Source organism: Nicotiana tabacum, chromosome 6 (assembly GCF_000715075.1).
Source record: "Nicotiana tabacum cultivar K326 chromosome 6, ASM71507v2, whole genome shotgun sequence".
In the NCBI taxonomy this organism is placed as follows: domain Eukaryota; kingdom Viridiplantae; phylum Streptophyta; class Magnoliopsida; order Solanales; family Solanaceae; genus Nicotiana; species Nicotiana tabacum.
In genome coordinates this window covers 113945935-114006882 of record NC_134085.1, presented here as the reverse complement: position 1 = coordinate 114006882, position 60948 = coordinate 113945935, and the positions used below count along the sequence as shown (strand labels likewise).

Sequence of the window (60948 nt, the reverse complement as noted above, 5' to 3'; positions counted from 1 at the left end):
CGATGGTGTACTATTTCAAGAAGGGACATCTCAAGTAATGCCGCCATATTTCAATGGACAACACTTCTCCCACTGGAAAATTCGCATGGAAATATATGCAATATCTTACAATGTCAAAATGTGGCGCATAATCAAAAGGAGGAACTACCCCCGTCTAGCAGCAATCTCTGACAAGAAGGTTAAAGGACCAACATCCACTGATCCACAAGATATAGATGATTATTCAGATGAGCAAATAGCTGTAATCCAAGTCAATTCCAATGCACGAAATTTACTATATAATACCATCAATGGAGAAGAATATGAGAAAATTTCAAGGTGTGATACAGCTAAGGAAATGTGGGATAAACTGAAAGATACCTATGAAGGAACGAGCAAAGTGAAAGAAACAAGGATCAACTTGCTAGTTCATGAATATGAGCTCTTTTCAGATGAAAGAAGGTGAATCCATTGAAGAAATGTTTGCACGATTCAGTAAAATCATTGGAGATACAAAAGTTCGAAAAATCCTAAGAAGTTTTTCCCAATACATGGCAGACAAAGATAGTTGCACTTGAATCTCAAGATCTGGACACATTGTTATATGATGAACTACGTGAGAGACCTTATAGCTTTTGAGAAAACACATCTCAATAAACGTGGTCAGAAAGAAAAGAAGAAAATCGTTGCTTTCAAGACCACAACTGAAGAATCCAAAAATGACAATGAGGACGATGCAGAGGCACTGGAAGAAGAAATTGCCACAGTCTCGAGGAATATGAATGGACTGATGAGAAGATATAGAAATACGAAAAAAATAGAAGAATGCCATCTAGAAGAACCAGACAATTCAATGAACATGACAAAAATGATGTAAAATATTTTGAATTTTGAAGATATGGCCATGTTCAAGTTAAACGGCCAGAGCTCAAAAGGAAAGTCTCTAGAGGTTTTACTAAGAACAAATCCTTCGGAAGCTGGAGTGATGAAGATAGCTTAGAACATGAAGAAATAGCAGATTTATGTTTCATGACCATACTGAAAAATGATATGAATAAATACTCTGGCTGCTAGACTTATGAAGACGTATCAAACCATGATAGCAAAGAAGAAACTGAAAATTGCTTCATGGCACGTAGAGAAATAAGTGAGGTAAGATCCTATAATTGTAAAAGATGTAATGAATTACAAGATATTCTTGATCTTACCCTGAAAGAATCTAAGAAAATGTTAAAAGAATTAAAGAGACTCAATAGGAAAAATAAAGAATGGAAACTTAACCTTGAAGTGTGTGAAATCGAAAGAGATGTTCTTCAAGAGGAAGTTCAGGAATTACAATTGCAATTAAATGGCATGTGCAAATCCATCAGTCACAATTCTATCAGGTCTAACCAGGCGACTTGTAAATCAATTGGTAAACGACCTGCTAGTGAGACTACTAGTAAATACACCACTAGTAGATGAAGTGAAAAATTCACTACTTTTTGTCATTATTGCAATAGAACTACTTTTGTAGATTTCATAACTCAAATGTTATCGGATGGATCTGGAGGCCTAAAAGTGGCCCTGATATTAATAGAACTAACCAAAAAGGACCCAAGCAAGCTTGGGTACCTAAAAGAAGGTAATAATATTTCTTTGCTGGAACACCACAGGGAAAGTCAAAAGGGAAAATAGTATTTTGATAGTGCGTGTTCCAGTCATATGACAGGTGACAAAAATCTCTTCAAAGAAGTCATCAAAATTAATGGAGAAAATGTCAAGTTTGGTAATGACTCAAAAGGCAAAATTGTGGGTACCGCAACAGTTCCTTTTGACAATAACTATGATATTACTGAAGTTTATCTTGTAGACGGGCTAAACTACAATCTGCTGAGCATCAATCAACTATGCAATTCTAGACATGAAGTGAAATCAAGAAAACTAGGTGTGTTATTGAAGACGAATCAGGTAAAATCATCCTTCCATGAAAAGGGTATGGAAATATCTACATTTTAGATTGCATTGATAATCTGGATAGTCATATCTGTCTAGCATCCATCACTGATGATCCTTGTCTTTGGCACAAAAAGCTTGGTCATGCTAGCATGCATTTGCTTAAATAACTATCCACGCATGAATTGGTTATTAGCCTTCCTAAGCTCAACTATTTTAGAAATCATGTATGTGATGCATGTAAGTTTGGTAAGAAAACTATAACTTCTTTCAAACCTAAAGATATTTTTTTCACAATCAAACCTCTTCAGCTCTTGCATATGGATTTATTTGGACTCACTAGAACTGCCAGTATAAGAGGAAAAATGTATGTTTTACTTATTATTGATGACACTCACATTTTACTTGGGTAATATTTTTGGCTCACAAAGATGAAGCTCTAAAGAATTTTGAGATCTTCTACAAAACGATAGAGAGGGAAAAAGAGTACTTTATCTCAACTATTCAGAATGATCATGGAGGAGAATTCTAAAGCATATCATTTGGGGAATTCTGAAATGACCAAGGATACACTCATAATTTCTCAGCACCAAGGTCATCACAGCAAAATGAAGTAGTTGAATGTAAAAATAGAACTCTATGGCAGAAAAATGAGTCCTTATAGATGATGAAGATATCAGCTAGAGTCAACCCAAGATCAGTAAACAGAACGATCCAAAAGAATCAGTTGAAAGTGGAAATGAAATCTCAAATTCGACTAATGAAGCTACCGGTGAGCATGCTGAATCTCAAACAGAGTCGACTACTCAACATGCTGAAGCAGTACCAAACGAATGGAGAAGCGAACCTGAATATCTACAGAAGTTTATCATAGGAAATCCAAATGATAGAATGAAAACTAGGAGAGCTCTAAAGAAAAAGGCTAAAATTGTACTCATATCTCAAATAGAGCCAAAGAAAGTCGACGAAGATTTGAAAGACTCAAGTTGGGTACAAGCTATGCAAGAAAAACTTGATCAGTTTGACAAAAATCAAGTTTGGACATTGGTGCACAAGCCAACAAACATAACAATTATAGAAACCAAATGGGTATTCAGAAACAAGTTAAATGAATATGGCAAAGTCATCTAAAACAAAGCAAGGCTAGTCGCATAGGGCTACTCCCAATAGGAAAGAGTCGACTATGTCGAAGCCTTTGCTCCGGCGGCTCATTTAGAATCAATTCATATTTTACTTGCATATGCTTCTTTTAAAGATTTTAAATTATTTCAAATGGATGTTAAAAGTGAGTTTTTAAATGGTTTTATTGAAGAAGAGGTATATGTTAGACAACCTCCTGAATTTGAAAACTCACATTTTTCTTACCATGTGTTTAAGTTAACTAAGGCTCTCTATAGGTTAAAATAATCACCTAGAGCCTAGTATGAAAGACTGTTGCTCATTTTTGGTTAGTCATGGCTTCTCAAGAGGTAAGATTGACACCACTCTCTTTATCAGAAGGTCATCATCAGGTAATCTCATTATTCAAATTCATGTTGATGACATTATATTTGGAAGTGCTAACCCTGCCTTATGCAAGGAATTCTCACATCTTATGCAAAGCGAGTTCGAAATGAGCATGATGAGAGAACTGACTTTCTTCCTTGGATTTCAAATTCATCAATCAGACGAAGGTATCTTTATTTGTCAGATGAAGTACATGAAGGAACTGATACAAAAAATTGGAATGAGAAACACAAAGGCGCTTGGAACTCTCATGAGTCCAGCTACATCTTATGACTAAGATGAGGAAGGAAAATCGGTGGATGAATCAAAATATTGTGGAATGATTGGATCTCTACTTTATTTAACTACCAGTCGACCTGGCATAATGTTTAGTGTGTGCAGATGTGCCAGGTTCCAATCATTTCCCAAGGAGTCTCAATTAACTACAGTGAAATGAAATATTAGAGATCTCATTAGGACTATATCACATGGTTTATGGTATCCATTTCTTAACAATTTTAAGCTTGAAGGCTTTCAGATGCAGATCTTGCAGGAGATAAAGATGATAGGAAAAGCACAAGTGGAACATGTCAATTACTTGGAAAATCACTCATCTCCTGGAACAGCAAAAAAGAGGGATTAGTTGCACTATCTATAACTGAGGCTGAATACATTGCTGTCGGACAATGTTGTGCTCAACTTCTCCGGATGACTCACCAACTAAGTCACTACGATCTTTTCATTTTTTATGACAATTCTAGTACTATTTGTTTGTCAAAAAATCCAGTGCATCATTTTAGGGCAAAATATATAGATATCAAGCATCGTTTTATTAGAGATCATGTTCTTAAGGGTGATATTGAATTTTCATTTGTTAGTACTGAAAATTAATTAGCTGATATTTTCACTAAACCTCTTTTAGAAGACAGATTTCAAGATCTTAGGGACCTACTTGGCATTATCAATTTTTCTAGTTAGGAATGTGAAATTTCTGTACTTTGCAAAGATTGTGTCTTTTTGTACTATAGTATATCATCATTACTGCCAGTAGCATTAATGAGGCGCCTCCATTTTTAGTCTCTCTTTCCACCTTTTTAGGAAACCGAGATGGAAACTGAATCAATCGATTGTGCATGTTCCCTTTCTCTGCACCCATCAGTCACGTTGGTTCAATCTCGCCTTTTCACGTTTCTCTTCCCCTCTATAAGATTTCCTCCTCCTTAATCCCCCACTTTGTAATCTTCACCCAATCTCTCCAATAGCTAAGGCTTCGAAAAACCCTTTTATCCACTCGCAAAAGCACCCGGTCCAAAGGGAAAACCCCTTCCCAGTCGTTAGAACTAGTCACCATTGGGTATGATCACTCTGAGGACTTCTCATATTTTATAGGAGACCTCTCCGATGATGCTCAAACTAAAAAAGCCCTAGGGAAGCTTCTCATGAAATAAGAAGAAGTTGAGGCTTACACCCCAAAAAAAGTGAAGATAGACGTAGACAATGTGCTGGAATCAGAATTGAACTACTGGGATTCACCCAACAGAGACAAGTTTGCCACCTTCAAGGAAAAGTCAATTGCTCATAGAAGAATCGTCAATTTGGAAGAGATGGATGCCCTAAATTGCAAGGTAAAAGACTTCTTTGGTTTTCAGGGATGGGAAAATTTCTTTGTTCTGACCCCTCCAAAAGTCTATGAAGATCTTGTTCGCATGTTCTATACAAATCTTCGTTCCCCCAGATCTGATAAGATTGAGTCACTCGTGCTAGGTTGGCGTATCATTCTAGACTGTTCTACCTTTGATTCTATGTTTAAGTGTAAAAGTTCTGGTTACTCTGCTTTGTTTAAGAACTCCTAGCTTGAATATTTTTAAGTGTCGTTTGAATAAGACAAATAAAGTCTTGTTGATTCCCTATCTGATCCTTTGCCAAATCAACTAGGACCTAGCCACATCAACTTTGAAACCCGTGTTCTTGACAATATTATTTCCACCACCATAATTTCCCGAAGAGGATCCTATACCACTTTATCTCAAAAAGACATTTTTTTGGTCTACTGCCTTTTATCCAAGCACAAAGTGAAGATTTCCTCCTGGGTAATCAATTTTATGATATAATGTGCTGAATAACCATCGAGTCTCCCCTATGGGATGGTTATCACTCACCTCCTCGAAGCCTTCAATATCCCTCTCTCAAACTATCCCTATGTGTCTGTCTCCAAGTGTTATAGAGCGTTTGTTAGCATGGGTTATGTCGTTGTGGATAGTGCTTGGATAAAAAAGCAGAAAATTAAAGCCAAAGTGATTCGCTTTAGCTCCAAGGCAAAGGTTGATACTTCTCAGGCTATTGTTAACAATCCAGAATTGCTTGCATAGATTGTTTCACTTGATGATACGTTGACTGCCATCAAAGATTTGCTCCTGACAACTCAGTCTTCAGTTGGTGATATCTACGAAGTTGCCAAGGAAATAAGTTTTGATGTGTCCAAGCTAAGAGTCATGGTTCAAAAAACTACAAAAAGGTAGTAGAAGCCTTCAAGGAAGTTCAGGATCGTGTTGATGGAATCTCAGTCACAATGAATGCAAGCTTTGACCGTCTCAAGAAAGCCATCTACAATACCTTTACATATTTTCTTCGTCGCTGATTAATAGTGGTTGTGTCAAGACAATGTTTTTTTTGGATGTTCTGGATGTTTTTTTTGATGCTTGCATGTTTTTGGATTATCTGGATGACTGTAATTAATCTTATTATCTGCTAGTAATTAAACTTTCTTAGCCCTTTTTTTGAGTGATGGCCGGGGGGGATCAACTAACTTGCAGGTGAAACTGAATCAACTAGGTGACTAGCTGGGAATTTGAGTCAACTAGCTGTGATTGGTCGACCAACCAACTCATATGAAAAAGGCAACAAGTTGAGGGGGAGTTGTCACGATCCAAAATCTCATCTTAAGAATGCCTGGAATGGTGATGACACCTAGTCACTAAGACTAGGTAAGCCTAACACATGAGGAGATCTAACAGAGATAACCATCTTAACTATATAAAACTTAAACTGAAAATGAGATAACATTATTAAAAATGACAAATGTTATACAATCCCCAGAACCGGTAATATAGAGTCATAAGCTCTACCGACATACACTAGAATTTCTAAATAGAATACTGTTCTGAATGAATATAAACAATAGTAAAGATAATATCCGAAAGTGACTCCGAGGCCTGCGAACGTCAAACAGGTATACCTTGAAATCTCCATCTGCGTAGATACAACTCCCAAGAACCAGCACGATCAGAAGTGCCTGGATCTGCACAAAAATATGCTGAAGCATAGCATGAGTACACCACAGCGGCACCCAGTAAGTATCAAGACTAATCTGAATGGAATAATGATGAGGTAAGTCGAGACACTCACTAGACATAAAACCTGTGCAAGATATTAACATAAAGCTAGCAATGGAAAGAACGTCAACGTAAGACTAACAACTTAAAGATTATTAATATAAAACCAATAGAGAAATAATAGAAATACGATTGGCAATAAGAAATAAATTGGTAATGAAGCAGCAACATATCGGAACACATATGAAATATGAATGAACTTAAATTAGGAAAACATATGACAATTCAAGTAATCTAATTGTTCCCAACGCATGACTTACAATAATAATTACCCCAAGACACCACACCCCGTAGCCACAAATCATAAGCCACAATTCTGAATCTTACATACATGGAACCTCGTGCCCACATTATCAATCACCTTCACATGATAAAGTCCACGTACTACTATGTACATTGTATCCGTGTCAAATGCCAAATAAAATGTGTGAGGGGTTTATTTAAATAAAATAAGGCATAATAACAATCTTGATTAAATCGAGGCGTCAAATAAGATAATGAGTTTATTTTATAAAACAAATAAATTAAAATAAAGTTTAATTTTGTACAAAAATAAAGTATCAAATGAGTTTAGTTTAGAAATCAATAAGGTAAAGTAAAATAGAATCTTTAAATTAAGAAAAAAATATCAAATAATTTACTGAATTGAATATAGAATTTGTTAAAGTAAGGTGTGACAACAATTTCATGTAAAGTAAAACATAAAATAAGGTAATGAGTTTAATTTGAGAACCCAATTAAAGTAAAATATGATAATCATTTAAAAATAGCAAAGCACCGAGTGAAATAATGAGGTTTATCTTAAGAGTCACATAAAATAAAGCATGTTACTAATTCTTTTATTTAAAACCGTTATGTTACCAACAACTCAAAAGAGTATGAGATAATGACTCCATGCAAGCAAATTCATCTAGAAACTTAATTCACTAAGTAACATAGAGGCACAGGTTGGCACATTAAAATAACACAACAAATCACGTCGAATGCATGAATCACATAAGAAGTCATAATCATTCCCACACAAAAATAACAACAAATAACCAAATACAATCGAAATACAAGTGAGATGATTTAAGGAAAAATCATAACCCTTCAAACCAACAAGTCTTTCAAATGTAGAATGTACAACAAATTCACACCTAGGTACCACACCTCATACTCATATTTCACAAATCGCCATCACAATCACAATCTTTCCTTATATCGCCGCGTGAGCCTTACATTTAGATTTTTAAAAATATTTTTCCCAAGAAAGCTACATGCGCTTTAGCCCCCTTATGTCACCGCGTGGCTTCAAGTAATTCCCTTACTAGAAACACGCACATAAATCCCACCTTATATCGATGCATGCACATCAACCCCTATCCTTATACCGCCGTATGTGCATCAATTTCATAACACAATAACATCTCGCACCACACGTACCCATATACCACAACTTTCCAAAATCAATAATATCAACATTACCATAGCACATAGCCTGCGGCTCAACCACAATGTATACAAGAATCTCAAAGTAAATAAATGAACGAGAAATACTCAACAAGAAAAGATATCTCAATAATCAACAACCTCAACCTCAATGTGCTAATAGCTTTCACGACTTCAACTTCAATAACTCAAAATTAAAGTCCACGAAATGAAAATTTCCAATTCAAATGTATAACATAAGCTTAACAATGAAAGAGACTATGAAATAGTAACTACGTCTAAATGTATGAGATAACTCAACACGAAGAGACTTCATGTAATAACAACTCCAAATAAGAATAACTCAATAATAAAGGAGGTAACATGACAATAAGAGAGACAATATCTTCAATTAAGGCATATAAAAGAAAATTTGACAATACGAGATAGAACATGTACTAACAATGTCAAACAAGGCATGTAAGAATAAACTAAACAATCAAAGATATAACATGATATGACAATTTTAATTAAATGTATGAAAGAAGCCTAAGAGTCTAAACCAATCAAAATACCACATATGAGTCCGTGTACACACTCGTCACTTCGTGTATACGTCTCCCACATAATTCAATTAATGCAAACAACCCAAATCCAAAGGGGTAGTTTCCTCCACATAAAGTTAGGAAAGATACTTACCTCAAACAAGCTAAATCAATCTACTAATAAGCCCTTCCCACGTAAATTCACTTCCGAGCACCTCAAACCTAGTCAAAATAATTTAATATCATGAATAAAATTCATAGGAAATAATTTTGGATAATAAAGATTTGATCTTTAACTAAAATCAAAAAGTCCACCCATAAAGTCAACCTCGGGCCCGCACCTTGGAACCCGATAAAACTTACAAATTCCGAATAACCATTCTGATGCGAGTTCACCCATACCAAAATCATTCAATTCCAATGTCAAATAGACCTTCAAACTATCAATTTATATTTTAGAAAGTTTTTACTAAAATTCCTAATTTCTCCAATTCAAATCATTAATCAAACACTAAAATCGAGGTTGGAATTATAAAATAATAACAAATCCAAGTAAAAAAATACTTACCCAATCCAAGTAGTAAAATTCTCTCCAAAATCTCCCAAAATCGAGCTCCAAAACCTTAGTGAGAAAAAATAACTAAATTGATCCTGAAACTCACGTTTGATAATCCCAACTTGATCCTTGCGAGATTACACCCAAGATAACCTCTTGAATCACCCAATTTGGCCTTAAAATGAGGGAGATATGATATTTTGAAGTTTAAAAGAAATCTGAAAATTTCAGGGACATAAATGGCATTTTTATAATTACTTACACCAGAAAAAAAAAAACAATAAGAAAATCTTCGTTTTAGCACCCAAAACTCATTCGGAACCTACCAGATACAAACCATATAAGCATTTCAATCATAAAATACGCTACGAACCTGCTCGCGCACTCAAAATACCAAAAAGAGGTCATCTTGACCCAATATTGACCATGGTCAAACTTCAAATTCTTAACTTAACTAGTTTCTCAACCAATAATTCAAAACACACTCGAGCCCCTTGGGACCCCATCCAATCATACCAAAAAGTAAAAATATATCATCCAAACTTATCCAAAGCCTCAAAATACCCACGGGAACATCACAACAAAGAATCGAGGCTCAAACTGAATAGAATTCTCTTAAGTTGTTAAATCTTCATTCTTTCAAAAGAGTATCCGAATCACACTTAAACACTTCGGATTACTTTCAAACTTTTCATACAAGTTCAATTCAACTATCTAGACCTATTCAAATTCTTGGAACACCAATTAGAGTCCAATAACATCAAAGTCAACTCTTGGTCAAATTTATGAACTTTTAAGTTCTTCAAATTGTCAACTTTCGACAAATAGTGTCGAATTCTTCTAGGAACCTCCAAAACCAAATTTGAACTTACGTACAAGCTCAAAATCATCATACGAACCTATCGAAACAATCAAAATTCGATTCCGAGTCCGTTTATCCAAAAGTCAAATCTTGGTCAAATCTTCCAACTTAAAGCTTCTAAAACGAGAATTATTTTTCCAAATCAATCCCGAACCGGTCGAAAATCGAAACCAGCCATACACGCAAGTCATAATATATAATATGAAGCTACTCAAAGTCTCAAAACCACTGAATAGAACGCTAAAGCTTAAAACGACCGATTGGATCGTTACATGAGCCGACTCAAAAGACTTGACATCAAGTAGAGGGGGAGCTGACTGAAGACGAAATAAACAGGGAAGTATAATGGTTTAAGTTATGTTGTCCTCATCAAATTGTTAGATAAAGATTTTAATGATAAAAAATAACTTACTTCTATTGCAGGAAAACAACTCCAAAGAAGGAAGTCAGAAAGCAAAGTGGAAGAGTCAAATAAAGAATAAATCAAGATTCTACTGAAGATCTAGAAGTAAAGATTAAGGAATCAATCATGCCATAGTTAAGAGCATCAAAGAGATCAAATATTTGATTTCAGTCATTTACGGAAGGCATATCAATCAATCTGCATGGAGGATAATCAATCACATCTATCAAGGAAGCAACGACTTGCGGGGAATAATCAATCATGGAAGCAACAGACCAAGTGCTACCCTCTTATTATTCTTGGAAGAAATCAATCTGGATTGCTTATAAGGATCAACTCTCTTGGGTTGCCCACCATCTAAAGATTTGTCACATCGAGAAGACTGACATTCAAATCACATATATACAACAAGAGGTACAACGGAAAAATATACTTTGATCGGACCACTATCGATCTTTTTGTTCTACTCCAAAATAAACGTTGTAGTCTATACTAGATTTACTGTGTAACTAGGGAGAGAAGAAAGAGATAAAAGAATCACTAGTAAGGCATTGTATCAGAAGCAAGAAAAGAACTAATATCGTGAAGAAGCTGTTGGGGTATAACAACATCAACATACCTGTATCAAAGATTTCAAATACTTGAAAGAGTAATCCGTTGCAACCCAAGAGGACTAGACGTAGGATTCACATTGAATCTGAACGAGTATAAAACATCGGGTGTCATTTACTTTCTGCTATTTATTTTTCTGTACTTTGTTTATATCTATTTCGCATCAAGAATCCAGTCGACTAGAAAGTAAATTAGTCAACTATCTTGTAAAAGAAAAGAAAAAAATTACAATTCACCCCTTCTCTTGTACTTTCATATATATATATTGGACTAGTTAGTCATTCTTCTTAAATCTTAGGGTGTGTTTGGTATGAAGAAAATATTTTCCGAAAGAGATTTTCCAATTTTTTCATGTTTGGCTGACTTAAATATTTTGAAAAATATTTTCCTTATAAACTCATTTTCCTCCAATTGGAGGAAAATGTTTTCCGTATCAAGAAAAGGGAAAATATTTTTCAAACTCTTTTTCAACCTTCCCTACTCTATTCCCCCCATTCCCACCAACCCACCCCGACACCCCCACCTACCCACCCCACCTACACCTACCCACCCACCACACCCCTACCCCCACCCACCCCATCCTAAATAAAGATACTATTACTAGTACTTTCTTTTCATGTTATAGATAGAGTATTTTTTTGTTCATTTCAATAAAGTAGTATTTTCTTTTTATGATATACAAGAAGTATTTTTTTTTTTTGTATTTTAACCTCAAAAAAAAGTTTCGTTTCATGATGTAAAAAAAATATTTTCTTTCGTTTCAACAAAATGAATACTTTATATTTTCATGTTGTAGAAAGAGTACTTTTTTTTTCAACCAAAAAAAAAAGTATTTTCTTTTTAGTTATGGAGTATTTTCTGACGAAACACTAAAAGATATTTTTCGAAATTTTTTTTTCACTCACCAACCAAACAAAGAAAAATAAGTGATAAACCACTCATTTTCCATGGAAAATATTTTCGTACGTACCAAAACTCACCCTTAGTATTATGTTATTTTGAGTTGGTTATTGATAGTCTTATTGAATACTGAGATTTCCACAACTTTGTAATGTAGCTTATAAAAACCAACAAAAGACATAATCATAGTAGTACAAGATGCAGAAAACGTAAAGTCAGTTGAAGTGACTAACTAGATTACGTACTAGGATTATAAAGTACGTGGCTCCCGAGTGCTATTGACTTGTCGAACTTATGAAAATAATTCGTGAAACTTTTGTGGATGACAATAATATTCCAATTAAAACTGTCACTTCGTGGAATACAACAGATTATATGGTTTTGTGGACTTTTATAAACTTATTTTTAGTTTTATGACCATATTTCTTTTCTTACACATAAAAATTTTATTTTTATACATAAAAAATCTAAAAATGACACTTTCTAATTTTAACATTGTAAATGGCCACGAAGGCAAACCTATTTCCTCGAATAAGACTCAGATGATGGCATATTAAATGGATGAAACAATATATAGGAGTTCCATCGGAACATAAGCAATTGGTCATGTTGGACAACTCATTAATTAGATTTTGATTCAGTGCTAATGTAACATATCATCAGCTAATTAATTGAGCTAATTTTGTGAGTTACATAGTATACACACTTAAAATTTTGCCTTGCCATCGATGATTAGAAGAACTATTAATACTGAGTCGGATTCGCGTATTCATCACATTACTACGGACTATGGGATGCGCTGCAACTTAATGTTGTAATATATATGTGTAATATATTTTAGTACTCTTTTTGAGTCTAAATACATAGTTTATAACAACGCTTTCATAATTGTAGTTCTTAGAAATGAATAAACAATCAAACAGATTTTTGACTGACGTTTTTACATAAACAACAACAATTTAATCAAAAGAATTAAGGAGGAGACCAGACGCCCACCATCTTCATTATCACCATTTGAATACTAATTCCCGTAGCTTTTCCCCCATATTTCTTTTTTTTTTTTTTTGGTGAGAAATTAATCACCACAGACTTCTTACAGTCAGGTGCAATATTTTATTCTTCATCTACCAAATACTAACACCTCAATCTATATCATCATTCCTTATCTGATCATATCATCACAAGCTGAGAATAGGCTCCAAATGGTGATAGCGGCGGCACCTCAAAAATTCCCTTTCCGTCTCCACTGTCCCAAATCGCCGACCAACTTGACGGCGTTAGTGGAGCCGTCGGGACTCTTTCTTCTTCTATTTTCATTTCCTTATTGATAACTAGTTGCTCCTCATTCACTGTTTCTCTCACCCTTTTCCTGCTTGAGTTCACCAATGGCCGAATCTCATTATTAAATTCTTGCTTAAAGTTTGCAACTTCGAGAGGGAAATTCACTATAGCTTTGCTGCCTCTAAGTTTATACGCCGCCCTGTCATATGCCTTGGCCGCCTCTATGGCAGTGTCAAATGTTCCTAGCCAAACCCGAGTCCCCTTTCGGTTCGGGTCACGAATTTCCGCCGCGAACTTTCCCCACGGCCTTTGCCTAACTCCTCTGTAATGCTTCTTCTCGGTTGGAGCTAGTTCCACTTTCTGAACAACCTCCTGCTTCACTGGTATTGCAATGTTCAGAGAAGGCTTGCGTTCTTTAAAGCTCGTTTGCTTTAGAGAACTCGAACGAGCGGCTGACACATTTGGTATTGTCCCAAACTCGAAGCTATCAAACTCTGTTTTTGAATTATTAAAGAAAGTTGAGACTTCAAGATTGGAACTTTGTGCTGTGGTGGCATAGTTGAGGGTTGGTTCAAAAGAGAAACTTTGGTCCAGAGATTCAGAAGACGAGGAGCTTTGGGAATAAATTAGGGTGGTAGTTTCGGTTTCGGAGCAGTAATGTTCCAAGAAAACATTATCATCAAGAAGATGCTGCCTAATCAAATCAAGTGTAGTGCTATTCTCTTGTGGTGATGCCATTTTTGATCTTCTAATCAAAACGAGGGGAAGAGTTGGAGAATCTAATTTCAGCTATTGAAAGAATTCAAAGGCGGAGAATATTGGGTTGAGTGGAAAAGGAGAGTGTGGGGAGGATTGTTATAAAGGTCAGAAATTTGAGATGAGAAGAGGTTTCATAGGAGCCTTCGGGGATGGAGAAACGAAGCATCATATGGCCTAATCCATAAACCTTATTGTGCTACTCGTTGTTTATGGCTAACATATATTTTACTATTTAATTGCCGCTTTGGAACAAAGTTTTGTCCTTTTGTTACTTTTTCTATTCTCGTTGATGGATGGGTCTTTTGTCTATAAGGGGTCGTTTGGTCGGGGAAACTTTAGTCCCGATTAATTATTCTGGAATTGTAATAAAAATATCATTAAAATTTTGGTATTATTAATCTCGAGATTATTCATAGTGCGATTTTATCCCAATTAAAATAGAATAAACTCATCTCAAAGTTAATTTCAGGACTAATTATCCTTTACTCCTCGTATCGAACAAGCCGTAAGAGTCCAATTACCAGCCTACTTCTTTAATTTCTCTCTACTTTTTCTCTTTTTAGTTTATGCTTTATGGTGAAAAACATATTTATAAAATTAAGTTATTTATCAGGTGATTATAAATAAATCTCTTAATAAATTTTAAATAGTAATTGGTGATTAAAGTAATAACAATTAATCTGACATCATCCGTTAAATTTCATCAATGTGTTCGATACAATCAGAACTGACCTTTCTATAGAAAAATGCCTCTGAGACTATGTAGGTGTGAAGTAATCGACCAGAATTTATTTATTAAAAAGTGACAAAAATTTGAATAGGATACAATAAATCAGCAAAACAATGATGAAATCATGACATATTGAAGATATTAACGGAGAGGCTGTACTATATATGGCAATTAAACTGCACATCGCACAAAATGAACTTAGCTTGGACTTTTGGTAAAAACTCTGTACCTTTCAAGGTAGCTCGACGCCTTACTACTGTATTCATAAAGGGGTCTATTTCACGTATGAAGAGGATTAGTTATTATTTTTTCTATCTCAGTTTATACGGTATACTTTTCTTTTTAGTCAGTTACATATGAAATGTTTGTACCTTTTTATCCCAATTTGCGAGATGATTTATAGAGATTAAATATCTAACATTTGTCATAGAAAACCACACGTTTCAAGAATTTACATTTCTTTCTTAAATTTTGGAAAGGAGGAAATATATGTCTTCTAAGCCATATTATAAGTACGTACGCAATTAATTATACCAGCTGCTGGTACGTAGCAGTTAACATAAAACACAGCACGTGAATTGACCAAAGGACCTGATAACTTGACTTTATTGTTTGGATAATTTTCTTAAAAAATAAAAGAGGAGTAATAATATGATATAGGTAGTAGCATACTTGACTTGCATGCAACATCAACTTCAATAAGGCAAGCAAGCATTATCATGCAACTGACAGTCAAGCTTTCCATGCTGCGCGAAATTAACTTATACTGTAGCTCCATTTCTCGTCTTCTGATCTTCTCCATTTCCCCAACTTCTTTTATATATTTATTTATGACATTTGTCTTATGTATATATCAATCAATGGCCCAAATTGATTTACTTTCCATCACTAGTTTTAACCATGTTTTTAATAGGTAGATGTTATTACTATTTTAGGAAAAAAAAAGGTACTCTCTAATTTGCTAATAAAAATTACTCCCTCTGTTCACTTTTATTTGTCCACTATACTAAAAATGTATTTTCAATTTTACTTGTTCATTATACTAAATCAAGAGAAAGATAATCTTTTTTTCCTGTTTTACCCTCATAATTAATTACTCATTTTCAAACTTATTTCTCAAGATTTTTTGAAAGGCTATCATTATTAGGGGTTGTATGGTAAATTACATATTATATTTATTATTTTTTAAGGGACGTGAAAATGCCAAAATAGTACGGAGGGAGTATTTTCTAAGTTCTAAATTTTGAATAAGTATATTTAAGGGCATCTGTTTTATTTTTCGAATTGACTTTCTTGTCAAAATTATTCTTAATTTTATGACCATTGTTTTATATTAATAAAATTCCAATGATTAAAAAGGGTGGGGGATTATAATTGTTCAATTAGTAGTCGTTTTTAGGAGATGAAATGCTTGGTTAAATGTTGCGGTAATTTTTTAGTTTAGGCAGAAATTATGCAACCCATTTTCCGTAGACGTTAACAAAAATTATTCTTTCAATTGCTTAGTTTGTGATTTTATTGTGAAGTATTCCATGATCTCATCAATTTATATATAACATTTGAAGTATACATGGAAGCTTTTTAAATTTAATGGTTGCAAAATTTTGTGAGATGAAGATTTCTTACCAAAATTAGACAGTACCTTTTTTCTAAAATAATAATAACAGCTACCTATTAAAAACATGGTTAAAACTAGTGCTGGAAGAAAATAAATCTAAGCAATTGATATATATACATAAAACAAATGTCACAATTCTGTCAAGGAGAAGATGAGAAATGGAGAGGAGTTTCATCCTTCTTTCTTGCTCTTGCAACTGGCAAAGAAAGAAGTGACGGATCAAGCATTTTAATATTATGAGTTCTAAAATCCTTAGTGTTAATAACTGATTCGAAATTTAATATATTTGTATAGTTAATGGATTTCTTATTAGATATATATAGAATTTAGGCTAAAACAATATTATTATTATTATTATTTCTGTGTGGATGTAAAACTCTATTTTTACTGGTAATTAAGTTCAAGAATTCAGAGTAGCTTAATAAAATAACACAAAATAGTTTCAACTGAATAGTGCGAGGGGGATGACTTTTGATCAAATTCGATGGAACACTAGATGAAATTGATCGAAATTAGACAAAATCACTTGATCAGGAAGATAGAATTTTTTTTTTAAGAGAGAAGAAATATCCTTTCAGCAGCAGTTAGGTTGCCAGAGACAATCTAATTGATCATATGTTTCAGAATTCCATTTTATAAATTGAATAGATGAAGTGAACAATTTTTTTGAATGATTGCATATTTACAAGAAATAACTCTTAATCAATGAAATTGAAAAGAATTCAAGACTCAAAGACACCCACCCCTCTTCTACACATCTTCTATTATACCAGTCCGGTGTCCTTTCGATTATATAATAACAAGCTGAGAATAAGCCATATGTGGAGACAATGGGGAAAGCAGCGGCACCTCAAATATACCCTTCCCATCTCCACTGTCCCAAATCGCCGACCAACTTGACGGCGTTAACGGAGCCGTCGGGACTCTTTCTTCTTCTATTTTCATTTCCTTGTTGATAACTAGTTGCTCCTCCTTCTCTGTTCCTCTCACCCTTTTCCTGCTTGAGTTCCCCAATGACTGAATCTCGTCATCTTGTTGCTTAATGTTTGCAACTTCGAGAGGGAAATTCACTATTGCTTTGCTGCCTCTAAGCTTAAACGCCGCCCTGTCATAGGCAGTGTCAAAGGTTCCTAGCCAAACCCGAGTCTCCTTTCGGTTCGGGTCACGAATTTCTGCTGCGAACTTGCCCCATGGCCGTTGCCTAACTCCTCTGTAATGCAATGTTCAAAGAAGGCTTGCGTTCTTTGAAGCTTTGCTTCTGAGAAATTGAACTAATACGAGCAGCTGATACGTTTGGCTTTGTCCCAAGCTCTGTTTCTGAATTGTCAAAGAAGCTTGAGATTTCAAGACTGCAACTTTGTGATGTGTTGCCATAGTCGAGAGTTGGTTCAAAAGAGAAACTCTGGTCAAGATATTCATAAGAGGAGGAGCTTTGGGGATAAAGGGTGGTACTTTCGGTTTCGGAGCAGTAATATTCCATAAAAGCAACATCATCAAGAAGATGCTATCTTATCAAATCAAGTGTGCAATTCTCTTGTGCTGAGGCCATTTTTCATCTTCTGATAAAATGAGGAAAGAGTTGGAGAATCTCATTTCAGTTATAATGTTCAAATTCTTGAAAGAATTCAAAGTTGGAGAATATTGAGTTGAGTGGAAAAAGAGAGTGTGGAGGATTGTTATAAAGGTCATAAATTTGAGACTCCATTGAGATGAGAAGAGGGTTCAAAGGAGCCTTCAGGGGTGGAAAAACGAAGGATCCTGTGGCCTAATCCATAACCTTAGTGCTACTTGTATTTAATTTTATGTTTATGTGACGTAACTTGTCTCAGTATGAAATTTAAAAAAAAATTATCTAAATTATCCAGTCAAACAGATTCACGTAAATTGGAACGGGGAGTAATATTTATGAGGTTATAAAAGTTTATGATTAAAAATAAATAAAAATTTATAGTTAAAATATTATTATTTTTAAATGAACTAATAAAAAAATCGTGTAATATAAATTAAAACGGATAGAATACGTTATAATTTAAAATATATTTAAAGATTGCTGATTGGAACAAATGCTGATATGTGCTATCGTGTCATTTTGTTACCTATCTTTTTCGGTGATGGATGAGTCTCATGTCTTCAACCATGAGTACAATTTCCAGCGTGCTTCTATATTTTCTCGGGTTTTTTCCTATTGCCACATAATTATTGAAAGTCTATATATTTGTTATTTTTTTTTATTGTGTTAAACGATAGATGCAACACCGTAAAATATGTTTAGCCTATGCTCACAGAGTATGGGTCAAAATCTGATCAGAATAATCTTGTCTAAGAGAGGGTAACTAAGAGCTGATTAGACTGAAGTCACACTTAAGGAATAACATATTGGTGAGCTGAGCAGTTAAGGTCGAGGTCGAGCACTCAAACCGGCCCAAACGGCTAGTTTAGTAATAAGATATTTTAAAAGAATATTTTCTGCACTTGTACTTTCAGTTAGGTGGGGGAAATGTCTCATATAAGTAGGAATAGAGGGAGAAGGGAGGGATAGGTAATATTCTATATTATAAGCTCTCTGTAGAAAAAGTTGACTCTCAAGTAACTACAAACATTGTCTTTACAAAAGATTCGATTTGTTGTTGGTCCCAAGTTTTCTCACATCAAATCCGAGAAAGCTTTCTATATTCCCACGTTTGATTGCCTTACATCATTGTCAAAGAGAGAATCATCCACCTCATTGAATATTTGGATGAATCATTCTCTTTATTTACATTTATTACCATTTATCATATTTATTACTTGTCTTTATTCCCTCATTCATTCGTAACAATATCATTAAACACCCCCTTGGTATTTAATAGTCATGAATGCGGTTTTACATTATTGACGTCTATTAATCTCGGATCTAGGATTTATTATATTTAACTAGAATTTGCTCATTATCATTTTATTTAATTAATTTAACAAAAAGGTTTAACACTTTTTGGTCAAACAATTTGGCGCTGTCTGTGGGGACCTTCTAGTTAAAATTTTAGTTTCTTCTAGATCTATAAAAATGCACAAAACCTTGAAAAATCCCGTATTTCCTTGTTTGCACAAATCTGACATAGAATGCGCAGTACTCGGGGCTTGTGACCAAAATGTTTAAAGGCTAGTGACCAAAATGTTCAAAGAACAACTCGGCAAGACCATGAAAGTATACATCAATGTTATATTGGTCAAGTCAAAAAAGAAGGAAGACCATATCGACCACTTGAGAGAGGCCTTCGACATACTCAGACGACACGGCATGAAATTGAACCTAGAAAAATGCGCCTTCGGCGTAACCTCTAGAAAATTCCTCGGCTTCTTAGTATCGCAGCGAGGTATCGAGGTCAACCCTGACCAAATCAAGGCCATAGAAGGAATCCCAGAGAATTTAACCAGCAAGAAACAAGTGCAAAAGCTGACTGGACGGATAGCTGCTCTATTGAGATTCATCTCGCGGTCCTCCGATAGGTACCACAAATTTTTCGGTGTACTTAAAAAGGATAATGGACTCCAATGGAATTCCGAGTGCATCGACGCCTTAAGAAAACTAAAGGCTTACATGTCTTCGCCACCGTTGCTTGCGAAGGCAGAACCCGAAGAGTGCCTCCCCGTCTACCTGATCGTGTCCGATGTCGCAGTAAGTGCAGACCTAGTACGAGAAAATAAAGGTACCCAATCTCCGATCTATTAATTAGCAAAACTTTGGTCGATGCTGAAATAAGGTACCCCCGCCTCGAGAAGCTAGCTCTGGCCTTGGTCGTAGCTTCACGAAAGCTTATACCTTATTTCCAGTGCCACCCCATCTCGGTGGTCACAACTTTTCCGTTAAGGAGTATCCTGCACAAACCCGAATTATCAGGCAGGTTGGCCAAATGGGCCATAGAGCTGAGCAAGCACGATATAACCTATCATCCGCGAACGGCGATAAAGTCACAAGTTCTTGCCGACTTCGTCGCTGACTTTAGTGCGAAGATAATGCCCGAAGTCGAAAGGGAAACTGCCAGTACTTCCGTCAAAATACACGACCAATGGATTCTGTATACCGATGGCTCTTCTAACGCATCAGGATCTGGATTAGGACTCACGCTCGAGGTCCCAACATGCGAGATAGTTTGCCAGTCCATACGATGCCCTGATATGACTAACAATGAGGATGAGTATGAGGCCGTGATTATAGGGTTAAAGTTGGCACTCACGTACGGAGCATGGTTAGTAATCTTCGATGCGACTCGCAACTCGTCGTCAACCAAGTTATAGGGACTTTCCAAATTAAGGAGCAACGGCTACAGAAACACAAGGCCAAAATTTTGTAAACTATTACCCGAGTTCGACGAATGCTAGCTCAATCAAATACCCCAAGCACAGAACATCGAAGCGGATGGCCTCGCTAAACTGACAATGGCCACCAAAAGTATAACCGGAGAGGGAGACGTGGTCACTCTCCTCCATTCATCAATAGATCAGATCGAGGTACGAACAATGACTTGGGATTGGCGCAATCGTATTATTTCATACTTGCAGGACGGAGTGCTCCTACTCGATAAAAAAGAAGCCAAGAAGCTTAGAATGCAAGCAGCCAGGTACAACATCGTCAATAACGACTTGTACAAAAGAACGTTTGGCAGTCCCCCAGCAAAGTGCTTAGGACTGAATCAAACGTTGCGCGTCCTCGAAGAAGTACACGAAGGCCACTGCGGAGCTCACATCGGCAATCGAGCTCTCGTCAGATGCCTCGTACGAGCATGCTACTATTGGCCCACGGTTAAATAGGAGGTCGCCAATTTTGTCAGAAGGTGCGAGCAATGCCAAAAATACGCCATCATGATTCACCAAGCGGGCGAACACCTCCACTCAGTCACCTTGCGTGGCCTTTCATCAAATGGGGACTGGACATCGTCGGACCCCTCCCAATGGAACGAGGTAGTGTACGATTTCTTTTAGTGTTAACTGACTATTTCTCCAAGTGGGTAGAAGCAGGTGCATTCGCCCAAATACGTGAGCAAGAAGTAATCACATTCATATGGAGAAACATCATATGCCGCTTCGGCATCCCCAAAGAGATCAGTTGTGACAACGAACCCCAGTTCACTGGGAAAAAGGCCACCAAGTTCTTTGAAAAATGGCACATCAAAAGAATACTCTCCACGTCATATCATCCTGCGGGCAATGGTCAGGCGGAGTCCTCCAACAAAATAATATTGAACATCATGAAAAAGAAGCTCGAGAATGCCAAGGGACTGTGGCCGGAATTGCTACCGAAAGTGCTATGGGCATACCGCACGACGCTGAAAACAAGCACAGGAGAAACACCATATTCACTAGTCTATGGGACTGATGCAGTAATACCGGTCAAAGTCGGTGAACCAAGTCTAAAGTATTCAAATGAGAGCGGGCCAAGCAACGATTGAAAACAGAAGGCAAGACCTCGACGAAGCCGAAGAGCGGAGAGACATGGCCTACATAAGAATGGTAGCTCAAAAACAACAGGCAGAACATTACTACAACAAAAAATCCAAGGTCAGGCCACTCAAAGTCGGGGACTATGTACTCAAAGCCAAAACACAAGCAAGCAAGGACCCACATGAAGGCAAAATAGGAACTAATTGGGACGGCCCATACAAAATTACGGCGGTGGTAAGCAAAAGGTCATTCCTGCTAGAAACAATGGAGGGAAAACTACTAACAAATAAACTGAACGTCGCCCACCTCAAATACTTCAACTTCTAAGGATGGACGTCTCCCGAGTCGTACTCTTTTTCCCTCACCCGAGTTTTGTCACAATTGGGTTTTCTTGGGGAGGTTTTTAACGAGGCTACGAAGAGAGCGTTTCGAAGTTAAAGTATAAGTTCATCGCTCGACCTCTCAACTACTTTTCCAGATCGACCAATGAAGGGACTAGATAGACTGAGACTTCTCCAATGTATGCATGAACAGAGCAAGAACATGTAAACTTCTCCAATGAATGTATAAACAAAGCAAAATACACAAACACATGAGTTTCTCATTTCTCTACCAAGTTTATACATTACGCCAAACTAAGAGTCAACATTTGACCTCGCTCGAATCGACTCACATTCACCTCGTTCGAGCTGATTAACATTCGACCTCATTCGAATGAACTAACATTCGACTTCGTTCGAATTGATTAACATTCGACCTTGTTCGAATCAACTAGCATTCGACTTCGTTCGAATTAACATTCGACCTCATTTGATCAACTAAAAGTCAACATTCGACCTCGCTTGAATCGACTCACATTTGACCTGAATTGATTAACATTCAACCTCATTCGAATTAACTAAGAGTCAATATTCGACCTCGCTCGAATAGACTCACATATGACCTTGTTTGAATTGATTAGCATTCGACCTCGTTCGAATAAACTAAGAGTCAACATTCAACCTCGCTCTAATCGACTCACATTCAACCTCGTTCGAATTAATTAACATCGACTTTGTTCGAATTAACTAAGAATCAATATTTGACCTTGCTAGAATGGACTCACATTCGACCTCTTTCGAATTGATTAAAATTTGACTTCGTTCGAATTGATTAACATTCGACCTTATTCGAATCAACTAGCATTCGACCTCGTTCGAATGAACTAAGAGTCAAGAGCTTTTACAAAGAAAAACATTCGAAGAAAGGCAAAAAGGGCCAAGAACATACAGCAAAAAGTCATAGTCATTCCATTCCAAAAATAAAATATCTTACAAAGGTCCAGAAAGACGCCCCCACCAAAAAAAAAGAACAAAAACTAAGCACATATGTATCAACACTACATCATCTCTGCCTGCGCCATCGCCACATTCACTGCCCGGTCCAGCAGCACCATCTCCGCTATCACCCGCGCCCTCAACATACTCATCATCATACCAAGCATCAGATGCAAGCCTTCCAAGTCTTCTTCATCATCGCCGGTCCTCGGCGTAGCGTGGTCATTACCACAAGCAAGCCTAGCATCACGTGCTTTATCACGAGCATCTTCGAAGTCGGCCTCAGGAACCTTCCCCTCCATCATCAAGTTCCTATATATATCATGGATCCAAATCTCGTATAAATCACGAGGAACACCGGGGAGCGGAAACATGAGAGGAAGAAGGTCGAGCCAACAACCGTGCCTTCTCAGCCTCAAGAACAACAACTTGCTCACTTAGGATCGAGACCTCTTTCTCAAGCCCACCAATTCGCATCAGTTGCACGTTCAAACCTGAGGACGTGGATAGAGTCCTCTAATGCCGCTTCCTTTGCCAATTCCGCTACCCGGGCCTCCTTGGTCCCCTCCAACTCTACCGCTTTCTCAGTTAACTCACCACTCAAGACAACAACTCTAATTGAGCTTTTCTCAAGCTCGGCTCGCAGAGATGCCACCTGCGCTTGAAGATCGATGCACTCGATCATGACCCCCTTTCTCACTTCGAGATCATCATCTTTGTCCCAAAGCAACCCCTCGAGCTCACTGCATCTGTCAATAGTTCGCACAAGCTCCTCGTCATTCTGGTCCAACTCCTCCCTAAGAGATTGGAGGTTGCTGCATGCTCTGAACCACACACGTATCTCGCGGTACTTATCACGATACCGGAGGTACTTCGAAACCATTTTCTGAAAAACAACCTTCTGCTTTTCCTCCCGACGGGCGCTCTCGATCTCCAAAATTAAAGTCTAAAAAAAGAAGGGAGAGGAAAAAGATAAAGAAAGAGCCAAAAATCAGTAAAGATAGAAAGAGGAAAAGGACGCGAAATGCAGAAATAATAAGGAAGGAAACTCACCCTCAGAGCCATCCCAGATATACCTAGTGACATGTTGGAATCCTTGAGTGCCTCAAGAGTTATGTTCTCGGCGATAGAGCAAAGTCAGGCAATGGAAGGGACCATGCTCACCCTATCCTCGAACAAGTCGCAGTCCAAAGGGATTACGATCGAGTGAGAGGATCCATCTATTCTCACCTCCTCAGGATCTACATCAGAGCCGAATTCGTAGTCATCTACGACCAGTTTTTTTGCCCTCTCCTCAGCCGAAGAGGGAACGTTGGCCTGCCCTGACATTGACGGGTCACTCCTCGAAATGATCACAGCCGCCTCTGGTCGCTCCCCTTCTTCCATAGAGGTGATCTCTACATCCGAATGAGGCATGATCTCTGCATCCAAAGTCGTACCACCCCCCGGCTTGGCCTTGGTCAACTCGGGTTCACCCCCACAGGCTCCTCATCCTCGATCGCTCTTCCATCAACCTTTATCCTTCACCTTTTCAGCGGAGCCTCTTCGTCTTCGCCCTGGTGTGACTCGTCCACCAAATGAAACACTGTAGAAGCCGGAACCTCCGCTAACAGGGCAGCAGTTTGGCGGCTAGGCCCATGCGAGGCCGGGGTCCAAGGGGTAACAGCGGTCTGAGCAGGCTCGCTTGCAGCCACGGAAAGTATAGGACCGGTCGAAGAACTTGACTGGCGAAAAGCAGGAGTAGGATCCCTCGCCCTCCTCGAAGCCCTTCGACCTACCAACAAAGAAAGACAAGTAAAAAGGCAAGGAAAGAAAGGACGATACAAGGGTCAAAATTACTAAGATCAAAGCAAAATGACTCACTGGCGCAGGTCTGCGCCCAAACCTCTCATTAAACTATGACCACTCACGAATCCCCACCGTATGAGGCAAAATCTAACTCACCCAGTCACGAATGTCGGTGACTATCGAAGGAGGGTCCCTTTCGGCTACGAAAAAAAAGAGAAAAGAGGAGAACGATCACATCGCCAAAAAGAAACGACAAACAGCCATGTGGGAGAAGCACTTACGAGCAAAGTTCCACTCCACGGAGAATCCGCTGGGGTTCGACACTGTCACACCCCTTTTTTACCCCTCCAAAAGATATGTAAAAAATGTAACGTGTTATGCTACGAATTTGTGGGTTAAAGAGTTTTTCCAATTAAAGTGACAGTTTTGAAATAGGGATTATTTTTGTTATTCAGAGTTGCCACTTGGAATTGATTTGTTGGTGTTCCAAGTCACCTTTTATTTGAATCCCTAGTCAAAGGAATGTTTGACTCTTTTATTATTGGTCTGCGAAAACAAAGTCCGGATAAGGAATTCTGTTGACCGAGGAGAAGGTGTAAGGCATTCCCCGAGTCCCGTGGTTCTAGCACAGTCGCTTTATTGACTACATTTGGCTTAAATTAATTTTGGATAAACTGTGATTTATATTATTTTTCATATTTTTACCTATCCACTTTTATCTCTTGATTATTAGAAAACTTAAAGAATATTTTTTAATAAGAAGATGTCATAACCACACTACGCAAGCGAGTGCATAATCGACGAAATTTATTATTTAGTCATAACGGCGCTACGCAAGCGAATCCGCAGTCATGACAAACGATTGTTAGCATGTTATTTACGTCTGGAAAAATTACTACATTTGAAGAGATTTGTTTTGAAAATAAAATAAAAAATCAACTATCGCGCTACGCAAGCGAATTTGCGATCTTAACAAAAAAAAATATACTAAATTAAGAATTAACTAAAATTAATGGGCATGGTATGAGATTATTAAATTAATTTATCGAATATTCAAACATCACGCTACACAAGTGATTTCGTGAGTTAAAGCGCGCCTACTAATTGCCTAGCGTTTAAAAAGGAAATGAGTTAATTAAAAATAGTAAAAAAATCTGATATTATGACTATTTTTCTAGCTTTATAGTTGGGAAAATTAAGCAAATAAAAGTTGGACCAACTTAATCTATTTTAAAAGAAATGAGCCAACTTGTTAAAAAAAATGAGCCAGCTTGTAAAGAGCTCTTGGGCTGCTGGAATTTATTATTAAAATGGGCCAAGAAATGGATTTTTATTGGCCCAATGCTATATAGAAGAAAAGGGGGTAATTTTGATGTTTAAAAGTAAATGGGCCAACTTTTATTTTTTGGTTCAAAAAGGCCCAAAGTTGATACAATCTTGGTCCTTTACTTAGTTTGCATTTATGACCATTAACTACATAGTCACAATTGTATAAACGCACACTTTACAAAAATAGCCACTTTTGCAAATCTGGAAAAATGGCCAGATTAAAAAAAAATTATCATAACATTCCTAGAAGCATATGTTGGCAGTGAAATTTCAGCAACTAAAACGAACGCATGTTATGTGTTATACATCTAAAGTCATTCATGGCATAGTTAGATATCACATTCAAAAAACTTGCAATTCAATATTCAAGTATTATGAAGGACTATATTCACATTATCACATGCTTGATACATAACAATAACATACAAGCTCTTTTGTTGTCAAATTATTCATCATATCAAACACATTTAAATGGTGCAGTATGTTCAAGTTGTTCCCATTGCTGAAAATACGTACGTTACGAGTCTTAAAGGATTACCTGGATAGCAAAAGAATAAACAGTAGTTCAACAACTAAAGCAGCATAAAAACAGCAGCAAAACAGCAGCAAAACCAGCAGCAAATCCGTGTTAAAACAACCCGAAAACTTAGAGAGGAAACCCAGAAACGAACTCTAAAGAGGACTTCTAAAAGTTTGCACTCTAAGATTCACTCCCAAAACTTACCATTTCAGCTCACTTTTCATGTGTTCAACTGCTGATTTTTTTTATGTTTTTGTATGTTCAAAGCAATTATTCCCTCTCCCTGGAAGTGTGATTGAGTCCCCCTTATATATCAAAACAACCAGCTATTTTAAAAAATTAAAAATCAATTTTTTTGACAGATCTTCTACAAAATCTGCTCTTAAATTCAAAAGGCCAGACTTTCTGGTTCAAATCTTGTCAAGTATTTCAAACAAAATTCGTTCTCCACTATTCAAAGACAGACTTTTATTCAAACACTGTCCAAAAGTCTACATTTTCTTACCAAACAATTTGACTTTTGAGTATTGTACTCAAAGAGTCTTGAAGCAGTAAATAAACAACCAAACAAGTACCATATACTCTTAAGTATTCTGCACTACCTCACTTTTATTAATACAAAACTATTTTACTACTTCAACAAGTGCAAAAACAGAAAATTGAACATTTCAAACTTCAAAAACTAATGCTAAAATAATTAATAATAGACCAAAATAAAATCTGAAAATTAAAAATAAAAATAAAAAATCAGCCATGAAAAAGAATAGGATTTTTACCATTTTACAATTCAAGTGGCCGAAAAAATGGTGGTATGCCAAAAGAGGGTGTTCGGGGAGGTCGCCGGAATTTGGCCGAATTTTGGTCGCTGGATTTTCAGGGTGAAATTGGCATCAGTAGCTAGGTCTTGAGGAGCTCTATCCATTGATGTAGGTATTATGGGGTGGTAGTGGTTGGAGCTTCAAGGATTTGGGCAAAAAGGTGACGGGAAAGTTTCCAAGATCTAAGATTCAAGGAGTTTGAGGGATTTTTGAAGGATTTGGTTTGGAGATATGGAAAAGGAAGTTGTGGAGATTACATGGTGTGAATTTGGAGGTGTTTGGAGGTGGTCCGCCGCCGGCGACGATTTCCGGCCGGCGGCGGTGGGCGGAGATGGGGTGGTGTAGAGAGAGTGAAGAGAGAGAGAAGAGAGAAGAAGGAGAGGGAAAGAAGAGAGAGGAAATAAGGGGGAAATGGGGCAAATTTTTGGGGATTTTGGGCTTTAAATACCTAGGATGAAGATCAAACTAGGACCGTTGGATTAAATCAAGATGGGTGGATGAGATTGAATCTTGTTACTTAACCAAAACGACGTAGTTTCAAGACCAAACTACGTCGTTTTAAGCTCTTCTTGGCAGCCCCATTTTGGACCGGATTTGGGCTCTTTGGGCTCAAATTTTGGGCCAATTTTGGCACAATTTTAATTAAATTACACTAGCCCAATCCCTACCCCATTTATCAAACAATTACTCAACTCTTAAAACCTATACATACACAAATAAGAACAAATACACACACACACACACACACACACACACACACACACACACACACACACACACACACACACACACACATATATATATATATATATATATATATATATATATATATATATATATATATATAGGAAAAAATTAGGCATTTACAGTTGCCCCTCTTTGCTCGAGAACGTGAAGAGTTTTCGTGCAAAGAAAAGTGAATGCCATAGCTAATTTTTGCTCACATATCATTCCAATGGAAGCAATTTTTGAAAAAAGGTGACCGAACCTTGCTTCCGAGGTTGCCTACATATCCTTGGCTATAAAGGAATCAAGTCAGTGTAGTTCTGGAAAAATTTGGTAGCTGGGACTACCGGACACTAGAGTTAAGATTGTTGCTGCTGTTGTTGTCGCTGTTGGTGTTGCGGTTACTCGCTTCTTACATCAAAAGAAAAAGAGAAGGGCATTATATATGTCTGCAAACTAAGAGTACAAATTTCTATACAAAATTCCTATCCATGTGTCTTCTGAAGTCAAATCTTGATTCTAGACTTGCTCGCATGTGTTGACCGTAAATTGGATCTTGATGCTCTTTGAAGAAAAGATTATGACTCAATCTTGATGGCTTGCTTTCTGGATCAAAATTTGAGAAGATGAATCTCGATAAGCTGGGCTGCTGATACATTATCAAAGCTAAACTCCGACTATCTTGTGATCGAAGGATTTCTTTCTTCTGATGAGAAAACTGAAACTGCAAGCTTTAATCATCACTTGAGCTATATGGCAGAGCCTGCAAAGCCATCAAAGACAAACAAAAACGAACAAAATTTTTCTGCCCCAGTCTGGCACTAGGAAAATTTTGTGAGTTATTAGACAAATCTGTAAATTATCTAATTTATTGAAAAGGCAAACAGAAATAGTAGTATAAACTAGCTAAAAGAGATAAAAATTGGTAACGAATGATAGTTTAACCAGGGATCGGTACCCTGTACTACTGAAAGGAAACGTAATCAGGGGCTGGTACCCTCTCTTACTGGAAGGAAATAGAATCGGATGTTAGCACCATGTATTATTGATAAAGTGTTGAATCCCTCTAGGCGAAACGGTTCTACCTGAGTTAAACTATGTAAAATACCCTGAGCGAAGAGTACTTCTACCCGGAAACTATGAGTTGGATCCCCCTAGGCGAAAAGGTTCTACCTGGGTTAAGCTAATGTAAAACAACCTGAGCGAAGAGTACTTCTACCCGGAACTATGAGCTGGATCCCCCTAGGCGAAAAGGTTCTACCTGGGTTAAGCTACATAAAACAACCTGAGCGAAGAGTACTTCTACCCGGAACTATGAGCTGGATCCCCCTAGGCGAAAAAGGTTCTACCTGGGTTGAGCTACGTAAAACAACCTGAGCGAAGAGTACTTCTACCCGGAACTATGAGCTGGATCCCCCTAGGCGAAAAGGTTCTACCTGGGTTAAGCTAATGTAAAACAACCTGAGCGAAGAGTACTTCTACCCGGAACTATGAGCTGGATCCCCCTAGGCGAAAAGGTTCTACCTGGGTTGAGCTACGTAAAACAACCTGAGCGAAGAGTACTTCTACCCGGAACTATGAGCTGGATCCCCCTTGGGGAAAAAGGTTCTACCTGGGTTGAGCTACGTAAAATCAACCTGAGCGAAGAGTACTTCTACCCGGAACTATGAGCTGGATCCCCTTAGGCGAAAAAGGTTCTACCTGAGTTAAGCTACGAAAATGGGAGGTGTGACCAATAGTGATGCATGCTGAAAATAAAAGAAAAATGGAGATTTTAAGGAGCTTACGTTTGGTGACATTCGTTCATTTTGGATTGATATTCTACACCGCTTTGTTCCTGCTTCAAGCGAAGAAAAATTTATGAGTTTTCAAAGTGGTGGTTGGTTTGTGGCCTTGATGCCCTGAGTAGCTTGATTCACGACCACTGCTGTCGAAAAATCGATTCAGTCAGCGTGGTACCGAGATGCTCTGCCTCTGCATCATTTTCTAGAGACCTTGCCTTTACAATGCTGCCCCCAACTGTTTCATACCCAGATGTTCATGGTACCGCTACCCTTGTCTCTAAGGCAAGACGATTTTCCTTTAAAATCAAGCTCAGTTGTTTTGCACCTAGTATAAGTTTGTGTCCGTAGTGCTCATCAACTTTTCTCATAAAGCAGGTCCTGCTTAGGCGACCTTTTCAGATCTTTTTTTTAGACACTTTGTTTGTCTTATCGGATAAGATCAGAGATGGATTCGTGCCTTCGTCAATGCCATATATGCCCCAAATTGTGCTCGACATTACGGGGAAGCTGTAGCCAGTTTTACAGCCCTTTCTTTGCTTCGATTTTGATGCAGGATTAGACCGAAGGGGACTCAAAGAAAAATTATGGGTAAAAACAGAATAATAATTAGAAGCGAAAAAGAACTGTGCTTAAACAAAAGGTGTCCCTTTCGGGGAAAGGAATAGGGAGACTTATCCGGAGGTATGTGCCGACTTTAATGAATCATGACATGCATTTTGGACTGGATGCCTGATTTGTCTGAGCTGTCTAATTCTCAAAATCCGCCGCAAATGTTCATCTTGAATTTGTCTTGGTTGTGCTCATGCCGAAGAATCAAAGACCCTTATTCGGCTAGTAGCGCCCATTGCAGGTTTTCGCTAACTAACCTCTCTCATTTCTTTACTAACCATCACCTTATGGTGCCCATCTGAGTTTTCACCAATAAGACTCTCTCATTTCTCTGTTCACTATCACCTTATAGTGCTCGTACGGTTTTTCACTGATAAGACTCTCTCATTTCTTTTTTTTTCTTTTTTTTTTCTTTTTTCTTCTTTTTTTTCTTTTTTTTACTATGATACTGTATGAGGGAGGTTTCCCAACGTCTTTGGCATGGGGACTTCAATCATTCTTAAAAAACATCGATCAGAAGTTCTTGAAAGGTAAAAAGGCGAAATGAACCTTGAACTGAATTACAACTTTTGGAATCATTTTTACAGAGAGAAAAAAAATCGTGAAATAAAACAAACTTCTGCCCCAGTTTTGGAGTATTGGGAATATGGATTTTTTGTTCTGATGGGACTGAACCCAGGGTAAGGCTGCCTAGGTATCCTTTCGAAATCAGGTCGGACGTAGTTCAATTTTTTAGAGTTTTTTTTTTACAAGTTCCAAGAAGTAAGAAACAAGGAAGACAAATACGGCTCAAAAGGATTAACAAAAAGGGTGACACCTATTTGGAATAGCGAGCGAATGATAGCCTTCGCCACTTCAATTTGAGAAAATCAATGCGTGAAAATTCTACAATGGGTATATATCAGACATAATATCTTTTGACTGCATCTGCGTTAATAGTCATGTCTGGTACCCGTCCTTCTTCATCTACCAAGTGCAAGGCCCCTTTTGGTAACACTTTCTTGATTATGTAGGGTCCTTTCCAGTTCGGGGCGAACTTTCCTTTAGCTTCTACCTGGTGTGGAAGGATGCGTTTCAAAATCAGTTGGCCTACCTCAAACTGCCTTGGACGCACTTTCTTATTGTAAGCGCGTGCCATTCTTTGTTGGTATAACTGGCCGAAACACACTGCTGCTAGCCATTTTTCATCGATCAACATCAGTTGTTCTAATCGGGTCTTGACCCACTCAGTATCTTCAATCTCTGATTTCACAATAATTCGTAGAGAGGGAATTTCGACTTCAGCGGGTATTACAACTTTAGTTCCGTATACAAGCAAATACGGAGTTGCGCCAACAGATGTGCGAACAGTCGTACAGTATCCCAGAAGAGCAAAAGGCAACTTTTCATGCCATTGCCTGGAACCTTGGATCATCTTCCTAAGAATCTTCTTGATGTTCTTGTTTGCTGCTTCAACTGCTCCATTGGCTTTTGGCCGGTAAGGGGTAGAATGGCGATGCATGATTTTAAATTGTTCCCATACCTCCTTCATCAAATGAGTATTTAGATTGGCTGCATTGTCAGTGATAATGGTCTTTGGGATACCAAATCGACAAATGATGTTGGAGTGAGCAAAGTCTACCACTGCTTTATTGGTGACTGCTTTGAAAGTGACGACTTCCACCCACTTGGTGAAGTAATCAATCACAACCAAAATGAATCTATGCCCATTTGAAGCCTTTGGCTCGATCGGCCCAATAACATCCATTCCCCAAGCAACGAAAGGCCAAGGAGAGGACATGGGATGCAACTCCGAAGGAGGCGAGTGAATCAAGTCACCATGAATCTGGCACTGGTGACACTTGCGAACAAATCTAAAGCAATCTCGCTCCATGGTAAGCCAGTAATACCCTGGCCGTAGAATCTTCTTCGCCAAAACATATCCATTCATGTGAGGTCCGCATACCCCTGAATGCACTTCACTCATGATCCGCTCTGCTTCTGTAGCATCTATGCATCTCAACAAGTTTAAATCTGGGGTCCTCTTGTACAGAATTTCCCCATTCAGGAAGAAACCACTGGCGAGTCGCCTTATATTTCTTTTTTGATCTCCTTTGGCATGCTCTGGATATTCTCTTGTTTTCAGGAATTGTTTTATGTCATGATACCATGGTTCACCATCTGGTTCTGTCTCGATTGTATTACAATAACCGTGCTGATTTCGAACTTGGATTTCTAGCGGATCAATATGGGTGTTGCCTGGATAAGGGAGCATCGAGGCTAGAGTAGCCAAGGCATCGGCTAGCTCGTTGTGAAACCGGGGAATGTATCTGAACTCGATAGATTTGAATCTTTTGCTCAAGTCTCGTACACATTGTCTATACGGAATAAGTTTGATATCTCGAGTCTCCCATTCGCCTTGGGCTTGTCGGATAAGCAAGTCAGAATCTCCCATAACTAATAGTTCATGCACTTCCAGATCGATGGCCATTTTCAAACCCATGATACAAGCTTCATATTCTGCCATATTATTAGTACAGAAGAACCGAAGTCGGGCCGTTGCAGGGTAATGGTGTCCAATAGGTGAGATGAGGATTGCCCCGATCCCAACTCCTTTGATATTGACAGCCCCATCAAAATACATTTTCCATATAGGGTGATCGTCTGGAACCACTTCCTCTATCGAGTTGACCTCTTCATCCGGGAAGTATGTGCTAAGTGGCATGTACTCATTATCAACTGGATTCTCTGCCAAATGATCTGCCAAAGCCTGTGCTTTCATCGCGGTGCGAGTGACATAGACGATGTCAAACTCTGTGAGCAGGATTTGCCATTTTGCGAGCCTGTCAGTGGGCATTGGCTTTTGGAAGATGTACTTCAAAGGATTCATTCTGGATATGAGGTAAGTAGTGTAGGCCAAAAGATAATGTCTCAACTTCTGAGCGACCCAAGTTAAGGCACAACATGTCCTTTCTAAAAGGGTGTACTTAACCTCATAATCGGTGAACTTCTTGCTCAAATAATATATTGCCTGTTCCTTTCTGCCTGTTGCATCATGTTGCCCCAGAACGCATCCAAAGGAATTATCCATCACTGATAGATATAAAAATAAAGGCCTACCAGGTTCAGGTGGAACCAGTACAGGGGGTTTTGATAGATAATCTTTGATCCTGTCAAAGGCCTTTTGGCAATCGTCCGTCCATCTAATAGCGACATCCTTTTTCAGCAACTTAAAGATGGGCTCGCACGTGGTTGTGAGCTGAGCAATGAACCTACTGATGTAGTTCAACCTCCCGAGCAAACTCATGACCTCTTTTTTGTTCTTCGGGGGTGGCAGATCTCGAATGGACTTTATCTTAGATGGATCCAATTCGATGCCTCTCCGGCTGACTATAAAACCAAGGAGTTTCCCAACTGGGACCCCAAATGCACACTTGGCTGGATTAAGCTTAAGGTCATACCTACGAAGCCGTTCGAAAAACTTTTTCAAATCACACACGTGATCGGCTTGTGTCTTTGATTTTATGATGACATCGTCGACATATACCTCAATCTCTTTGTGCATCATGTCGTGAAAAATGGTGGTCATGGCCCTCATGTAAGTTGCCCCTGCATTCTTTAAACCGAATGGCATGACCCTATAACAATAGGTACCCTATGGCATGGTGAAAGCGGTCTTTTCTGCATCATCCTCATCCATTAGAATTTGGTGGTACCCATCATAGCAATCCACAAATGATTGGATCTCATGCTTTGCGCAATTATCTACAAGAATGTGGATGTTTGGCAAAGGAAAATTATCCTTTGGACTTGCTTTGTTCATGTCCCTATAGTCGACACAAACTCTAGTTTTTCCATCCTTCTTTAGCACGGGCACAACATTTGCCACCCAGGTTTTGTATCGGACAGCTCTGACCACATTAGCGCTTAGTTACTTCATTATTTCTTCTTTGATTTTGTCGCTCATGTCTGTTTTAAATTTTCGTTGCTTTTGTTGGACTGGTGGAAAACCAGGATACGTAGGAAGCTTATGAACCACCAGATCAGCACTTAAACCCGGTATATCATCGTAAGACCAAGAAAATACATCTTTCAAATAAAAGTTGAATCAAGATATCTCTGGTTTTTTGTTCAGTGTGAATGTTTATCTTCATTTCTCTAACTTCTTTAGGACTTCCGATATTAATCGTCTCAATTTCATTGAGGTTTGGCTTAGGATTGTTTTCAAATTGTTCCAACTCTCTTTTTATTTCCTCAACAATCTCATCTTCCTCATATTCAACCTCTTGATGCGTTATTTCGATATTAGACAGCTTTTCAAGATCTAGGCATGAATTCCGCATGCATGTCATGTTATTAAAGCCGGCATTAACAAAACAAGACTCCTTCCTTGTGGGGAGAGGAGTTTCTTCCAAGTTGGCGAGCATGGTGTCTGGGTCAATTAGTTGCACAACGTCACGACTAGTGCCTTCACCAGCCTGGATCATATTCACTTCAAAAAACATCTCGCTGAGGTCATGGAAAATTTCATTAATGTTTGCATGCGCCGAGGAATTTTGACCCTCTCGGAGTCGTGGCTTGACAAAAGTGTAGAAAATATGAGGGATAGGTTGTTGCAAGACCCATCCACTCTTTTTGCGGTGTTTGGATTTGTTTTTGTCTACTTGTGTTGGCCTGAAGCCTAAGCCAAAAGTACCCTGTTTCCTAACGAAGAAATAGGCTCTGAAATCGCTTGCAATGATGCCCCAAACCTTTTCCTGGCTCATAACCTTGTCTCATCATAACCATAGCCACCATTACAGATGTGGCGGAAAGACAAGGATACAGAATGGGCTTTCCTTCCTCGACATGGTCCACAACAACCACTTCAAAAGCCTGATATACAATGGACTCAGACCCTTCCTTGGCCTCAATACAGGGGATTAACGGGTCTTTATAAACGGAAGGCTCGTCTTCTCCGTGAACAATAATTTCTTGCCCGTCATGTTCGAATTTAAGCATCGGGTGTAAGGTGGATGGCACATCTCGGGCTGTATGGATCCATGGACTTCCAAGAAGAAAGTTATAAGAAGTGACCATGTCCACTACTTGGAAAACAATCTCAAAGTCCACCGGCCCAATCGTCATGGTGAGGTTGATTTCCTCAATGGTGTCTCTCGCTGAGCCATCGAAAGCCCGGATGCGAACATTGCTGGGTCAGATTCTGTCCGTATTGATCTTCATGCTTTGCAAAGTAGAGAGAGGGCATACATCTACACTTGAGCCTCCATCAACCATGACTCTCTTTACATAATGCCCCTCACATTTTACTATCAAGTTCAACGCCCTATTGTGCCTGGCTCCTTCCTCGAGAAGTTCATCATCAGTAAATGAGATTTTATTTACCTCAAAAAATCTATTGGCCATCTTCTCTAACTGATTCACTGTGGTCTCTTCTGAGATATGTGCCTCGTTCAGGACCTTGATTAGTACACGAGCATGCTCTTTGGAATGTATGAGCAAAGATAGTAGAGAGATTTGGGTAGGAGTCTTTCTTAGCTGGTCAATGATTGAGTAATCCTGAGCTTTCATTTTCTTCAAAAACTCTTCTGCCTCTGCTTCAGTGACTGGCTTCTTTATTGGAAATTGGCCTCCTCTAATTTGCTTGGCCTTCATCAACTCTTCTAGAGAATAACACTTCCCCGATCGAGTCAAACCTCCAGTTTCCCCCACTTCCTCTATGATTTCCTTGCCTTTGTAGGTCATCACAGTTTTGTTGTAGTTCCAAGGGACAGTTTTCGTGTTTGTCACAGGGGGTTGCATGGCAGGTTTGATTATGATCGGCTCTATTATGCCATTCGCACCGCCCCGATTCTGCCTTGTGACGGGGTGTCCTCCAAGGACATACAACCTTGGGCTTGGAACATTGGAGCGAACCTCTAACCTCGAGACCTTGGGCACAAATAAAGTTACCTTTTCTGAGTTCGGGATGCCTTTCACAATCAACGACACATCTCGGCTTGGTCTTACTTCCAAACTTATTCCTTCTTGAATTGCTCCCACTGTCATTTCTATTTGGCCGACCGGCTTGTATTCCTGATCTTGGTCAATCATTCCCACGAAATGAACATCGTTGTGTTCCAGCAACGGGTTATTTGTCACATTAGGAGGGTCCTCGCCATTCGTTACTACAATTAATTTTTCAGAAATGAGTCTTTCTATGGCTCCTTTCAGAGTCCAACAATCATCGGTGTTATGCCCTGGGGCACCTGAATGATATTCACATCTAGCATTTGCTTGAAATCCATGTGAATTCGGATGCATATGGTGGGGAGAGATGGGTCCAATCACGCCCATTTGCTTCAGCTTCTGGAATAGACTAGAGTATGATTCAGCCAATGGAGTGAATTTTTCTGTCGGCCTCTTCTCTCGACCATAATCCTGCCTGGGACGAGCATTGTAGGGTGCCCGAAATTTTTGTTGCTGAGGTCGGGGGCCCCTTGGAGCTGGTGCCCATACCTGATGATTGGGAGGCTGAGCATATGATTGAGCATTGAACACCGTACATAGTGGTGGGCCCACAGAGTATTGAGGAATTGGCGGGGGATAGTAATGTTGAGGGTAGCAGGATCGCCCCTGCTGAACTTGCACATAAGGGTGTGATGCCCCTCTTTGAACTTCCCTAGATCCCGAGGTCATCATAGAACCTTCATCTCTCTTTTTCCTATTTGCAAAACTTCCCGACCCATTTTGGATGGCTTGGGTGGTGGCTTTGAGAGCAGCCTGACTTACAATTCTGCCAGTCTTTAAGCCATTTTCGACCATTTCCCCTATCTTGATTGCTTCAGCAAAAGGCCTACCCATTGCAGATATCATGTTTTGGAAATAATCAGGCTCTTGAGCCTCCAAAAAGACAGTGATCAACTCATGATTATCCATGGGTGGCTTAACTCTGGCCGTCTGCTCCCTCCACTTGATGGCGTACTCCTTAAAGCTTTCCGTCGTCTTTTTCTTCATATTGGATAGGGAATTGCGGTCTGGTGCAATATCAATGTTGTATTGGAATTGCTTGACGAAGGCCTAGGCTATGTCATCCCAAACATGCCAGTGAGAGATGTCTTGGTCAATGAACCATTCGGAAGCTACCCCCACAAGGCTTTCCCCAAAGTAAGCCATCAACAGCTCTTCCATTCCTCCCGCACCCCTCAGCTGGTTGCAGTACCTTTTCAAGTGAGCGATAGGGTCGCCGTGTCCATCATATTTCTCAAATTTTGGGGTCTTGAACCCTCATGGAAAATGGATGTGAGGGAACATGAATAGATCACTGAATGAAACACTTTTGTGACCACCTAGTCCCTGTATGTTCTTTATATTCTATTCAAGACTTTTCATTTTCCTGGCCATCTCATCAGGCTCAATCGTCGTGGCAGGCATTTCATTTTCCACTAGTGATTCGTATCGAGGAGTCTGATGGTATGGAGCCGAGACCCCAAAAGCCATATTCGGAGAATAGTATTGTCCATCATAAGCATGAGATGGTGGCTCATTATTTGGCTTCATCACAGGAGGTGGTGGCGGGATTGTATATACCGGTGAGCCAGACATGACAAGAGGGGTGTTCCTGACCGGTGCGGCTGGAGGTCGCATATTAGAGGTACTGGGGGCAACATGGAGGCTGTAATTTGGCACATACCCTGGTGGTAGAATGGGGTCGCTCGTTGCATGGAGCGGTGATTGAGTAGCCTGGGGTATGGTGTAAGTTCCCTCTGAGGGACCCTGGGGTGGAGGTCGACCGGAAACCCAAGCTTGATATACATCTGACAGTTGTTGTCTCAATTTTCTTATCTCCTCAGACTCTTGCTCAACTGACTGACCTTGCGGATTGTCACTGACCAACTCGATTTCATCACTGTTATCCATTACTACTAGTCCCTTAGATCTTGTGAAGTAATGATGTGCTGCCAGATTTACCACAAACCAACCACCTTAAACTTACTGGATTAAGAGCCAACAAATGTGTTAGGGTTAGGCATTTTATAGATATGAATTACACGTAATATGTCATCCTCCTAACATTGCCACCATTTCTAAAATGATTTTGGAAGGCTTCAATGTTTCATTCCGGCTTATCAGCTTGTTGCTTATTGACACTGTTATTTCCTTCTTCTCTTTTTTTTCGTATTTTTTTTCACTCGCCTTATTTGATCCCTTACTTTAGAGCCATTTAAAATAAAAACTTGATCAAAGCTTTTGTGGGTTGCCTACGTATCATGTCACCGCATGAATCAGATCATTACGTAGTTCAGTTGTTTTTTTTTTACAAAACAAACATCTTTTTGGTTCATTTTAGAATTAAAAAAAATCTTTTCATTGATTTTCAAAATAATTTTTTTTTATACAAGACTCAAAAGGCAAGAGTTACATAAAGATAAACAAGACCAAGCCTGACTAAAATAGACTTTTTAAGATAAAAGGCAAAACAACAAGACTCAAAACGCCAAAAGACTCTTACAGACTCGAAAACAACAAAAGCATAATGAAAAAGGACTGATAACTAAAAGAAGACTTTGATCTTTGCAGTAGAATCCACCAACATCACTGTAATCAAGGCTCTTGTTCCTGTGCCTGACCCCCAACGTTGTGGTATATCCTCTCCAAGTCTGCAGATATATGACGAGCAATGTTTAATGATACTTCTGCAAACCGCTTGGGCGTCATTCCCTGGCAACTCCTGCGTGCTCTTGAGGTATATGTGGCTACCTCGAGGATCTTTCCTTTAATGTATTCCTGAGACACATGCAACTCTTGATTTTGCTGACCACGTGTCTCAGCTAGATCCAGCGCATCACGCTCGCGGTCCAAGGCCATATCTTTCTGGCGTCGATTTTCTAGTAACTCCCCCTCCAACCGATTTATCATACTCTAGTAGTGATGTCTTTCTACTTCAAACTCCGCGATCTGTCTCTCCTTGCTTGATTCAACTCCCTCTAACTGATCCCTTAAACCTTTGATTAGCGGAGCGTAACTCATGCGCTCATGATCACGGACTACCCTGAACTGGGCTTCTCTCTCTTTTTGTTGCTGTGCGGTTGTGACCATGTTCTTCTCTCGAATTTGGGATTTGAGTGCTTGCCTCTCTCGTGCCCACTGAGCTTTCTCTTTCTCAAAAGCATCATACAACAAATTCTTGTCTACTTTAACGATGCTGAGCTCTTCTTGCAGTGCTCCAAAGTCAGATTCATAACCCCTTTTCATCTCTTCCACAGCCAGCCCAACTCTGTTTCGAATTTCAGCCTCCCACTCCGCGGTGCTCTTCACGACTGTACCTGGTCTATCTGCGAGAGCATCTTGGTTATAGAACCACTCAAGATAAGAAGGATTCAACTCACCACTTCCTCGATCTGCCACCATGGTGCCACGCTCGAGTATCTTAGTGCCATTCCAAACACGTTGGGCATAAGCTTTACGAATGGGATCCTCTAATGTTGCTTCCCAGATAAAATTTTCCATAGTCTCTACCGGGGGAACTATTTGTTTGTGACCCAGCTAACGTAGAACTCTAATGGAAACATATGGCTGATAACCTCGAAGCCCCATTAAGATCAGAAATGGATGGCAAAATGACTTATAGATGACATATTCCGCGGTGAACCAAGGATAATTCCATGTGATCTGATCATCTGTTAAGGAGTGAATATACTTTCTCCAATCATTGACACTTTCTGGGAAATTGTGGATCTCCGACTCACTCTTCAATCTAGCATTATACTGGCGAACATGATTACCCCAACAAGTACGGTGGTCTACCTGATAAGGACGACGGAAAAGATGATCCATGAACCACATCTGGAGCAGGAGGTTGCAACCTTCAAAGAAACCTTTTCCTTCCCAGCACCTGGTCAAGGCGCGAAAGGTATCTGCTAACACCATTGGAAGAATATAGGAATCATTTCTTTTCATCATCGCTGTGACTATCCCAGATAACCGAATGTTGATCTTCCGATCCTCTCTCGGGAATACCATACACCCCAAGAAAGCTACAATGAATGCTTTTCATCCATGGCCTCGCCATGTGTGTTGGTTCTGTTTGTTAATTAGTTTCTTCCCATATTCTGAGAACCCCCTTTCATGGTCGTACCTATCATACAAGAAATCTAGGTGGACCTGCCCTTGCGCCACATGTGCTATCTCGGTGTGGCTGATCCACATCTGCTCAAGGAACTTGGTAGCAGTAACAACCCTGGGAGCCAAAAGTCTCTTTGTTCGACTCTTATGCCTCAGGTCGGTATATTCAGCGAATTCCTCCAAGGTAGGAGTCATTTCACACCCATTGAGACGAAACACATTATTCTTCGGGTCCCAAAAATAAACCAAAGCCTCAATGAGTTCTCGTTTGGGCTCAATCTCCATAATGTTTACCAAGTTTTTCACATAATCTTTGATCTTTCCTTGCTCAAATCCATCCATGTTGGTCTACCATCGCTTCAATAACCTGGGCAGTTTGTCGACAATCTTAAACGGCGAGTGCTCTTCATCTCTCAGCCTCTTGTTAGGTCTCCCACTAACTGAATCCATATCGTACCTATATAAATAAAATTATGAGGTCGGGTCCAAATCTTAACTCGAAGAAATGACACCAAACAGACTTCTGGATAAGACAACGGACAAACTTCATATGATAAGAGGGATAGACTCTGGAAGGATTACTTAGGTATCTCGCCGAGGGAAAAAAAATAGCTGGACAAAGGGCAAATAATAAAAGGCGACGAAGAGGACAAGATGGTTATTTTTATGAAAATGGCTCTTCAGCACCTCCAAGAAAAGTACTAATGCAGTTTCGATAAAAATATCTGAATACATGGATAAAAAATAAATAAAAGCTTAAAAATGTAATGTTGACATTGGCAAAAATGGCTGGGAACAAAGGACGACATGACAAAAACAAAATGACTATTTTTACGAAAATAGCCCTTCGACACTTCCGAGGAAGGTTGAAAGGCGGTCCCGGCAAAACGGTCAAAAATAAAAACGAAATGGTAAAAGGTCTTAAAAACGACCAAAGTAATCATTTTGTATGAAAATAGCCCTTTGGCACTTCCGAGAAAGGTTTTAAGGCAATTTCCGCAAAAATGGTTCCACATTGGGGAAAAAATGGTAAAATATTAGCTATATCTACGAAAACAACCCTTCGATGGCTCCGAAGAAGGTTTCGAGGTTGTATTGAAAAACATGATCAGACGTAAAGACAAAACAATGAAAAAGTAAAAGAGAAAGAAAAAAAAAACAATCGATTTTTTTTATTTATTAAAAGAAAAATATTATGGACACACCGATTTCAAAAACTCTTGCAAAAATGGGGGCCAACCCTGATGAAGGTTTCCTACGTACCCCACTAAAATTGTGAGAATCGGACCTGCGTAGTTCAAACCAAGACTAGACCATTTTTATATTTTTTTTTATTTGGTAAAAATGAATTACCTGTACAAAACTGGGGAATGACTTTTCTTTTCTTTTTTTCTTTTTTCGTTCAACTAATTTTCTAAAGCCGGTCAACAAATGCAAGCATGCCTTCCAAATGATGCAATAAGTAGCACATAAGTGAACATGATGGTCTCAATAAGGATACCTGTCTTATACGGACTCGGCCCATGTGTCGAGCTTCGCTAAGTCAAGTGCATATGAAGCAACAAAACGATCCTACTAGGGATAACCAGTCATGTGGCTTGTTCTTCTATGTTTCAAAAGTCCTAGGGGATAAGGCGTATCTAGACTAGCCATAAAACGAGCGAACAACTCGAGTTGGGAAGGGGTAGCGTACCGGGAGCAATACTTCTCCGGCTTAACTACTGGACCCTCCCCGTTCTTAACTATGGGTGACTAATAATCCTTCACCGGGAGCCCAGGCCCACCGGCTTTATCTCAACAAATAATGGGGCGTGTATCCGCGATTCCCGAGGTTGTATTCAGAAGACTCAGAGGGGGGTGCGCAAGAAGACAATTTATAAAACAGTTCAACAATATTAAAGCGGTAAAGAGCAAGCAAGTAGCACATTATGCCTAAATAGATCACAGTTATAAACAAAAATTAATAAAGCCAAATAAAGTCAATGTACAAGCTCGAATTCACGCCGAATTTTCCCAGCAGAGTCGCCAGAGCTGTCACACCCCTTTTTTACCCCTCCAAAAGATATGTACAAAATGTAACGTGTTATGCTACGATTTTGTGGGTTAAAGAGTTTTTCCAATTAAAGTGACAGTTTTGAAATAAGGATTATTTTTGTTATTCAGAGTCGCCACTTGGAATTGATTTGTTGGTGTTCCAAGTCACCTTTTATTTGAATCCCTAGTCAAAGGAAGGTTTGACTCTTTTATTATTGGTCTGCGAAAACAAAGTACGGATAAGGAATTTTGTTGACCGAGGAGAAGGTGTAAGTTCCCCGAGTCCCGTGGTTCAAGCACGGTCGCTTTATTGACTACATTTGGCTTAAATTAGTTTTGGATAAACTGTGATTTATATTATTTTTCATATTTTTACCTATCCGCTTTTATCTCTTGATTATTAGAAAAATTAAAGAATATTTTTTAATAAGAAGATGTCATAACCACATTACGCAAGCGAGTGCATGATCGACGAAATTTATTATTTAGTCATAACGGCGCTACGCAAGCGAATCTGCAGTCATGACAAACGATTGTTAGCATGTTATTTATGTCTGGAAAAATTACTACATTTGAAGAGATTTGTTTTGAAAATAAAATAAAAAATCAACTATCGCGCTACGCAAGCGAATTCGCGATCTTAACAAAAAAAAAATACTAAATTAAGAATTAACTAAAATTAATGGGCATGGTATGAGATTATTAAATTAATTTATCGAATATTCAAACATCACGCTACACAAGTGATTCCGTGAGTTAAAGCGCGCCTACTAATTGTCTAGCGTTGAAAAAGGAAATGAGTTAATTAAAAATAGTAGAAAAATCTGGTATTATTACTATTTTTCTAGCTTTATAGTTGGGAAAAATTAAGCAAATAAAAATTAGACCAACTTAATCTATTTTAAAAGAAATGAGCCACTTCTTGTTAAAAAAAAATGGGCCAGCTTGTAAAGAGCTCTTGGGCTGCTGGAATTTATTATTAAAATGGGCCAAGAAATGGATTTTAATTGGCCCAATGCTATATAGAAGAAAATGGGGTAATTTTGTTGTTTAAAGGTAAATGGACCAACTTTTATTTTTTGGTTCAAAAAGGCCCAAAGTTGATACAATCTTGGTTCTTTACTTAGTTTGCATTTATGACCATTAACTACATAGTCACAATTGTATAAACGCACACTTTACAAAAATAGCCACTTTTGCAAATCTGGAAAAATGGCCAGATTAAAAAAAAATTATCATAACATTCCTAAAAGCATATGTTGGCAGTGAAATTTCAGCAACTAAAACGAACTCATGCTATGTGTTATACATCTAAAGTCATTCATGGCATACTTAGATATCACATTCAAAAAACTTGCAACTCAATATTCAAGTATTATGAAGGACTATATTCACATTATCACATGCTTGATACATAACAATAACATACAAGCTCTTTTGTTGTCAAATTATTCATCATATCAAACACATTTAAATGGTGCAGTATGTTCAAGTTGTTCCCATTGCTGAAAATACGTACGTTACGAGTCTTAAAGGATTACTTGGATAGCAAAAGAATAAACAGTAGTTCAGCAACTAAAGCAGCATAAAACCAACAGCAAAACAGCAGAAAACCAGCAGCAAATCCGTGTTAAAACAACCCGAAAACTTAGAGAGGAAACCCAGAAACGAACTCTAAAGAGGACTTATACTTTTCTAAATGTTTGCACTCTAAGATTCACTCCCAAAGCTCACCATTTCAGCTCACTTTTCATGTGTTCAACTGCTGATTTTTTTTATTTTTATGTTTTTGTGTGTTCAAAGCAATTATTCCCTCTCCCTGGAAGTGTGATTGAGTCCCCCTTATATATCAAAACAACCAGCTATTTTAAAAAATTAAAAATCAATCTTTTTGACAGATCTTCTACAAAATCTGCTCTTAAATTCAAAAGGCCAGACTTTCTGGTTCAAATCTTGTCAAGTATTTCAAACAAAATTCGTTCTCCACTATTCAAAGACAGACTTTTATTCAAACACTGTCCAAAAGTCTACATTTTCTTACCAAACAATTTGACTTTTGAGTATTGTACTCAAAGAGTCTTGAAGCAGTAAATAAACAACCAAACAAGTACCATATACTCTTAAGTATTCTGCACTACCTCACTTTTATTAATACAAAACTATTTTACTACTTCAACAAGTGCAAAAACAGAATTGAACATTTCAAACTTCAAAAACTAATGTTAAAATAATTAATAATAGACCAAAATAAAATCTGAAAATTAAAAATAAAAATAAAAAATCAGCCATGAAAAAGAATAGGATTTTTACCATTTTACAATTCAAGTGGCCGAAAAAATGGTGGTATGCCAAAAGAGGGTGTTCGGGGAGGTCGCCGGAATTTGGTCGGATTTTGGTCGCTGGATTTTCAGGGTGAAATTGGCATCAATAGCTAGGTCTTGAGGAGCTCTATCCATTGATGTAGGTATTGTGGGGTGGTAGTGGTTGGAGCTTCAAGGATTTGGGCAAAAAAGTGACGGGAAAGTTTCCAAGATCTAAGATTCAAAGAGTTTGAGGGATTTTTGAAGGATTTGGTTTGGAGATATGGAAAAAGGAAGTTGTGGAGATTACATGGTGTGAATTTGGAGGTGTTTGGAGGTGGTCCGCCGGCGGCGGCGGTGGGCAGAGATGGGGCGGCGTAGAGAGAGTGAAGAGAGAGAGAAGAGAGAAGAAGGAGATGGAAAGAAGAGAGGAAATAAGGGGGAAATGGGGCAAATTTTTGGGGATTTTGGGCTTTAAATACCTAGGATGAAGATCAAACTAGGACCGTTAGATTAAATCAAGATGGGTGGATGAGATTGAATCTTGTTACATAACTAAAACGATGTAGTTTCAAGACCAAACTACGTCGTTTTAAGCTCTTCTTGGCAGCCCTATTTTGGACCGGATTTGGGCTCTTTGGGCTCAAATTTTGGGCCAATTTTGGCACAATTTTAATTAAATTACACTATCTCAATCCCTACCCCATTTATCAAACAATTACTCAACTCTTAAAACCTATACATACACAAATAAGAACAAATACACACACACACACACACACACACATATATATATATATATATACAAGGCAAAAATTCTCGGGGAATCTGTTGGGGTTCGACACCACGTGCTCCATCCTCACGTAGAAGAAGTTGGCCCAAAAGTGGCGATTAGTTTTATCGTCCATCTTCATCACCAATCCCTTGGTCCCATGGTTGCGAAGGTGTATCATCGTACCCCTGTAAAAACTTGGGACGATGAGGTGAAGCAGATGACGAATAAAAATCCCGCGGTTGGCCAGCTCCGCATACTTGATAAGCATAAGGAAAAACTTGTATATGTACGGGGAGAGTTGAGCCGGGCATATACCGTAGTAACAGCAGAAGTCCTCCGCCAAAGAAGGAAGAGGAAGTGTAGAGCCAACAACAAACAGGTACGCATAGAATGCGTAGTACCCGGGGCGATGTATCTGCACTACATCACTACCAACAGGAACGAGTTCGACATGGTCCGGAATTCGCCATTTAGCCCTAAAAGCAACGAGCGCCGCCGCATCCATCTCAGAAACGACAGGTTCAGGATCATCATCAAGTCGGTTCTTGAAGTCCGATCTGACCCACCCCGAACATGGAATTATCTCATCCACAATGGGGAAATTCTTATCTTCTACCGTGGCTGTTCCTTCTTCATGAGAAGGTATGTCCACAACCAACGCTACAGGATCAGTGGCTCCCTCAAGATTAGACGATGCACTAGCCATTTTTCTGATTATGTGTATGAAAAGGAAATGCAAAGGTGAAAGAGATGACAATGGCGGAAAATGCTAAAGGAAGGGAGAAAACACAGGTGCAGGAAATTTAGAGAAGAAGATGGAGAATCTTGGGGTTTCAAAAGCTTAAGACATGCAACAGCTCAAGTAAGGAATGCCCATCCCTATTTATAAGAATACTGGCACCCTGATCGAGAAAAGCCAAAAGCCGCCTCATTAATTTTGAAACGGAATAGGCGCGGGAAATGACGTAACGTATTGGGAACATGCGCCATAATGACGCATGATGAAATGACGTCATTTCAAACTGACGTAACGGTCAAATGTAGCTCTTGAGGCGCCACATCATCACTTCGCCATAAAAGGGTCACTCATCGGCCGACATGCTCAAATTTCTCAAAATTGCAACTGGCGAAGTCCGCTCATCGAGCTCGTCCAAAGACAATCCCGACGGGTGGAGGAACTAACTGTATGGGTCAAAATTTGATCGGAGTAATCTTGTCTAAGAGATGGTAACTAAGAGTTGAGTAGGCTGAGGTCATACTTAAGGAATAACATATTGGTGAGCTGAGCAGTTGAGGTCGAGGTCGAGCACTCAGACCGGCCCAAACGGCTAGTTTATTAATAAGATATTTTAAAGGAATATTCCAAAGAATATTCCCTGCACTTGTACTTCCAGTTAGGTGGGGGAAATGTCCCATATAAGTAGGAATAGAGAGAGAAGAGAGGGGTAGGTAATATTCTATATGATAAGCTCTCTCTAGAAAAATTGACTCTCAAGTAACTACAAATATTGTCTTTACATAAGATTCGATTTGTTGTTGGTCCCAAGCTTTCTCACATCAGATCCGAGAAAGCTTTCTATATTCCCATGTTTGATTGCCTTGCATCATTGTCAGAGAGAGAATCATCTACCTCATTGAATATTTGGGTGAATCAATCTCTCTATTACATTTATTGCCATTTATGTTATTTATTGCTTGTCATTATTCCCTCGTTCATTCATAACAATACCATTAAACACCCCCTTGGTATTTAATAGCCTTGAATGCGGTTTTACATTATTGACGTCTATTAATTTCGGATCTCGGATTTATTATATTTAACTATGATTTGCCCATTATTATTTTATTTAATTCGTTTAACAAAAAAGCTTAACACTTTTTGGTCAAACACACAGGCGGATCAAGGATTTAAACTCTATGGGTTCAACTTTTAAGATTTTTAACATTGAACCCATTATATTTTTAAAGATATGAGTTCATATCTACTATTTTTATAATTTTAATAAATTTTTACATATAAATTTTACTCCGCATCAAAAATTATGGGTTCAATTGAACGCGGAAGTAGCACACTACATCCGCCCCTGCCTATGGTCTCCGTCTGTGAAAATATTTCTGGTACAATAATCCATCGATATTGTTCTGTACAATCCAAAACTTTAGTAGAATCCCTTTCAGAACGCATGTGTTGGTCTGAAGTCATCGAATTGAATTTTCTAAATGCAATAGAAATTCAAGTGTGAAACAACAAATTTATTAAATAAGGAATTATGACTCATATTGAAAATGATAACGTGGAGTATTACTCTATACGCAATTAAACTACACAGTGCAAAAAAAATGAATTTCAATAAATATGGGTACGTAACTAATTAAACAAAGGCATAAACAGGAAGTCGCTAGCAAACAGAAACCATAGCACGTGAATTGACCAAAGGCAAAAGAACCTGATCACTTGACTTTATTATTCCTTTTCGAAACATATTTTCAACGGCTTTTGACGCTTTGTAATGTTTGAAGTGGATAATTTTGCTAAAAAAAAAATAATATAGAGATAATACGAATACTAATACTCCCTTCGTTTCAATTTATGTGAACCTATTTGACTGGGGATAAAGTTTTTAAAAAAAAAAAAACTTTTAAACTTTTGGTGCAAAATGAGGCACATAACTTTTGTGTGCCTATAAATCATTGTTTCCAAATAAGAAAATGAGTCATTCTTTTTTGCACGAATTGAAAAGAAAATAGATTTACATAAATCGAAACGGATGGAGTATGATATGTAACAGATCTGACTTGTATGCAATATCAACTTTAATAAGGCAAGCAAGCCAACTTGCAAAGGGTTGCTTCCTATGTGTTGCTGCCTTTTATCAACTAGGGAATTATCCAGATTGATGTGCCGTTGTCTTTTTCAGCAGTAAATTTTGGGATTAATTTTTGTACAAACTGGCTTTATCAAATGCTTGTGAGGCTGAAAGTTGAAGATACTCATGCCAAATTATAGATAAGTTGCTTCCTCAATCTCCGTAAATCAACTCGTACAATACAAAGCATACGAAAAAAGAAAGTAACTTTGCATAATTATTTGTTAAGAAGCATCAATTACCGAAAGTTAACCAAAACCAACCCCTATATTGCCAGCCAACGATGCGAAATTAGTATTTGCATTTTTCACATGGAGAATTAATCGAAAAAAACATTGGAGAGTAAGAAACAGACTAAAACTCCAATAATCCAAATCAAAAGTGAAAGTAAAAAAAGTTCAATAAGTGCTTCAACAAATATAGAAAATAAAGACAAAGGCGAAATGAAGTGAAAGGAACAAATTCGTTTATACTTATATAGTGAATGATAAGTTTCCTAACATTTGAAAATCAAGAAGTATCCAGCCCTCATGATAGTTAATAAAATCTTCCATCCTTCTCTAACATAAACTCCATCTTTGGCCGGTCTTTTTCACATATACAAGCAAACCTTGCCATTTAAGTCTTTACTTGTGTTTCTTTTCTTGATGGTGTCTACAAATTCTCTACTGAAAGTCCTTTAGTAATTTAAGTTGTTGAGAGCTGCGATTAGGAAAGAAAATAACATGGTAAGTTTTATAAAGTGATCTATGATGACATCAACTTTATATAGCCGCAGTCTAATATAGATGCCAAGAACTAACTCATTAAAATAAACAAATTAAAAGCTTGTAATTCACACACACAAGTTGCCTTATTAAGTATATATGAGAAATTTATACACACATATAGAACTAATTAATACCAAAAGAATTAGGCGATACCTTCTCATCCTGCAGAAGCAAATCAATTACATACATATAGAACTAATTCTAAAAGGATATACATACCTTTTCAGCCTACAAAATCTTAATAAGAAGATGTTATAACTGTAAATCATGAACAACTTAATTTTCACAACTTTCATCCATATATAAAAGTTAAATTGCAGCATAGAAATTTCAACAGACATAAGCAGTTCGATAAGAAAGATCGAGTTAAAACTTAAAACATGTCTTACAATAATTTCAAAGTAAAAATGCAGAAAGTCATGCATCATAAGTATAAATTGCGTTAAAAAATATGTAAAATTTGAATATGTTACCCTTGCATCCTGTAAAATCATCTCTATGAAGGTATTTCAGGTATGAACCAATCCAAGATATTTTACATTCAAACAAGTCTAACTTTTAAATTCTATTGCATCGATCGAGTTACTTGAAATTTGTCTGATATAACTAATTAGTGAAACCATCTTGGCAAAGTTGTCGTAGTAAGTAGAATGCGATTCTGAGCAGAGAATTGAAAAATAAAGTTGAAAGAAAAATCTACACAAATAATTATTTTCGTGGGAGAATGTGCATAAGAATCAGTTATCAAGTTAGATTAGGATTGTTTTTCAAGCCCACGTTTGGGACATGGGTTTTTTTTCCTTATTATTTATAAAGGATTATGGCTGCAATAGTTTACCAGAGATTAAACTGCCAATTAAGCAGTTGAATATTTCAGTACTATTTTTTTCCTGTTTCTTTGTAAATTTTTTTTGCAAATCTAGTATATAAAAAATTAAAAAGGGGCCAAAAAACGTGGGAGGAAGTTTTTTTGCATTGACAGTTTACTTTGAAATTTTTATTTGTTATTTTAAAATAATTTTGAAACTCCAACTTAGTTGGAGGTTTGTCCTAAAAAGTTAAATTTGGAGTGATGACACTTGGCATCATGATATTTTTTTGCCTCTTTTTTTCTATATAGATAGAAGATAGATTATCCATTTGAAATAGAGTAAAAAATTATGCTTCCTAAATATATGTGAAGGTTGTAGCTGCTTTCTGATGACTTTCTCTGAATTGGCATTGGTTTTAACAAGTGGGGCTTTGACCATTAGTCTTGTTCAAACTTTTGAGACAAAGAGTCTGTTGATTTACAGTACGATAGAATACTGTACCGTAACCTCTTCAATATAATACCAATTCTAATCCTTTAAATGTATATTCTTGCTCATAAGAATCATGAGATAATTCTCAAAGATGACGAGGTTACATTAGTATACAGTGTTGTAAGTCTGTACTATGTCAAATTTGCTGGTTATGAAATTAGGTTGAATTACGTCAGATTAATCTGCTACGTACTATTTTAACTCGTCTGGTACTGGGGAGGGTTCAAAGAGAATGATGTGGCTAACGGTCTAGGTTTGTACTTTGTACTTTGTAGTTTTGCAACGCATTTAGTCTTCCTAATTTTACTTGTTTAAGATGGTGATTTTTTATTTGCAATGGATAATTTGTACTGACTTGTGACTTGAATTATATTTGACACCCATACCGTATATTTGTTCGATAAAAACAAAAGAGCATTTCGCCTATATTTTAGTTTTATTGCTTTCATTTTTAAATTCATTGTAATTTTTAATTATAATCTATAAATGATTAATTCTACTACAATATCCCTCTAGTATCCCTTTTAGCTCACGTTATATGCATAATCTGCCCCCTCCCTTTTTTTCCTTTGATCAGTCATAACCTACCCCCTCTTTATGCCAAAGTGTACCCCTACTGGATAATATATATGTCATCAAAATTGGTACTCAAGTTAGGCATTGATAGAACTTTAATTTAGCATTGTTGATACTTTATCAAATCGGATCAAGTACCCCAGTCAGGTGGTCAAACGTATGACTCCTCACCAATTTTCGGGCTCGAGGGAAAGACATTCTTTCATACATTTCATGTTTGTAATCTGAAAGTAGTACCTTTTTCTTCTTACCATAGGTAGAGAACCCAGGAAATAGAACCATAAAACACACGTAACGGGAAATGTCAATATACCATCATAGATGTTAGAAAGATAGATTTTTCAAGAGATAAAAGGGGTTTCAACATCTTGCGATACAAATTCAATTACGCAGATACAAATAAATTAAACCAGTAAAAAAAACAAGATAAAATAAAAGGGATAAAAACAAAAAAAAAAACAAAAATTAAACAAGGGGGGAACAGAAATTAGAACAAAGAATGAACAATCAATTTAAGGAAGAAGAGATTGAACTCATAATTGTATCAGTAACAAGGGGAACCAAAAATTAGGTTCATTAAAGAGATAAAAAGAAAATATTTCCAATACACTCACGAAGGAGTATCAACCCATTATTCAAAATCTAGACCAATCAAATTAAACACTAAAGTTAGTTCTTTATAGTAGCTACATAAAATTATTACTACAAGATAATGCCAAATGCAGATTGTAGCTTCAACTTTGATTTTTAGGACCATTTGGCCATAGATTTTGCCAAAATAAACTTGGGTTTTATTTGGCAAACACATGCCTTAGATTTTACCTATATTTTGGTAAAATCCCAAATCCCAAATTCCAAAATCTTTACAAACACTAATAAGATACACATGTTTTTTCAAAATAAATTTGGGAAATATGTTTTGAAAATATATGTCCAAACACATTTTCATCTTCAAACCAAACTTCACCCAAATCAAATTTTTTAAACCACATTTTTTTTTAAAACAAATTTGGAAATCCATAGTCAAACGCCAGCTTAGCCTTTTGTAGCATTCTAAGGCATCGATATCTTCTTTGTATGGATTCTAAGTTATGAATACTAGGTCGGATCTTATCATCTTTTAAAAGGGTAATTAAGCTATCAAAATCAAAGATTCATCTGTTTTGTGAGAATTACTTGTTGGACTTTAAGCCATTGGGCTTTAAAGTAGAAGAAGCGTGAATTGGAAATGGAGGAAAATAAAATGGAGAGAAAATGAAAAATTTGAAGAAGTGAACTTTTGTCTTGCACTTTGTCCCTCATTGGTGAGGGACAACCACATTTGTATGCTTATATATAGAATCACTTCTTAAAGCTCTTAAAAGGAGTTGAAGAGAATGAACCCTCGCGCCGTCGCCGTCGTCGCTCGCTCGGCTCGGCTTTGGATTTGGATTTGGAAAATGATCGATAAAATTATTTTTTGGACAAAATTTATTTAATTATTAATTAAATGCCAAATCACTGCTGAAAATACGCCAGAATCCTGCTGAAGATTCAGAGGGTCTCTCTGGCCGCGATTCTACCGCGACTGCAGTGGAACCGCGGCAGGCAGATTCAGAGAGCCTCTCTGACCGCGGTTCTGCCGCGGTCGCGGCAGAACCGCGGCAGGCAGCGTATTCTTCTGAAAAGGCACCTTTTCCAGACACCTCTTCTGATAATTGCCTATAAATTCTGAGGCAAGGCTCCATTTTCTATATACAAAAAATACTCCAGAACTTCTTTCTTTCTGAATACACTGCATCCTAATTCGCAGTCTCTCTCTCTCAAATTCGTAAGTGTGATTTTGCTCCGTTCTTTGAGTTCGTTGGTATACTGTAGTTTGTATTACCACTGTTGCAGGAAGGTTTATTCCGTTTTATCCTGGGAGGATTTAATCCATTACCTTGGCAACGTGTGAGGGGGTTAAAATTCCTTAAGGACGCACAAGAAAATTGTGGACTCGGAATATTTCTTATTGTTTATTGTTTTTTGTTCCAGTTTTTCCTTCTAACAGTTTTTTTATTTTTATTTTCTTCCTAATCTTGTGTTTCCACACAGGACTATTAACAAGCTTAAGGAATTTTAGGGGAAAAAATCTAACGGTTCTGTGTTGAAATATATATATTAAACTGTTATCTATATTTTGTATACTGGTTTGGAGACTAAAGCCTTCGTGCTTTCTACTCCAATAATTGTTCTGTCCGGTTTAAAGTATAACAAAAATTTACCGGAATAAGAAACATACGGGTTTGAAGTATATAAAAACTTCACCATTGTTACGTGTTGTGTGTTTGGTTTGGTATTCAGTTTGAAGATATCAAAACTTCACCGATTTAACAAAATTCCGTTTTGTTTCCAACTCTACAGAAACATGTCGAATGAAAACCAAACTAATGGAAATGTTGCGGGAACGGGTTCTACTGTTACGAGTGTTGCTGCCTCGTCAAGCCGTTCAACTCCTGATCATGCTATGGCACCAGCAGAAAAACCCAGAAAGTTTTCCGGTATTGACTTCAAACGTTGGCAAATGAAGATGCTCTTCTATCTGACTACGTTGAGTTTGCAGCGATTCATCAAGGAGGATCCTCCAGTCCTGGCTGAAGGCACTCCGGATGACGAACGATTTGTGGTAATTGAAGCATGGAAACATTCTGATTTCTTGTGCAAAAACTACATTTTGAGTTGTTTGGAAGATAGCTTGTACAATGTCTATAGTGTCATGGAAACTTCAAAAGCATTATGGAATGCGCTTGAGAAGAAGTACAAGACTGAGGATGCCGGACTTAAGAAGTTCGTGGCTGCAAGGTTTTTGGATTTCAAGATGATTGACACTAGGTCGGTCATAACTCAAGTCCAAGAATTACAAGTCATTGTGCATGATCTCCTTGCTGAAGGTATGACCCGAATCAATAATTTTATTAATAAGATTTATCTTATTATTAATTATGAATTTGTTATTGAAGGTATGGTCATAAATGAGGCCTTTCAAGTCGCTGCTTTCATTGAGAAGTTACCTCCGTTGTGGAAGGATTTTAAGAACTATCTTAAACACAAGCGGAAGGAGATGACACTAGAAGACTTGATTGTTCGTTTGAGGATAGAAGAAGACAACAAAAATGCTGAAAAGAAGTCACGTGGAAACTCGACAATAATGGGGGCAAACGTTGTTGAGGAGGCGCCACAAAATAAGAAGATGAAGAAGGCTTCTGGACCAAAGAATTACCCAAGCAAGAAAAAGTTCAAGGGTAATTGCCACAACTGTGGAAAATCTGGGCATAAGGCCGTGGATTGTCGTGCGCCAAAGAATGATAAGAAGAAAAAGAATCAAGCTAACATGGTTGAAGATGAAATGGAGGACTTATGTGCCATGTTGTCTGAATGCAACTTGGTAGGAAATCCAAAAGAATGGTGGATAGATTCTGGAGCCACCCGCCATGTTTGTGCTAACAAGGAGTTATTTTCTTCTTATGCCCCCGCAGGACCCGACGAGACAATCTTCATGGGAAATTCATCTACGGCCAAAATTGAAGGAGTTGGCAAGATTGCGTTGAAGATGACGTCGGGAAAAATAGTGACTCTAAACCAAGTCCTCCATGTTCCAGAAATTCGCAAGAATCTTGTGTCTACCTCACTTCTTGTCAAGAATGGATTCAAATGTATTTTTGTTTCTAATAGTGTTGTACTTAGTAAGAACGATGTATATGTAGGAAAAGGTTACCTAAATGAGGGCCTTTTTAAGCTAAATGTAATAGCAGTTCCTATCAATAAAGTGAATGTTTCTTCTTACTTACTTGAGTCAAACACTTTATGGCATTCGCGTTTAGGTCACGTAAACTTCAAAACATTGCGGAAGATGATAAATCTAGAAGTATTGCCAAAATTTGATTGCATTAATTCCAAATGTCAAATATGTGTGGAATCAAAGTATGCTAAGCATCCTTATAAGTCCGTTGAAAGGAATTCAAGTCCTTTAGACTTAATTCACACAGATATTTGCGACATGAAGTCAACACCATCTCGCGGTGGGAAAAAGTATTTTATTACTTTTATTGACGATAGCACGAGATACTGCTATGTTTATTTACTTAATAGTAAAGATGAGGCAATTGATGCTTTCAAGCAATACAAGAGTGAAGTTGAAACGCAACTAAACAAAAAGATCAAAATGATAAGAAGTAATAGGGGTGGCGAATATGAATATCCTTTTGAAGAAATTTGTTTGGAAAATGGCATTATTCACCAAACAACTGCCCCTTACTCTCCACAATCTAATGGAATTGCGGAGAGGAAGAATCGAACGTTGAAGGAGATGATGAATGCATTGCTAATAAGTTCCTGCTTACCACAGAACTTGTGGGGGGAAGCTATACTTACAGCTAACCGGATAATCAACTGTGTACCTCATAGTAAAACACAGTCCATTCCTTATGAAAAGTGGAAAGGAAGGAAGTCTAGCTTGAAATACTTCAAAGTGTGGGGGTGTTTAGCTAAGGTACAAGTTCCTAAACCTAAAAGGGTTAAGATAGGTCCAAAAACGGTTGATTGTGTGTTTATTGGATATGTAACCAATAGCAAGGCATATCGTTTTCTGGTTCATAAATCAGAAAATCCTGAGATTCACATTAATACGATAATAGAATCAGATAATGCTGAATTCTTTGAAACTATTTATCCGTATAAAAAGGAAAGTGAAGTGACCTGCCAAAAGTCAAAACGACCTCGGGAGGAAATAACAGATGGTATGCCTAATAAAGAAAATCCAAGAAGAAGTAAACGTCAAAGGATATCTACTTCATTCGGTCCAGATTTTCTGACTTTTCTGTTAGAAAATGAGCCTCATACCTTCAAGGAAGCAATGTCTTCCTCAGAAGCACAATATTGGAAAGAAGCTGTCAATAATGAAATAGAATCCATATTGAGCAACCATACCTGGGAATTGGTTGATCTTCCTCCAGGTAACAAAACGTTGGGTTCTAAATGGATTTTCAATAAGAAAATGAAGGACGATGGTACTATTGACAAATACAAGGCAAGACTTGTTGTCAAAGGATTTAGACAACGAGAAGGTCTTGACTATTTTGACACATACTCGCCGGTAACAAGAATTACATCCATTCGAATGCTATAGCGTTAGCCGCCTTGTATGGTCTTCAAATCCATCAAATGGATGTAAAAATAACATTCTTAAATGGTGATATTGAGGAAGAAATTTACATGAACCAACCTGAAGGGTTTGTGGTTTCGGGAAAAGAAAAGAAGGTGTGTAGACTTGTCAAGTCCCTTTATGGACTAAAACAAGCACCCAAGCAATGTCATGCGAAATTTGACCAAACAATGTTGTCAAATGGTTTTAAAATTAATGAATGTGATAAATGTGTTTACATTAAGAACGTTCCAAATCATATAGTCATTGTTTGCTTATATGTTGATGATATGCTAATAATGAGCAAAGACATTGCCGACATTCAAGCTACTAAACGTATGCTTGCTAGTAAGTTTGATATGAAAGACTTAGGAGTTGCCGATGTAATTCTAGGAATTAAAATCCAGAGGACTCCTCAAGGTCTAGCTTTGTCTCAGTCACATTACGTGAAAATGGTACTGGAAAAATTCAAACACTTGGAATTTAGAAGTGCAAGAACTCCAATTGACTTAAACCATCATCTTATAAAGAATAAAGGTGAAAGTACGTCTCAATTGGAGTATGCTCGTGTGTTGGGAAGCTTAATGTACATCATGAACTGTACACGACCTGATATAGCTTGTGCAATAAGTAAACTTAGTCGATTCACAAGTAATCCCAACAAACATCACTGGGTGGCAATGAAACGAGTTCTGGGATACTTGGAGTATACCCAAGACTACGCTTTGCACTACAATAAATACCCTGCGGTTATCGAAGGATATAGTGATGCAAATTGGATAGCCGGCTCAACAGAAACAAAGTCCACAAGTGGATATGTTTTTACTGTTGGTGGAGGAGCAGTATCTTGGAAATCTTCCAAACAAACGTATATCGCTCGTTCTACAATGGAATCAGAGTTTATAGCTTTGGATAAAGCCGGTGAAGAAGCTGAATGGCTTCGAAATTTCTTAGAAGACATTCCGTTCTGGCCAAAGCCTTTGGCTCCTAAGCCATTGGGGGATTGTTGGACTTTAAGCCATTGGGCTTTAAAGTAGAAGAAGTGTGAATTGGAAATGGAGGGAAATAAAATGGAGGGAAAATGAAAAATTTGAAGAAGTGAACTTTTGTCTTGCACTTTGTCCCTCATTGGTGAGGGACAACCACATTTGTGTGCTTATATATATAATCACTTCTTAAAGCTCTTAAAAGGAGTTGAAGAGAATGAACATTCGCGCTGTCGTCGTCGTCGCTCGCTCGGCTTTGGATTTGGATTTGGAAAATGATCAATAAGATTATTTTTTGGACAAAATTTATTTAATTATTAATTAAATGCCAAATCATCGCTGAAAATACGTCAGAATCCTACTGAAGATTCAGAGAGTCTCTCTGGCCGCGGTTCTACCGCGACCGCGGTGGAACCGCGGCAGGCAGATTCAGAGAGCCTCTCTGACCGGGGTTCTACCGCGGTCGCGGTAGAACCGCAATAGGCAGCGTATTCTTCTGAAAAGACACCTTTTCCAGACACTTCTTCTGATAATTGCCTATAAATTCTGAGGCAAGGCTCCATTTTCTATATACGAAAAACACTGCAGAACTTCTTTCTTTCTGAATACACTGCATCCTAATTCGCAGTTTCTCTCTCTCAAATTCGTAAGTGTGATTTTACTCCGTTCTTTGAGTTTGTTGGTATCCTGTAGTTTGTATTGCCACTGTTGCAGGAAGGTTTATTCCGTTTTATCCTGAGAAGATTTAATCCATTACCTTGGCAACGTGTGAGGGGGTTAAAATTCCTTAAGGACGCACAAGAAAATTGTGGACTCGAAATATTTCTTATTGTTTACTGTTTTTTGTTCCAGTTTTTCCTTCTAACAGTTTTTTTATTTTTATTTTCTTCCTAATCTTGTGTTTCCACACAGGACTATTAACATTACTATCAACTAGTAATTGAAGTCGTGGTTCAGAAAGATCTATTTTCGCGAGTAGAAATTTGTAAGTCTTCCAAATTGGCTTTAATTGAATAACTTCATAAAATGAATCGAACAAATTGTTAAACTCACTGCGTATTTACATGAAATAACGCTAAATCAATAAAATCAGAAAAGATTAAAGACCCAAAGACACATCCATGGACTATTTTATTGTTCTACATCTTCCTATTGAATCTCATCTTAATTCTTGATTTCACCTCAGACTTTCTTCATAGTCAGGTGCATATTTATATATTCATCATCTTCCAAATACTAACATCCCAAATTATATACTCCTTATCCATTATTGATTATATCATGACAAGCTGAGAATAGGCCATATGTGGAGATAATGGCGGCACTTCAAAAATACCCTTCCCATCTCCACTGTCCCAAATTGCCGACCAAATTGACGGCGTTAATGGAGCCGTCGGGACTCTTTCTTCTTCTATTTTCATTTCCTTATTGATAACTAGTTGCTCCTCATTCACTGTTTCTCTCACCCTTTTCCTGCTTGAGTTCACCAATGGCCGAATCTCATTATTAAATTCTTGCTTAAAGTTTGCAACTTCGAGAGGGAAATTCACTATAGCTTTGCTGCCTCTAAGCTCAAACGCCGCCCTGTCATATGCCTTAGCCGCCTCTAAGGCAGTGTCAAAGGTTCCTAACCAAACCCGAGTCCCCTTTCGGTTCGGGTCACGAATCTCTGCCGCGAACTTGCCCCACGGCCTTTGCCTAACTCCTCTGTAATGCTTCTTCTCGCTCTCATTGGATTTTTCCACTTTCTGAACAACCTCTTGATGCTTCAGGGGTATAGCAATATTTAGAGAAGGCTTGCGTTCTTTGAAGCTTGTTTGCTTCGGAGAATTTGGACTAATACGAGCAGCTAACACGTTTGGTTTTGTCTCAAACTCAAAGCAGTCAAACTCTGTTTTTGAATTGTTAAAGAAGGTTGAGATATCAAGATTGGAACTTTGGGCTGTGTCGGCATAGTTGAGAGTTGGTTCAAAGGAGAAAGTGTCGTTATTGAGCTCAGAAGCAATGGAGTTTAAAGATTCAGAAGAGGAGGAGCTTTGAGAATAAAGAATTGGTTGGGGACAATAATGTTCCATGAAAACATTATCATCAAGAAGATGTTGCCTAATTAAATCAAGTGTAGTGCAATTCTCTTGTGGTGATGCCATTAATTTTGATATTTAATTTAGTGAAACAAGATATATACTGTAATATAATTATTTGTAAAGACGGGCGGAAGGGAATTTAATTTCAAATATTTCAAGAATTCAAAGCTGGAGGGTATATGGAGTTGAGTGGAAAAAAAAGAGTGTGCGGAGCATTGTTATAAAGAGCGGAAATTTGAAGAGGATTGGGAGGAGGTTTCATAGGAGGCTTCTGAGTTGGAGAAAGGAAGCATCGTCTGGCCTAATCCATAAACCTGAGTGCTACTAGTTGACTGTTTCACAAGACAATATAATAATAGGGAATATCACATTATATACCCGCTGTAAAAGTAATAGCCAAAAAAATATATAAAATTTGTATATCTTTTTTTTTTTTATATATATATACAAAAAATTATACAAATTTTATACACTTTTTCAGCTATTAGATGTAAATAGTTTCTGGCGCGAGCTAAAAGTGATAATATCCCAATATAATACGTAAGCGGTCCACTTTAAGTGTAGACCATATTAATCTTAATTTGCTCACTGAAAATATAACAAACTACTTCTACGCTCTTTACTCTAATAACAACTTTGAAAAAAAAAATTAATTCTTTTTTGATATATAAAAAAATTAATTATTGTGGATCACAAAAAAGGGTCAAAAAAATTACTTAAAGTGGCGAGGAGGAAGTATGAATTATGATTATGTAATATTCTTTAAAAAAAAATGTTGTGTGGCAACCAAAGTGATGATGTTTGCTTTTATGTCTTTTTTGTTGGGAGTATTAAATTGGGAGTGATGGATGAGTCTCTATCTCTTCCACCTAAAGTCCTATTTCCAGGCTACTTCTTTTCTTTCTTCTCCCTCTTTTTTCACTTTCCATTCTTAGTTCTGTTTGATTGTTAGCGGTTTTTATGGATGTAATAAGGGAAAAGTTTTACACACCAAATATTTATACAAATCTAATAAATGTATGACATATAAATTTTATATAAATCTTTATCCTTTAAGAATAGCAACTTAATATATATTTTCACCTCAATTATGTAATTAATTCTCCTAAGAATTTAATTTATTTAATTTGGTGCGAACATTAAGTGCATAATGTAAAATAAAATTGCATTATTTTGTTCTTTCCAAGAAAACAATCTGCTCAGGGAAAAGAAGCAAAGAAAGCATTACGCTGT

At 37.8% G+C, this 60948-nt stretch overlaps 2 protein-coding genes, 1 long non-coding RNA gene and 1 pseudogene across 3 annotated transcripts; all 4 read right to left on the bottom strand.

Moving 5' to 3' along the window:
• Positions 1–12967: 12967 nt before the first annotated feature.
• LOC107810926 (ethylene-responsive transcription factor 5) lies at positions 12968–14220 on the bottom strand. Its single transcript, XM_016635762.2, has one exon. It carries the CDS (start codon positions 14096–14098, stop codon positions 13250–13252), a length of 849 nt encoding a protein of 282 aa, XP_016491248.1. The 5' UTR covers positions 14099–14220; the 3' UTR covers positions 12968–13249.
• A 2865-nt stretch (positions 14221–17085) lies between these two features.
• LOC107810928 (ethylene-responsive transcription factor 5-like) lies at positions 17086–18237 on the bottom strand (annotated as a pseudogene).
• Positions 18238–26659: 8422 nt separating this feature from the next.
• On the bottom strand, positions 26660–28062 carry LOC107818523 (uncharacterized). Its single transcript, XR_012710149.1, has 2 exons — positions 27615–28062; positions 26660–26856 (listed from the first exon to the last, which is right to left on the bottom strand). It is a non-coding gene; the product is annotated as an uncharacterized LOC107818523 (long non-coding RNA).
• A 30551-nt stretch (positions 28063–58613) lies between these two features.
• On the bottom strand, positions 58614–59925 carry LOC107810152 (ethylene-responsive transcription factor 5). Its single transcript, XM_016634892.2, has one exon. It carries the CDS (start codon positions 59776–59778, stop codon positions 58906–58908), a length of 873 nt encoding a protein of 290 aa, XP_016490378.2. The 5' UTR covers positions 59779–59925; the 3' UTR covers positions 58614–58905.
• Between the last annotated feature and the right edge of the window lie 1023 nt (positions 59926–60948).

Excerpts from the sequence above, each read along its gene's own strand:
- LOC107810926 (XM_016635762.2), bottom strand. The coding sequence starts at position 14,098 with ATGGCATCACCACAAGAGAATAGCACTACACTTGATTTGATTAGGCAG.
- LOC107810152 (XM_016634892.2), bottom strand. The coding sequence starts at position 59,778 with ATGGCATCACCACAAGAGAATTGCACTACACTTGATTTAATTAGGCAA.